Here is a 71,915-nt window from a genome sequence, read left to right as displayed (position 1 = left end):
GAAAAATTATTTGAAGAAATAATGGCTGAAACTTCCTTAGCCTAGGGGAGGAAACAGCCATCCAGACTCAGGGAGCCCAGGGAATTACACATAAGAAGAATCCAAGAGACCCTCACCAAGACACATTATAATCAAAATGTCAAAAGTGAAAGACAAAGAGAGAATCTTAAAAGCAGCAAGAGAAAAACAACTTACTAGAAAGGAACTCCCATAAGGCTATAAGCAGATTTTTCAGTGGAAACTTTGCAGGCCAGAAGGGAGTGCCATGATAGATTCCAAGTGCTGAAGGAAAGAACTTCTGACCAAGAATACTCTACTCGGCAAAATTGTCATTTCAGAATAGAAGAAGAGATGGCGAGTTTTCCAGATAAGCAAAAAGCAAAATCTAAAGGAACTCATCATAACTAAACTGGCCTTATAAGAAATGTTAAAGGGACTTCTTCAAGCTTCTTTAAGCTGAAAATAAAGAGTACTAATTAGTAACAAGAAAACATAAATTTCATTGGTAATGCTAAATATATGATAAAGGTAGCAGATTGATCACTTATAAAGCTAGTATGAAGGTAAAAAGTCAAAAGTAATAAAAATAACTATAACTAAAATAATCAATTAAAGGAGACACAAGACAAAAAGATATAAATTGAGGCATAAAATTTGAGGGGAGCGTGAAAATGTAGATGTTTAGAATATGGTCAGACTTAAGTTGTTATTAACTTAAAATATACCTTATAAATATAGGTTCTTATATGTAAATCTCATCATAATCACAAAACAAAAACCTGTGTAGATACACAAAAGATAATGAGAAAGGAATGTAGGCATATCACTAAAAGAAGTCATCAAACTACAAAGGAAGAGAGCAAGACAAGAAAGGAAGAGAGAGGAACTACAAAACAGCCAGAAAACAATTAACAAAATGGTAATAAGTACAAACCTATCAATAATTACTTCAAATGTAAATAGACTAAATTCTCCAATAAAGACATTGAGCGGCTGAATAGATAAAAAACAGAACAAAACAAGACCTAGCTATATGCTGCCTACAAGAGACTCACTTCAGGGGCCAGCCCAGTGCCGCAGTGGTTAAGTTCGCATGTTCTGCTCCAGCAGCCTGCAGTTCGCTGGTTTGGATCCTGGGTGTGGACCTATGCACTGCTTATCAATCTATGCTGTGGTAGGCGTCCCACATATAAAGTAAAGGAAGATGGGCAAGGATGTTGGCTTATGGCTAGTCTTCCTCAGCAAAAAGAGGAGCATTGGTGGTGGATGTTAGCTCAGGGTTACTCTTCCTCAAAAAAATAAAAAGACACTCACTTCAGATGTAAGGAAACACACAGACTGAAAGTAAAGTGATGGGAAAACATGACCCATCCAAATGGAAACCAAAAGAAAGCTGGGGTAGCTATACTATTATCACACAAAATAGACTTTAAAATGAAGACTGTAACAAGAGACAAAGAAGGGCATTACATACTGATAAAAGGGTCACTCCAACAAGAGGATATAACATTTGTGCAGCCAAAATAGAACCACCTAAATAAATAAAGGAAATATTGCCAGAACTAAAGGAAGAAGTAGACAGCAATACAATAATAGTAAAGGACTTTAATACTCAACTTTCATTAGTGGATAGATCATCCAGATGAAAAATCAACAAGGAAACTTCAGCCTTAAAATGACATGTTAGACCAGATGGACTTAAGAAAGAAATACAGAATATTCCATCCAAAAGCAGTAGAAAACACATTCTTCTCAAGTGCACATGAAACATCTAGGACAGATCATGTGTTAGGCTACAAAACAAATCTTAATAATTTTAAGAAGATTGAAATCATATCAAGCATCTTTTTCTACCACAATTTATGAAACTAAAAATAAATTACAAGAATAAAACTCAAAAATTTACAAATATGTGGTGATTTAAAAACATACTAATATGGGGCTGGCCCCATGGCCAAGTGGTTAAGTTCACATGCTCCGCTTCGGCGGCCCAGGGTATCCAGTTTGAATCCTGGGTGCAGACATGGCACCGCTCATCAAGCCATGCTGAGGTGGCATCCCACATGCCACAACTAGAAGGACCCACAACTAAAAATACACAACTCTGTACCGGGGGGCTTTGGGGAGAAAAAGAAAAAAATAAAATCTTAAAAAAAAAAAAACATGCTACTGAAAAACCAATAAGTCAATGAATGAATCAAAAAAGAAATAAAAAATACTTCAAGACAAGTAAAAATAGAAATACAACATACCCAAACTTATGGGATGCAACAAAAATAGTTATAAGAAGGAAGTTTATGGCAATAAATGCCTACCTCAAGAAACCAAAAAAGATCTAAAATCAACAACTTAACTGTACATCTCAAAAAACTAGAAATAGAAGGACAAAGCCCACAGTTAGTTGAAGGGAGGAATAACAAAGATCAGAGTGAAAATAAATAAAATAGAGATTTAAAAGGCAATAGAAAAGAACAATAAAACTAAAAGTTGGTTCTTTGAAAAGATAAACAAAATTGACAAACCTTTAGCTAGATTTAAGAAAAAAAGAGAGAGGGATAAAATAAAATCAGAAGTAAAAGAAGAGACATTACAGTTGATACCACAGAAATACAAAGGATCATAAGAGACTAGTATGAACAATTACACAACAACCAATTGGACAACCTAGGTGAAATGGATAAATTCCTAGAAAGATACAATCTTCCACGACTGAATTATGAATAAATAGGAAATTTGAATTGGCCATTTACTAGTAAGGAGACTGAATTAGCAACCAAAAACTTCCCAACAAACAAAAGTCCAGGACCAGATGGTTCCACTGGTGAAACCTATCAAATATCCCAAGTAGAATTAATATCAATCCTTCTCAAACTCTTCCAAAAAATAGAAAAGGAAGGAATACTTCCAAAGTTGTTGTATGAGGCCAGCATTACCCTGATACCAAAACCAGACAAGTATACCACAAGAAAAGAAAATTACAGGCCAGTATCCTTGCTGAACATAGATCCAAACATCCTCAACAAAATATTAACAAACCAAATTCAATAATACATTAAAAGGATCATATACAATGATCGAGTGGAATTTATCCCATGAATGAAAGTATGGTTCAATATCCACAAGTTAATCAATGTGATATACCATATTAACAACATGAAGGATGATCATATGGTGATCCCAATAGATACAGAAAAATCTTCTGACAAAATTCAACATCCATTTATAATAAAAACGCTCAACAAAATGGGTATGGACGGAGTGTACCCCAACATGATAAAGGCCTTAGATGACAAGCACACAGCTAACATCCCACTCAATGGTGAATAGCTGAAAGCTTTTCTGCCGTGATTGGACACAACACAAGGATACCCACTCTCACCACTTTTATTCAACATAGGTTGGAAGTCCTAGCCAGGGCAATCAGGTAAGAAAAAGAAATAAAAGTCATCATCCAAATTGGAAAGAAAGAAGTAAATCTCTCACTATTTTCAGATGACATAATATTACATATAGAAAACCTTAAAGACTCCACCAAAAATTGTTACAAGTGACAAACAAATTCATTACATTTTCAGGATATAAAATCAATATACAAAAATGTTACATTTCTATACACTAATAACAAAAGATCAGAAAGACAAATTAATAAAAATATCCCATTTACAAATGGAGCAAAAAGAATAAAATATCTTGCTGATATTTTTTTATATCAGCATTTTTTATTTTTATTGATATTTTATTATAAAATTATAAATAAATTTAACCAAGGAGGTAAAAAACCCATACACCGAAAACTGTAACACATTGATGAAAGAAACTGAAGAAGAAATAAATAAATGGAAAGATATTCTGTGCTCATGGATTGGAAGAATTAATATTGGTAAAATGTCACACTTCTTAAAGCAATCTACAGATTCAATGCATTTCCTATTAAAATTCAATGGGATTTTTCACAGAAATAGAACAATCTAAAATATGTATGGAACCATAAAAGACCCTAACAGCCAAAGTAATCTTGAGAAAGAAGAATAAAGCTGAAGGTATCATGCTTCCTGATTTCAAATTGTATTACAAAGCTATAGTAATCAAAATAGTATGATGTTGATATAAAAACAGACACATAGATAAATGGAACAGAATAAAGAGCCCAGAAATAAACCTATGCATATATGGTCAATTAATTCATAACACAGGAGCCAAAAATATACAATACGGAAACGACAGTCTCTTCAATTAATGTGTTGGGAAAACTCGACAGTCATATGCAAAAGGATGAAACTAGACTGCTATTTTACACCATGCACAAAAATTCACTCAAAATGGATTAAAGACTTGACTATAAAATCTGTAAACATAAAACTCCTAGAAGAAACAGAGATGGTCACCTCCCTGACATTGTTCTTGGAAAGACTTTTTGGATCTGACTCCAAAAGCAAAGGCAACAGAAACAAAAACAAACAAGTGTGACTATATCAAACTAAAAAGCTTCTGCATGGCGAGGAAAATCATCAACAGAATGAAAGGCAACCTACTGAATTAGAGAAAATATTTGCCTGCCATATATCTGATACGGGGTTAATATCCAAAATATATAAAGAACTCATACAACTCAATAGCAAAAAAACAAAACAAAAAAACCAAAAACCAATCTGGAAAAAAAAATGGGTAAGATCTCATCAAGATGGTGGCATAAGCAGACTTTGAACTCATCTCCTCCCATGAACACAATCAGGTTACAACAATTTTTGGAAGAATTACCCCGGATTGAACATTGAAAACAGGATAAGAAGAATCCCCACAACAAGGGACAGTCCTGATGAAGGCAGAAGAGGCAGAAATTCCTGCTGGAGAGGAAAAAAAGCCACCATTGGGAGCAGCGGAGCTTCTCAGCTGGCCAGCCAGGAGCCACCCTAAGGTACGCAGCCCTCCCTGGAGGAGTGAGTTCCAGAGTCGGGGCCCATACTGCTGTAAGCATCCTTCAGACTCAGTCCAACTGAGACAGGGGTCTTATTGTCTGGCTTTGCTGGCTATTAACTGCAACAAGGATACCCCCAGAAAAGCTATCAGCCGAAAGCCGAAAAGACCCAGGTCTTAAAGGGCCCACACACAAACTCACTCATTGCAGCAACCTAAAATCACCAGAGAGAAGGCTGACAGTCCTTTGGTGAAACGAGATTCACCTGGTGGGCTCTGGGGGCATCTTGGAGAGAGGAGGGACCTCTCTGGAGACTGAGACATTGGTGGGGAGCATCATTCTGAGCTGATCAGGCATGCTGACAGGACCCTGGGGAGTGCCATTGAGGTTCATCCCTTGGCCTCTTAGCCCAGGGGTCTGCCATGCCCACTAGAGCACAGATTTAATCCAGTTCAGCCAAGGCAGGCAACCTGCCCTAGGGACTGGCCCCACCTAACAGCAAGCCCTCAGGCTACTTTTCAGCCTGCATTGACTGGGTGCCTTGATCCTCTACAGGCAGGCAAGGGTGTCTGCCTCTGTGGGGCAGGGCCTGTGTGAGGACTAGGTGAACTGTGGGGGGCATTGGTGGGGGGTTGGGGGCCCCTGCAGTGCAGTGTTGGGGTACACTTCAGGGGGTTGAGAAGTGTGCATGGACCAGGACTGTGTTGACAGTGTATGTGGTCCCATGGCAGGTGGGGTGGGGGGTGAGGCTTATCAGCAGCAGAAGACCTGTGCTACACAAAAAGACATAAAAAGGATCAGCCCCACCTTCCAAAGCCTGAAACAATTGAGTGCCCTTGTGCCAAGGACCAGCCCCACTCAGCAGCAATCCTAAGAGAACTGACAACAGCCTTGTAGTCCTGAGGCCTATCACAACTATAAGCCCCTGAGCCTAGCAACCAGCTACACTGGGTACCAACCCAGTTAAGAGGAAAACTGCAATAGGAGTGTGCTGATAGACTTTGTAGCCAACAGTGCTAAGGCTCCTCAAACTGGATTTATAAACAGCTGGCCAGGGAAGGAAAGACCAGGCTCCCTGGGTACCGGCAGTGGGAGCAATCCTGCCACAGCAGCAGGATACAAGTCGCCCACAAAGGGGTCACTCCTGGATCTTCTGGACAGGTGACCAGAGGGAAGCACACTGCTGGGCCTCATAAGGCATCTCATACATAAGTACAAAATCAGGAGACAGAACCGACTCACCTAATACATAGAAATAAACACAGAGAAAGAGGCATAATGAGGAGACAAAGGAATACTTTCCAAGCAAGGGAACAGTACAAAACCCCAGAAAAAGGACTAAATGAAACAGAAACAAGCAACCTACTCAACAAAGAGTTCAAACAAAATATCATGAGGATGCTCACAGATATGGGGAGAAGACCAGATGAACACAGTGGGCACATCAGCAAAGAAATGGATGATATAAAAAAAACAATCAGAAATGAAGAACATAATACTGGAAATGAGAAATTCATTAGAGGGACTCAATAGCAGAGTAGAGAATGCAGAAGAACGGATCAGCAAGCTAGACGAAAGACTAGAGGAAATCACCCAAGCAGAACAGAAAAGAGAAAAAAGAATTAGACAAAATGAGAAGAGTCTAAGGGAACTCTGGGACAATATCAGGCATGCTAACATGCGGATTACAGGTGTCCCAAAAGGAGAAGAGAGAGAGACAAAGGGGGAGAAAATGTGTTTGAAGAAATAATAGATGAAAATTTTCCTAACCTGAGGAAGGAAACAGACATCCAAGTTCAGGAAGCACAGAGAGCTCCAAACAAGATAAGCCCAAAGAGGCCCCCACAAAGACATATTATAATTAAAATGTTCAAAATTAAAGACAAAGAGAGAATCTTAAAAGCAGCAAGAGAAAGGTCACAAGTGACATACAAAGGGAAGCCCATCAGGCTATCAGCGGACTTCTCAGCTGAGACCCTACAGGCAAGAAGAGAATGGCACGACGTATTTAAAGGGCTAAAAGGAAAAAACCTACAGCCAAGAATACTCTATCCATCAAGGATGTCATTCAGAATGGAAGGAGAGATAAAGAGCTTCCCAGACAAGCAAAAATTAAAGGAGTTCGTCACCATGAAACCAGTTATGCAAGAAATGCTGAAGTGACTTATGTAAGTGGGAAAGGAATGACCACAAACAGAAATTTAAAAAAATTATCAAAAAAACAAAATGACAACAACAAAAAAACAGGCAATAAAATCGCTTGTAAAGGTAAAAATAAGGTAAGGTAGCAGATCAACTACCTGTAAAGATAATACAAAGGTTAAAAGACAAATATATTAAAATCACCTATTTCAATGATAAGAGGGTAATGGATAGATACACACTAAATAAGAGACTATATATGATTTGAAAAACATAAAACATGGGAGGAGGGAAGTGAAAAAGTAGAGCTTTTAGAAAGAGGTCAAGCTAAAGAGTCTATCAACTCAATATAGACTGTTATATACACAGAATATTAAATAGGATCCTCATGGTAATTACAAATCAGAAACCTATAACAAGCAAGAAAAAAAGTAAGACAAAAGAAATCAAACATATTACTAAAGATAGCCATCAAACCACAAGGGAAGAGAGCAAGAGAAAAGGAAAACAACAGAGAAGAACTACTAAAACACCCAGAAAAAAAAGTGACAAAATGGCAATGAATACATATTTATCAATAGCTACTTTAAATATCAATGGACTAAATGCTCCAATCAAATGCCATAGGGTAGCCAATTGGATAAAATAACAAGACCCATGTATATGCTGCATACAAGAGACACACTTCAGACCTAAAGACACTCAGAAACTGAAAGTGAAAGGATGGAAAAAGATATTCCACGCAAATGGCAAAGAAGAGAAAGCGGGGGTAGCAATATTTATATCAGACAAAATAGACTTTAAAACAAAAACTATAATAAGAGACAAAGACGGGCACTATATAATGATAAAGGGAACAATCCAACAAGAAAATATAACAGTTGTAAATATCTATGCTCCCAACATAGGAGCACCTAAATATATAAAGCAATTATTAACAGACATAAAAGGAGAAATAGACAGTAACACAATAATAGTAGGGGACTTTAACACTCCACTTACACCAATGGATAGATCACCCAAACAGAAGATCAATAAGGAAACACTGGCCTTAAAGGACACATTAGACCAGATGGACTTAGTAGATATATACAGAACATTCCATCCAAAACCCACAAAATACAAATTCTTTTCAAATGCCCATGGAACATTCTCCAGGATTGATCACACATTAGGCCACAAAACAAGTCTCAATAAATTTAAGAAGATCGAAATAATACTAGGCATCTTTTCTGACCACAAAGGTATGAAACTAGAAATCAACTACAGGAAGAAAACCAGAATAGCCACAAAAATGTGGAGATTAAACTAAATGCTACTGAACAACGATTGGGTCAATGAATAAATCAAAGGAGAAATCAAAAAATTCCTGGAGACAAATGAAAATGAAAACACGACATGCCAAAATCTGTGGGATTCAGCAAAAGCGGTTCTAAGAGGGAAGTTTATAGCAATTCAGACCTATCTCAACAAAGAAGAAAAATCCCAAATAGACAATCTAAAAGCACATCTAAAGGTACTGGAAAAAAGAACAACAAACAAAGCCCGAAATCAGCAGAAGGAAGGAAATAATAAAAATCAGAGCAGAAATAAATGAAATAGAGACTAAAAAAACAATAGAAAAAATTAATGAAACCAAGAGCTGATTCTTTGAAAAGACAAACAAAATCAACAAACCCTTAGGTAGACACACCAAGAAAAAAAGAGAGAAGACTCAAATAAATAAAATCAGAAAGGAAATAGCAGAGATTACAACGGACACCTCAGAAATACAAAAGATAATAAGAGAATATTATGAAAATCTATACGCCAACAAATTGGATAATCTAGAAGAAACGGATAAATTCTTAGAAATATACAACCTTCCAAAACTGGACCCAGAAGAAGTACAGAATTTGAATAGACCAATCACCAGTACAGAAATTGAAACAGCAATCAAAAACTTCCCAAAAAATAAAAGTCCGGACCAGATGACTTCCCTGGTGAATTCTACCAAACACCAAAGAAGATTTAATACCTATTCTTCTCAAACTCTTCCAAAAAATTGAAGAGGAGAGGAGGCTCCCTAACTCATTCTGCAAAGCCAACATTATCCTGATACCAAAAGCAGACAAGGACAACACAAAAACAGAAAATTACAGGCCAATATCACTGATGAACATTGATTCAAAAATCCTCAACAAAATACTAGCAAATCAAATACATCAATGCATTAAAAAGATCATACATCATGATCAAGTGGGTTTCATTCCAGGGATGCAGGGATGATTCAACATCTGCAAATCTATCAACGTGATACACCACATTAACAAAATGAAGAATAAAAATCACATGATCATCTCAATAGACGCAGAGAAAGCATTTGACAAGATAAAGCATCCATTTATGATAAAAACTCAAAATAAAATGTGTATAGAAGGAAAATACCTCAACATAATAAAGGCCATATATGACAAACCCACAGCAAATATCATGCTCAATGGAGAAAAACTGAAAGCTATACCTCTAAGAACAGAAACCAGACAAGGATGCCCATTGTCACCACTCTTATTTAACATATTATTGGAAGTCCTAGCCAAAGCAATCAAGCAAGAAAAAGAAATAAAAAGGATACATATTGGAAAAGAAGAAGTGAAACTGTCACTCTTTGCAGATGACATGATTTTATATCTAGAAAACCCTAAAGAATCCACTAAAAAACTTTTAGAAACAATAAAGGAATATAGTCAAGTCACAGGATACAAAATCAATGTACAAAAATCGGTTGCATTTCTATGCACTAACAATGAAGTAGCAGAAAGAGAAATTAAGAATACAATCCCATTTACAACTGCAGCAAAAAGAATAAAATACCTAGGAATAAACTTAACCAAAGAGGTGAAAAATCTGTACACCAAAAACTATAAAACATTGTTGAAAGAAATCAAAGAAGACACAAAGAAATGGAAAGATATTCTGTGCTCTTGGATTGGAAGAATTAACACTGTTAAAATGTCCATACTTCCTAAAGCAATCTATAGATTCAACACAATCCCTATCGAAAAGTTCCAACAACATTTTTCACAGAAATAGAACAAAGAATCCTAAAATTTATATGGAACAACAAAAGACCCCAGATAACCAAAGGATTCCTGAGGAAAAAGAACAAAGCTGGAAGCATCACACTCCCTGACTTCAAAATATACTACGAAGTCATAGTAACCAAAACAGTATGGTACTGGCACAGAAACAGACACACGGATCAGTGGAACAGAATCAAGAGCCCAGAAGTAAACCCACACATTTATGGACAGCTAGTATTCGACAAGGGAGCCAAGAGCATACGATGGAGAAAGGAGAGTCTCGTCAATAAATGGTGTTGAGAAAACTGGACAGCCACATGCCAAAGAATGAAAGTAGACCATTACCTTACACCATGCACAAAAATCAACTCAAAATGGATTAAAGACTTGAATGTAAGACCCGAATCCATGAAACTTCTAGAAGAAAACATAGGCAGTACACTCTTTGACATCGGTCTTAGCAGCATATTTTCAAGTACCATGTCTGACGGGCTAGGGAATCAAAAGAAAAAATGAACAAATGGGACTACATCAAACTAAAAAGCTTCTGCACAGCAAAGGAAACCATCAAAAAATGAGAAGACAACCTAACAATTGGGAGAAGATATTTGCAAACCATATATCAGAAAGGGGTTAATATCCAAAATATACAAAGAACTCATACAGCTCAACAACAAAAAAACCAACAATCCAATTGAAAAATGGGCAAAGGATCTGACAGAGATTTCTCCAAAGAAGATATACGGATGGCCAACAGGCATATGAAAAGATGCTCAGCATCATTAGCTATGAGGGAATCGCAAATCAAAACTACAATGAGGTATCACCTCACTCTGGTCAGAATGGCTATAATTAACAAGACAGGAAACAAATGTTGGAGAGGATGTGGAGAGAAGAGAACACTTGTTCACTGCTGGTGGGAGTGCAAAATGGTGCAGCCACTATGGAAAGCATTATGGAGTATCCTCAGAAAATTAAGAATTGATCTACCACATGATCCAGCTATCCCACTGCTGGGTATTTATCCAGAGAACTTGAAAATGCAAATGCATAAAGATACTTGCACCCCTATGTTCATTGCAGCGTTATACACAATAGCCAAGACTTGGAAGCAACCTAGGTGCCCATCAAGGGATGAATGGATAAAGAAGATATGGTATTTATACATGATGGAATAATATTCAGCCATAAGAAATGATGAAATCCACCCATTTGTGACAACATGGATGGACCTTGAGGGTATTGTGCTGAGTGAAATAAGTCAGAGGGAGAAAATAAAATTCCATATGATCTCACTCATAAGTAGAAGACAAAAACAATGACAAACAAACACATAGCATTGGAGATTGGATTGGTGATTACCATAGGGGAAGCAGGGAGGAGGGAGGGCAAAAGAAGTGATTAAGCTCACATGTGAGGAGATGGACTATAATTAGTATTTGAGTGGTGAACATTATGTAGTCTACACAGAATTTGAAATATATTATGATGTACATCAGAAATAAATAAATAAATAAATAAAGCAAATGGTCCATTAAAAAAAAATGGGCAGAGGATCTGAATAGACGTTTTTCCTAGGAAGACATACAGTTGGCCAATAGGTACATGAAAAGATTCACAACATCATTAATCATCAGGGAAATGAAAATCAAAATCACAATGAGACATTACCTCATTGCCTATTAGAATAGCTATTATCAAAAGACAAGAAATGATAAGTGTTGGCAAGGATGTAGAGAAATGGCAAACCTTGTGTACTGTTGGTGAGAATACAAATTGGTGCAGCAACAATGGAAAACATCGAAAAATTAAAAATAGAACTATCATATGGTCCAGGAATTATACTTCTGAGTATTTATTCAAAGAAAACAAAAACACTAACTCGAAAAGATACATGCACCCCATGTTCATTGTAGCTTTATTTACAATAGCCAAGATATGAAAACAATGTAAGCACTCATTGACAGATGAATGGATAAAGAAATGTGGTGAATATACACATAATGGAATACTATTCAGCCATAAAAAATAATAAAATATTTCCATTTGCAACAACATGGATGGACACTGATGGTATTATTCTTAGTAAAGTAAGTCAGACAAAGACAAATATTGTGTGATATCACTTATGTGTGGAATATAAAACAAAACTAAACTAAATAAAAACCAACTCATAGATACAGAAAACGGAATGTTGGTTGCCAGAGGCAGGGCATGAGAAGTGGGTGAAATGGATGAAAGAGGTCAAAAGGTACACATTTCCAGTTATAAAATAAATAAGTGATGGGGACATAATGTACAGCATGGTGACTATAGTTAATAATACTGTATTGCATATTTAAAAGTTGCTAAGAGAGTACATCTTAAAAGTCCTCATCACAAGAAAAAAATATTTGTAAGTATGTATGTGATGGATGTTAATTAGACTTATTGTGTTGATCTTTTTGCAATGTATATAAATATTGAACCGTTATGTTGTACATCTAAAACTATTATAATGCTGTATGTTAATTATATCTCAATAGAAAAATAAAATAAAAAATAATTTTAAAAAAATACTAGTTTTCAAATACAAGCTTTGGTGTGGATGTGGAGAGATTAGGACCCTAATGTATTGCTGGTGGGATGGTAAAACAGTGCAGCCATTTTGGAAAACAATTTAACGTTTCTTAAATTCAAAGATATTTACCAAATGACCTAGTAATTATACTTCCAAATAGCTATCTAACAAAAATTAAGACATTTACCCATACAAAGACTTTGATTCAAATGTTCATAGCAGGATTATTCATAACAGTAAAAAATTGGACACAACCCAAATGTCCATCAATTATTGAATGGGTAACCAAAATGCGGTATATCCTTACAATGGAATACTACTTAGCGATAAAAAGGAATGAAGTGTTAATACATGGTACAGCATCGATGAATCTTGAAACCTTATGCTAAGTGAAAGAATAAAGTCAAAAAACGACAAATACTATATGATTCCACTTATAGGAAATGTCTAGAATAGGCAACTCCATAGATACAGAAAGCGGGTTAGTGTACGAGGGTGGTGGGGATGCAGAGCAACTGCTAATGTGCATGAGGTTTCTTTCTGAGGTGATGAAAATGCTTTAAAATTAGACCACGATGATGGTTGCACCATTCTGTAAATATACTACAAACCGTTGAATTATGCACTTTAACTGGATGAACTGTGTGACATATAATTTATAATTCAATAAATCTTTTAAAAATATGCTGTGTAAGTGTAGATGAAATCTTTCCTGAACGAAAATTGAGGTTCACCTACCAGGCTATCAATTCAGTCGGCAAGCTTCCCCTCTCCTTCCCCATCAGACCTGAATGCAAATGTAAACAATGAGAGACTTGTCCATATCTCCTTCACCCTAGCATTCTCTGCACCCTGAAAATTAACGAGACTGAGATATGATATGCAGTCTATAGGTTCTGATTCCACTGCTGTGACATATAGTGGATCTCAGATCAACTTACGTATTCATGTATGGGTCTATCAGTCAGAAGGCAATCCTTGATTTTACTAGAGGAGGTGGTAGCCACTTTCTGAGGACTCAGGGGTATGTAAAGTCTTCACACTCCTTCCTGTTCTCTCCCCAAATTCCTTCGTTTCTTTTGGTTAGGCATTGATTCTACTAGTTCCTGTCAAATGTGTACTAACAAAGTGTTTTGAGGATTGGATTTTGATTAACTTGGAGGGAAGATTCCGGTGGCTTGCCACAGGACCATGTTTGTTATCAACATCGCTAAAGACACAGACTCCTTATTCAATTTGTTGATTACTCAAGGATAGGAGGCACAGAAAATATATTAGATAATAGAGTTAAGTTTAAAAAGTATCTCAATAAGCTGGAACAAAGTGCTGAAACAAAAAAATAAAATTGAATAAGAGTAGATAGAAAAGTTCAATGAATCCATTTCACACGAACAGAATGAAGGAGAACTAGCATCACATTCACTAATTTAAAAGAAGCCTGTGAGTTTTACACACCAATAATTTCCATATGAATTGGATATATAGTTTATTTATAACAAGAATATTATGGTCATGGCAGCAGTAACAGAAGAACAGAAGAATTCAGATGACATTGGGAGTACTACACCCACTTCTGAATGTAATATTTTAAGGGGTGTATTATGGAGTAGTCATACAACAATCTTCAATAAATAATTGAGCTGTCATTTCAGAGAATGCTTGGTACTGGGAATACAAGAAAACAAAGTCTTTGTCCTTCTAAAGCTTAGAAGCTATCAGGGAAGGCAGGTCTGAGTCGTCACTACCAGCATGGTGAGTCTTACAGAGGGAGAGGGCAGAGCTCATGAGACCAGGTAGGGTGGACCAAGCCTAGACATCCTTTCAGAGGCAGGTAACCTGGGTGGTGAAGGGTCTGGAAACAATAAAGCATAGAGAGGTGTAGGGATGGATAATCTAGATAAGAGAGAATTGATGGGGTGTGGTTGAAATGTAGTTATGGGGATGAAGAATCAGCCTTATATTTGTTGTTCCAGAGGAAAGAATTAGGACAAATAGGGAGAAATTACAAGCAGGCAGACAATCTGTGTGAATATTTGGGAGAATATATGACAACAGAATAGGTGGCTTCATTAAGTAGGCAGCTTGCCAACACAAAAAGTATTTAATCTGATGACCTTTGTGTTGGACTAGATCAGAAGTTGGAAATCAATTTTTGTAAAGGGCTAGAGAGTAAACATTTTAGGCTTTGTGGTCCACACAGTCTCGTTGCCACTACTCAACTCTGCCATTGTATCAAGAAGAAAGCCACAGATAACAAATAAATAAATGAACAGGGATGCATTCCAATAATACTGCATTTAGGTGCCTTGAAATTTGAATTTCATATAATTTTCACAGGTCATAAAATGTAATAATATTCTTTTGATTTTTTTCCCCAACAATTCTTAGCTTACGGTTTATAAAAATATAGACAGTGGGCCAGATTTAGCCCATAGGATGTAGTTTGCCAATCTGTGGACAAGATGATGTTGGAGTTTGCTTGCAGTTCTGTGGCTTCGTGTTGGGGTAAAATCTGAGGGACATGATGTGTCCTTTTGAAATCATCACCTGTTTGCCAATAATTAAAACTATAGGTGGTGTTAATTGAGATTGAAGCATAGAGAATGTTTCACAGCAACAAGCGCTGAACTGGGATTTGAGCCCAGGCAGCCTAGCCCCAGAACCATTTTTCTGATATTGTTTTAGTTAATCCATGGAACAAACCTAGAAGGTGGGCACTCTGGTTGTGCTAGGCTGGAAGTGAGGAAACTGGTGCAGAGACGTTAAGTGATCTGCCCACACTCATGAGAGGGCAAGTGCTGGGAGCAGAGTCCAATCTGACCTGGAGGCCACACTTCACTACACCCTCTGCCTGCTGTCAAGTCAGTGTAGCAGATAGGGTGAACATTGTGCAGCACATTGACTGGCAAGTCTGGGAAATGGTTGTGGGCAGAGTATCCTGTCAAATGAAGGACCATATTAATATTCACCAGTCTCACCCAAGGGTGTTGAGCAAATTAATGCCAACAAAATGCTTGAAGTCTTCAGAGGGGAACAAAAAAGTCAAGAACAAATACAATGGGGTAGTTGATTTGTATTTATTGTTGCATTTATTAAATTGTCACTTTTCTGGTCTTTGGGAGGCTTTCCGAATAAACAACAGTTTAATAGTTCAATAGTATAATAATAGTTCAATATATAAACAATAGCTTAATAGTTAATAGTAAACAATAGTTCTCAGAACTATTCATATCATCCTGAAAAACCACGTCTAAATTCCAGGAGATGACGGTCACTGAGACTGAGAAGGTTTAGAAAGGCAAAGAATTACAACCTTTGAAATCTCTTTCCTTGCTCTATCAACTTATAATTCTGTTGTAGGAATTAGAGGACCAATTTAACCATCTCTGTTGCTTTATTTCTAAGTATTTGGAGCACAAACTCCCTGCATTTAGGAGTTCTTTTGCATTAAGGTAGGCTTCGGTCCCTTAGCAGGTACCATGTTGTAGAAAGGAGAGGACCGGACAGATGAAACAGGAGAGCTGGTTGGACTGAGGCCCCAGCCCAGAATTTAAGTAGTACACTGATTTTTGGTCCACTCTTCCAGGAGGCCTTCCCTGATTTCCAGGCTTAGTTGGATGTCTCTCCTCTGCACCTCCAAAGCACTAAACCCACCCTTATTATACTACATACGCCCTTTTGAAATTGTTGATTTTCTCATCTGGTAAACTGGACATTCCTTGAGGACAAGACTTTTTTTCACAGTCTTGTATGCCACTACTACAAAGCTGGGCAGACTGTGGGCTCCCAATAAACACTAAATAACAATAAATAATAAACTGTCCTTGGTTTGCTCATCAAGAAAACAAGAGAACAGATCAGACGTCTCTTCTGGCCTTGAGATTTGGAGAAAGATCACTCTTGTAGTTCCCAAGTAGACTCTCATACAGGTGGTTATTCTCTGGCTTGGGGGGAAAAAAGGAGAAAGTCCCAAAGGAGAAAGAAATTTACATGACTAGATCCCTCTCTTCTTATAAAATGGGCATTCTTTTCTCAACTCAACATCTAGAGGAATCCATTTTCAAACAACAAAGCTCTTATCTCATTCCTGCTCGTGACCCTCCAGTTGATTCCCCATCTTGCCCAGAGTAAAAGCCACAATATTCCTCATGACCTAGAGACACTGTACCAGCTGGCTTTTTCTCCACTCACCTCTCTGATCTCTATCTCTGGCTCATTCCAGTCCCGCCACACAAGTCCTCTTACCACTCCTCTAATTTACCATGTCACTTCCATCCTCAAGGTCTGTACTCTTGTAGTTCCCTGCTCCTGGAAATTTTCCCCTAGATATCCTGATGGATTGCTCTCTCACCTTCCTTCACATCTGCTCAAAGTCAAGTTCACAGGCAAACCTATTCTAACCACCTTATGGATAATTCACAGTCTCTCTTTCAGCATTCCCTGTCCCCTCTGCTGATTTATTTTTCTCCATAGTGCTTGCTACCTTTCATTATACCATAGAAGTACTTTTATTTTATAGGCTCTTGGAGTTGAAGCATTTGTCTGTCTTGATCACTGCTGTGCCCCAGCACCTAGCAGATTGCCAGGCATGCAGCGTGGGGCTCAATGAATGTTTGTTGGATAAATGAACACAACTAAGGCAGCACAATGAGATGGGAATGAGGCTCAGCTGCTGAGCCTCAAGCCTCGCGGCTGCTCCTGGTTGGTCTTTGGGCTGTTGCTCTCATTTCATGTTCATGGCCTCTTCCAGAGCCCACATTTGCTCTGCTCTTCCAGGGCTCTTTCCCTTTTCAACCTCTGTCAACTGGTTATTCCTTTCCATAACAGTGGGAGCTCCATCCGAAGGAAAATTAAGCAGGAAGTAAAATAAAAGAAAGGGAAAATACCTTAGTGTCCTAATAGAAGGCAAATCTATTACCAATGGGGGAGGTGTGTGGTTGACCATTGACTTTACGCCCTGATGTGAAAAAAGGAGGTGAACATCAATTTTTCAATCCCAAACTCACCAAATCTATAGGTGAGCCAATGACAGGTAGTAAAGCAACTTTACAAATAAAACTTGAATAAGAAAGTTCAGCACCATCTCTTAGGCATAACTAGTGTTCATGGAGGCTGTCCAAACCTTGAAGTCCTTATGTCCAATGATATAACTCATCATAATAAGAAGAAAGAGGCAACAGGGTGAATAAAAAGATCCAGGCTTTGAATATAGGTGCTTGTATTTCTTCAGATGATGAAACAAAATCATAATATCTACCTTATGAATTTACTTTGGAATGAAATGTAATATTGTAAGAGTAGGATATTGTATATATGATTATCCAGTCCATAATGGATGTTCTATGGATGTCAGAAATATCCCCACCAGAGTTATAATAATCATTATTGTTATTATTATTATTTGGAATAATTGATCTACCTAGGAGGCAGTAAAGACAGAAGAGTATCATCAGGCTGAGAGACATAGGGAAGGGAGTGTTCTATAGATTAAAAGATGAATGTGAGCCAAAGACCCCAGGGTTTCCCAACCTCAACACAATTGATGTTTGAGGCTGCGCAATTCTTAGCTGTGGGGGCTGTCCTGTGCACTGTAGGATGTTTAGCAGCATCTGCGGCTCTACCTGCTAGATGCCAACAGCACCACTACTTGTGATGCCCAAAGGTGTCTCCAGACATTGCCAAATGTCCCTTGGGGGGCAAAGTTGCCCAGTGGTGAGAACTGCTGATACCTGACCAGGATATATAAGAAGGAATATGGGAAAGGACAGATTTCACTTAAACTCAGCATCCATAAAGGGCAGTATATTGTTTTAGTTTAGAGCAGTGTCAGGAAACCATAGTCCTTGGGCAAAATCAGCCTATCACTTGTTCTTGTGAATAAATTTTTGTGGAAACATTAGCCATTATCATCATTTATGTATTGTCTATGGCTGTTTTCACACTACAGTGGCAGAATTGAGTAGTTTTGGCAGAGACTGTGTGGTCCGTAAAAACAAAAATAGCTATTATCTAACCATCTCAAGGAACAGTCTGCCAACTGTTGGTTTACAGCATAGAATCTGGAACCAGACTGCCTGTTTTTAAATTCTGGTTCTGCTGCTTGTCACCAACATAATTTGTGACAAGGTCTTGAAACTCCTGGTACCTCAGCTTCCTCATCTCTCAAAGGGGCTAATGACAATGGTGCCAAACTCATAGAGTCGTTGTGAGGGTTGAATGCGTAAAGACACATGATGTGCTCACAACAGCCCCTGAAATGTCGTAAGCACAATATACGTTTCTCATTAAAATATTCTTCCAGAAGAGGCAAAGAAAACATGATAATCTTATCTTTCAAGGGACTGATTTATATATCTATAAAATCTGCCCAGAAAAGAATACAATTTCTTATGTCCAATAAACTCATTAGTTTCTCTCCTTAAATCTTCTCTCATTAATATATGACGTGCTAATTTCAAAGACAGAAGCAGAGAGTAAAGAATAACATGCCTTTGAAAATATGAGTTTCAGTATCCAGTGGAAAACCCAAGAGGAAAAATAAAAACTATAGCAAAATTGACATGTGCTTTATGTATTTTTCTAGCCCTTGCAGATCAAGAAATGTTGCGTTTCCTTTTTTTTGCTGTCTCTTTCCTTGTCTTACTTTTAAACTCCTTTAAAGGAAGAACTTTAGGGTAATAACATACACTTACGTGGGCCTGGATGTGCATGTATATCCCTATCACAAATCCCGCACGCTGACTAGACTTGGAGCCTCACTGTACAGGAGCAAAGGAAGTTCTTACCTGCCCTCTAGCTGTTTCTGTTTCTCCAATTATTATCTATTCCCCAAGAATCAGCATAGGCACTGTTTATTTCCTGTGACCCTTGTTATATTCTGCAGAGTACCTCTTCAAATTCCAGTAGTGACCAGAGGACTTCACCTCTCAGCAAGGCACTTCCTCCCACGCTCACTGTAGCTGTTACTCAGCTGATGCTCACGTAGCTGCCTGGTTTCCCAACCAAATTTTAAATGACTTGTGGCAAGGACCTTAACTGATGTGTATCTCCTGTTGCACAATATTCAGTGAGAGAGTTCCTAGTAGACACAAACACACTAAGTAAAAATGATATTGGGTGACATAATGCATATATTTGATAAAGGACTCAAATCTAGCATATATTATAACCTAAACAAACCAATGAAAAAGTAATCCAATAGATAAATGGGTAAAAGATTTGAACACTGGCTCCACAAAGAGTTTACCCAAATGGCTAACAAACATACTCAGCCACATTAGTTATCAGGTAAATGCAAATTAAAACCTGATGTTGATATTATCACACACTCAGCAGAATGGTTAAAATAAAGAAAATAGCACAAGTACAGCAACTCTCACAAATGACTGATAGGACCACAACTTGTTACAGTAGGTTTGGAAAACCATTTGGCAGTTACCTACAAAAGCTCTGTATAAACACACCCTATGACTCAGCAATTCCACTTTTCTGTTTATTCTCCACAGAAATGCACACATACGTTAATTAAAAGGCAGATACTAGAATATTCATGGTAACTCCATTTAATAGCCAAAAGCTGGAAATCAAATAAATGTTAACCGACAGTAGAATGAATAAAGTCGCATCTATATTCTTCTAGTAAAATATGGCACGGCAATGACAGTGTGCAATACGTTCATCAATGTGGATAAATTTCACAGATATAATTTTGAAAATGGGTACAATGGACAGACAGAAAAGGGTGCTTAGTGTGCCTACCATTCACATGCAGTATGAGATCTTCTGAAACAAGCCTGTGCTGTCGGAAGTTAAGCAAGCAGCGATTCCTGGAGAAGGGGCTGTGAGGCGTCTTCTAGGGGAAGACTGCTGATGTTCTGTGTTTTTATCTAAGTGTTGATTCCACGGGTGTGTTGAATTTGTGAAAAATCATCCAAAAGTGCAATTACAATGTCTCATTTTCTATATGTAGACTATTCTCTAATGTAAAGTTAAAATTATTTTGATTGATTTAAATAGGAGTAAATTAGCAATATTCTTCTTTACTTCCAGGTAGTGTTTTCTGTTTTGTACATAGTATTTAGGTAACAAAATTCACCATTTCCTGGAGAGAGCAACCTATAATGTAAGTACAGTTGTTCTGTTCACACTGTCACAAAAACCCTTCCAAACTCCAGCACCAGTTCACCACCTCCGGCCTTTTGCTGAGCATACTGGAGTGTGCCATTCTTTACACAGAGTTCAGCACTTGAGAACTGGAAAGAACTTTATTTTACAGGCAATAAAACTGACTCTAAAACTGAGTCATTGGTAAGTTGCTGATCTGAGATCATGCAGTCAATTTACAGTTGAGGCAGGAATGTGGTTCCAGAACTCCTGCCTCCCAGCTGCACTCCTGCCTCCTCTCTTTGGTAGGAATTAGCAAAGCTCCCATGGGATAGGTCCACAGTTTATCCCTCCTGGGGCAGCTGATCATCCTTGGAGCACAAAAAAACATGTCATGACCTCCCTATCTTGCTCCAACTTTGAAAGAAAGATGCTCACATCACCCTCTTTCCTCAGACATCTAAACTCTCTTATTTCTCCAGAGCCTTAAAGAGAATGCTTCTTAATCTCTGATAGATTAGTTAATAAACATTAATATCCTCAATATATATTCATTCTAGAGACATAAGCATTTTAATAGAAAAATCTCAGTATTTTTCAAGATATGTTCTCTCAAGATGTGTTATTAGTTATTACAGAAAAAAAATTTCCGTAGTTGGATATATTTGGGAAATGATGAATAAAGCAACGCTAAACATGTTCCTTAATTGCAGGCCTGTTTTGTGCCAGTTTCAGCTTATCAGTGATGATGCTCTTGGCTAGGAATGCCTGAGGCACTCACCTGAGCCTGGACTAGTGGCAAGCCCCCACAGACACTTCCTTGAGAGGGGCCCGGATGGTTCTCATTAAAATTGCAGGCCACACCTCAGCAACAACATCAGGGAACTTTGATAAAACAAGGTTTATTACTCCAAGATCCTGGAGGAGACATGGAACACCAGGGGCCACACAGTGAGGCTGCAGATAGAGAGAGCTCATAGACCTGGCATTCTGCCTTCACTGTGGTCTGAGGGAGCGTGCCAAGGGTTCTGAGGGTTCACTTTTTATTGCTGGATTTAAAACACAACAGCTGGAATTAAAGTGTAGGAAAGGAAACGTAGGGTCACTCAAGCAGTCAGTTATCTAGGTAGCCCAGGACTTTCTGCAAGGGGCTCTTCATGGGTAGGGCCGGGCTCTTCATTGAGTTGTGTAGCTGGCAATACGTTTGTTTGAGATGGATGTCTTTGAAGTGGATGCTTCGGGAATCAAAAGCTTACTGTCAGGCTTTCATGTTACAATCAAAAAAGCTAGTTGTCAAGCACCTAGACTACAAGGACATTTAAATCATTTGATATGCTGAAAAAGTTTGTGCATCCTAAGAGGAAGATAAAGTTTGCTGCATCTCCATAATGTATTTAACAACAGAGTCATTTTTACCACTTCTTGTATGTCTATATGTGTACGTGAATCTCACCAAATACATCCCAAAAACATGTTATGAAATGTTCCTTTAACCCAAATAATTTTAAAAAGAGAATTTTATGTAATGGATAAATAATTGGGCATATTTTCAGGGGCAAATGTGTTTTTGAGAATTGCTTCTCAAATTATATGCAGAAGATTTCTATTCTACTTAAGATGAGTCTGCTTTAAAGAGGGTTATAAAGTTAAAAGTAAACACATTAAGAGCTCATAAACTTTACAATGTGCATATCAAGTATCCCGTAGAATACCAGCTCCTCAGCTCATCTGCTGAGCAAGCCATCCTAACATCGCCTACATGCTGAACATCCTTCTGTATCATTGACGAGCTGGAAACTTTATTTGGGATGATGCTTGCATTTTAGGACTATGGCTCACAGTTTTTAATTTCATGGATCAGTAAACATTCAAGAAAAATTAAAGCAAACAACATAGGGTTTTCAAAGTTTTTATTTAGCCAAGTAAGGATATTCCAACTATAATATCAATTATATGCTGTATCTGTCATTTTATAAAAGAAAAGACATTTTGACCACAAAAGAAGATATAGAATTGAAATACAAAAATAATAAATGTTTATTGCAACAAGTCAAATAATACAAAGAGGTATATATAGAAAAGCATTCCCTTCACCAGCCGCTCTCCGTATTTTACCAGTTAACCACCTTTGTCTATGCACCTAAGAATAGACAGACATATACACATGTATATAGGATCTGCCTATTTATTTTCCAACAAAATGGATCACGCTATTCTCATGTTTCCAACGTTTCCTCCTCCCAAGCCTCATTTAAAGTACTCTGGAGACTTTTCTACGTCCTACCAAATATTGCTGTTTTGCAATTACATTTAGACTCTGACATTTTATTTTCTAAACAATTTATACATTTTTTATACTTTTCCTCTCTTCCTGGGAAGTGTATGGGAGTGACTGTCCCCAGTGAATGTATCTAGTGTTCAATAATATTTTCTTTTTAATGCTGTCAATCTGATGGGGAAATTTAGCAATACTACTACAAATATGATATTAGGTCACTTTTATCATATAAGCTTACTTTACGCAATACACTTCTAAGCACTTTATATGTGTTCTTTGACCCAGTTCTCACAATAATTGCACAAGGTAGATATCATCATGTTCCTACATTGGAGAGAGGAAAGCCATGGGTGAAGGGACTTGCACCAGGTTGTACAGATCCTATGTGTTGGTGCATGACACAGACAATTCTTAAACATACTTGTTGCTTTCATTTGCATTTCCCTACTATTGAGACCAAATAATATTCAATGTTTCTGGTTAATATTTATGTCCTTCTGTGAATAGGCAATTTAGTTTTGTTTGTCTTCTTTACAATGTCAAATAGTAGCAGTTATTCCTATAGTAGGATTATTAAATTTTTAACACTTTTACTGCAAACATGGTGACTTGTTAAATTAATGAATTAATTATTTATTTACTTATTTATTCATTTTTAAGATTTTATTTTTCCTTTTTCTCCCCAAAGCCCCCCAGTATATAATTGTGTATTTTTAGATGTGGGTCCTTCTAGTTGTGGCATGTGGGATGCCACCTCATCATGGCTTGATGAGTGGTGCCACGTCTGTGCCCAGGATTCCAACCGGCGAAACCCTGGGCCGCCAAAGCCAGCACGGGAACTTAACCACTCAGCCATGGGGCTGGCCCCTTAAATGAATTATTTAATTGTCCTTTTTTTCTTATTTTGCTATGGATGAGTATACAATTTGTGATGGACTTCAGTGGTCCAAAAACCGAGTTTGGGAACCACAACTGTAAGTTACATGGAGGAGAGCAAAGAAGAATATGATCAAGACACTGAAAAGTTGTGATGAGCTCACTTGCCAAAAGGACTATAAATGAGGAGAAGGGCAGTGAAATATTTAGCAGAAGTGAAGAAGACAGAAGAATTTAGAAGAATGTCACTCCTTCACTTCCATTTAACCTGGAAAGAACTTGTTTTCAATGAAAATTTTACAAACATACATCAATCATAACCCAAATATATGTATATATATGCACCTTTATGTGTGCACAATAACTGGAAAATAGGTCAGTATGCTAACAGTATGGATAGTGCAAGTATGGCTGATTTTAAGTATGTTTTTTATATGTAACAGTATAAGCTAGGCTTATAATAAGGCTCAAAAGTCAGGCAGAAAAAATTACTATTAATAGAAAGAAGGAAAATAGTGAAAAACTAGTTTAAAAAAAGAAAATGTGCTTTGTAAATTGACATTTGGGAAAAAGTATAAATTAGATAGCAACAAAAGAAATATTACTTAAAATAATAAGTGGGATATGGACTTTTTGATAATACTGTCACCTCAAGTAACCCATAATCAATCTATAAATCAAAATTGGGGTGAGTTTATTATGAGCCAGCTCTGAGGACTATAGCCTGGGGGGGGGGGGGTGTTCCTTATCCAAAGAAGGAAGCACACCAAAGAAGTGGGGTCTACAGAGTGGCTATATGCTATCTTGGAACAAAGATCATACATCACATATGACAGGAATATCTCTTTTACTACTTTTATCATGAGATGCTCAGCTGGCACAGCAGGTCAGTGGTCACAAGGTGAGAAAAGCAGGTCAGTGGTCACAAGATGAACATAGCAGGTTGGTAATTAATCCTTAGTTTCTAGGAAGAGATGCTTATCCTTAAGGAAATGCTGATCTGGGTGGGAGGTACATCTCTGTCTTTAAGGGCATCATTCTTGTCTTTGGGACATGGTAAATGTTTAAAGCAGATGTACAATACATGCTCAACAAGTTAGGTACTTTTGGGAAAACAAGGTCAGGCCAAATTAGTTTTAAACCAAATGGCTTCCTCACATCTCCCAATATATCCTATTGCTTTTCATTTATTTATCAATACTTAATGCTATAAACTCTTGGAACCATAATGCCACTTCTAAAAATTTGTTCTAAGGAAATTACTCCAAAACAAAGGAAAAATACTATATGGATAAAAATACTTAAGGTAATAACATGCATAATGGCAGGAAATAAGAAACAACTCAAATATATAACAACATGTGTCCTAGATGGAATTCTGGGAAGACTACGTAGCTAATGCAAAGATGCTGTTTACGTATTGTTCTGAATGTGCTCAACACGCCGGCAACAAGAGCAAAATGTGCGTGTATGAAAATGATTGGAAGATATTTAAATATAATGATATCCATAAATGACAGTAGTTATATCAGAATAATGGGCTTTAAGATGTTTTCTCCTCTAAAATTTTGTTTGAAAATAATTTTTTAAATGTTAAAATATTAGAGAGAATAGCCATAATGTATCTATGCAACCCTAGACATTATTTTAAAAATTCATCCAGGGTGATTATTCATATATAGTCTGATCAATTAATTCTTTGCAGTATTCAAAAGATACCCAGAGAGTCTATAAAATATGAACACCTCAAACATTTAAACTATGTTGTTATTTTTAAAAATTGAAATACAGAACTTTTGTGCAATGATTATCACATGGCAGATCCACAAGAAGACTGTTTAATTGAACTCTTTGAAATTTACTGGGTAAAATTTACTACCTGGTGGTATATTTACCATTAAGGCCATTAGTAAATACCATTTTCTGAGTTAACTATTAATTGAGATTAGTATCTCATGATTTCTTTTATCCTCAGAATGGAGTTTTAAATAGAAACTATGAGCAACTTATCCTACTCAAATCCACGTGCCATTGAGTCCTCCACCCACAAGGGATCTCACACAAGTCATTGGTCTTTCTGAAGCCTCCACTTGATGTGGCTTCTCTCTTCTGGCAGTTTTCTGTGCCATAAGAATATTCTTTTGAGTATCTATTATACCATTCTGCTTTGGCCCACAGTGGAGAGGCCAGACATTTCAAAATCCATTGTTTATTTGTTTTTCTGATATGTTAAAAAATTGTACATTATTTTAGATATGGATGACCAAAATGTTTAGCTCTCTTTTGACTATAAAAATAAGACTCTTAATACTAACACCATTGATTCCTGATTGCTCTTTCAGAGCACCAAATTTATCTGAATATTTCATCTATTTACTCCTTGTGAAATAAGCCTTTTACAAGAAGGATGCCTCAGAACGCGCGCACACACACACACACACACACACACACAAGCATACATATAAAACCGCATATAAATATGATTAGGTGTCCTAAAGAAACAATAATAATAAACAAAGAATGATTCTTATATCAGTTAAACTGTCATTTAAATAATTCACTTTAATTTCAATTAAATTTAAATTTAATTTTAATTTCATTAAAATTTTAACAATTAATTGATTTTCTATAGAAAATTATTTGTCCTTGATTCCTGGAAGGAGAAGCTACAAGTATTATGAATTGGCTACATCAGGTAATTTGAAAAGTATAGCTCACCAACTGTCTGAATAATGTCACAGTGAGAGGAAAGAACATTTATGGCCATTTCTTCTTTGCATTATACTTTTCATAGGAACAGAGAAATTCATCTCCTACACAGTAGTGAATATTGATGAAATTTTCAAAGGTAGGAGCTATCACTACTTGTGATATTAGGAAATTTCAAACACAATAAAAAATGAGAAGCACACTACTAGAAGAATCCACAATTACATATTTTTCCCTCTCCATTAGAATATAAAATTATACTAGAAGAATTAAATAGAAGAAACTGATATACTAAAAGCAGAAGCCCAAGTGTTTTCAGGTGAAGGAAAGGTTTGGGGCAGCTTTGCTGGTCCTTCTCAGTCTATTACTAGATCTATGAGCTTCCCTCCTCTCTGTTAATTACCTGGAGTATATAAGATAATGGTCAAACTCATGGCTGAGAAAGAGGTTTGGGAAAAGAGAAATCACAAGTAACGATAAGTTCACCACTCATAAAACCATGACCTGAAGACTCTCTGATGAAGACTACTCTGCTTAAATTAAAATTGTAAGTAAATAGGGGCTGGACTGGTGGTGCAGTGGTTAAGTTCACAACACTCTGCATCAGCAGCCCAGGATTTGCCAGTTCAGATCCCGGGTGCAGACCTATGCACCGCTTATCAAGCCATGCTGTGGCAGGCGTCCCACATATAGAGTAGAGGAAGATGGGCATGGATGTTAGCTCAGGGCCAATCTTCCACAGCAAAAACAAACAAAAGAAAGAAAGAAAGAAAGGAAAGCAAAAAGAGGAGGACTGGTGGCAGATGTTAGGTCAGGGCTAATCTTCCTCAAAGAAAATAAATAAAAAATAAAAAAACACTGTAGGTAAATATATTTTCTATCTTCTTACAGTGTACCTTCAGGGAAAATCATAGTTGAAAAAAGAAAGATATCGTTAGCCTAGAGGGAAAGAAAACTCTGTCAGTATTAACCTCAACCCAGTTACAACACACAGGTTGTATCTACAAGCAAGATAAAACTAAGTGTAACAAGGGAAAGCTGATTCTCATTCTTTTAAAATTCTTAAGGATTTAAATGTCACTCTGCAAATACTCAGCTGTGTGACCTAGGAAAGTCACTTTGCCTCTCTGCGCCTCAGCTTCCCCATATGTAAAATGCAGATAACAATGAAACCTCAGGGAGTTTTTAGTTAGGAATGAGTTAATCTGCATAAAGCTCTAGAATAGTGTCTGGCACATAGAAAGTGCTTAATGGATGTTAACTATTTCTGAGAAACCAGACACCCAGATTTTTATGTGGAATATTTAGCTTTTAAAGCACTGGCAACAAATTAAAAAGAAAAAAATAAAAAGAAAAAACACTGTGTGGACTAAAAACCCCGAACACACAGGTAGGCTGAACTTGCCTGTGGGTGCCAGTCTGCAGCTTCTGGTCTGGATGGCACTGGGCTCCTCCTGCCCTCTCAACAAGCAGGATTCTCTGATTTTCCCTGGTTTTCTTGGGAATGAGTCAGGCTCCCCTGATTCGAGTCTGGCAAGCTGCAACACAAATCATGTTCTCTCCCTCCACACCCCCACGGGGTGGCCCATGGTGCTGGGCACGACCTTCTGAGACATCTGCCCCTTCTGGACTCTAACAGGGCAAAACCAGTGGGGCCAACTATGGGGTCGTATAAGGCTGGGTTTCCGTGCTGAGGGCTGCTGGGGACTAAAGGGGGCAGTTGTGAGAGGAAGTGTTTGCATGACACCCTCTGTGGGGGGGGCATGCAAGGGATTGACGGTGGAGAGGTGGCCTCAGGGGTCTTACTCAGGCTGCCCAGTGCAGTGAGGAGAGCTCTCAGCTGCGAGTCTCATGGCCTGGGCTCCTGTCCTGCTTCTATCTGCTCCTTCCTCTCGTGGAGCCTCAGTTTTCTCATCTATACAATGGGGCTGAGCCTCCCCCACTTCACAGGGACAAGCAGAGAAATGGCCTGACAAGGTACTGTTCAGGGGTAAGGAGCCGTGGGTTCTGTCTTTAGAGCTGAGTTTTGTGGGGGAGGGGATGGCATGCCCTGGGGGCTGTGGAACAGTAGGTGGACACTCCTGACACTGGGACGTGCCAGCAGGCCCTCTCAAGAGGCTGAGACAGTTGTGCCAGCCCAGAGGAATGGTGCAGACCTTCTTAATTTTCTTGATGTCACTGTCTTCGTCGTTGGGGGTGACAGTCTGTGTGGACTGGATGCACTCATTGTCCTTGAGCAGGGATGGGATCTGCAACAGAGACACAGGTCAGCTGCTGAGAGGGCTACCAGCTGGAAGAAGCCTCACCCTCTGGCCAGCCAACAGGCATGGCGTGGTGAGCGAGCACCCTGCCACTTCCTCCCTGAGGGCCAGTGGAAGAGCAGCTCACGTCCCGTGCTCTGTGAGGTCATTGAGCCATCCAGCTACGAGTGAGTATTGGACTGGGAACTCGTCCACCTGGGTTTTGGGCAATTGGGCTCTGACTCCAGGTGACCTTGGTCAAAGTCCTTCCACTCTGGGCTCTCTGGACAGCAGGTATCCTACCTGTAATCTGGGAGCTTTGGTTAAATCTATGATTCTCCTCCCTACTCCCCAAAGCATCAGTCCCTTTATTTCTGAATTTTTATTGTAAAATATATGTAACGTTAAATTTACCATTTTAACACGTTTTAAGTGTACACTTTAGTGGCATTGAGTACATTCACATGGTTGTGCCACCATCACCACCAACCACCATGCATCTCCAGAACTTTCTCATCTTCCCAAATGGAAACTCTGTCCCCATTAAACAATAACACCCAACTCTCTCCCTCCCCAGCCCCTGACAACCACCCTTTTCCTGTCTGTCTCTGTGAATCTGACTACTCTAGCTACCTTATCTAAGCAGAATCATACAGGATTTCTCCTTTTGTGACTGGCTTACTTCACTGGCATAATCATCCAGGCTGCAGCATGTGTCAGAATTTCCTTCCTTTTTCAGGCTGAGTTATATTCTACTGTATGTATATATCGTATTTTGCTATCTGTCCATCAATGGGCAATGGACTTGGGCAGTCCCTTTATTTTTTCAAACAAAACCATGCTGGAACTCCAGTACGTAAACTGACAAAAGCAGGTGACTGGGGCAAAGTCCAAACCTTTCAGAAAGGCTGGTCCATCCAACAGCCTGTGTCCGGGGCCTGGGGACCGAAGGAGCCACAGCTGGGTGTCATTAGGGCTTTCGCGGATACTCTGGTTCTCCTCCTGGGACGTGGCAGGGCTGTACTTCCCAGTCCCCTGAAGTCGGGCATGGTCACGTGACTTGCTTTGTCCAAAGAAATGTGAGGAGAGGTGTCACATGTCATTTGCCGAGTTCCCTCCCCTGCCATGGGACTGGCGAATTTCCTGATGGTGGGAGCCCCGTCAGCCTGTGTCCCTGACTCTGAGTGAGAACACTGTGGAGCAGAAGCCACAAGGGACGCACAGTGTGAGTGAGAAAGCAATTTTTGTTGTTTTAAGCCGCTAAGATTTGGGGGTATTTGTAACCGCAGTGTAACCTAGCTCGTCCTGACAGATACATACAGTGACCACCAGGGGGCAAAGAGCAGTAAAGACTGAGTAAAGACAGCTGCTGTGGGAAGCAAGGCAATGTCAGGAGAGCAGAATTTGGAAGCCAGATGTGGCCAGGAGAATGGAAGCCCTTGGAAATCCTCAGGAATATGTGGAATGCAGCCTGAGGCATTTTATTTGGCTATCAGAAGAAAGATGGACCACGAGAGCTTGAGGCCATCCAGGCGACACAGTGGTGCCGGAACATGCTATCAGGCCTGTCTCCTGAGCAGGGAAAGAGTAAGCTGTGGGGCAGGCACAGGCCAAGGATGTGCAGCCAGGAGATCCAAGGTTGAGCCTGGACTCCAGCAGTGGAAGTGACCTTGGAGTGACCTTGGATCAGTCCTTTCCTCTTCTATGGACCTCAGCGTCTTTAGATCCCTCCTAGCCCTGACATTCTAAGACCCTCTGTCTTTGTCAGGGAGGTCACTCATCATTTACTCGGCTCTTCAGTGCCTCCCACCTACCGGGTGGCCTACTTCCTGGGAAATGGGCTGTGTTTCACCTTCCTGGAGCCCATGCAGAGCGAACAGGTGCCCTCTGCCCTGCAGGATGTGTATGTGTGGGGGGGGAGAGAGAGAGAGAAAGAGACCACAGCCAGAAAGCTTTACCAAGCTGATCCTTCTCTCAAAGTTGTCTTTAAAAAAAATTCATTTGGTGGGGCTGGCCCGGTGGCACAGTGGTTAAGTGCGCACATTCGGCTTCTCGGGGGCCAGGGGTTCGCTGGTTAAGATCTCAGGTGTGGACGTGGCACCACGTGGCAAGCTGGGCTGTGGTAGGCATCCCACCTATAAAGCAGAGGAAGATAGGCACTGATGTTAGCTCAGGGCCAGCCTTCCTCAGCAAAAAGAGAAGGATTGGCAGCAGATGTTAGCTCAGGGCTAATCCTCCTTGGGGGGCGGGAAAAATCGTTTGGGGGGCCAGCCCAGTGACGCAGCAGTTAAGTTCGCATGTTCTGCTTTGGCACCCTGGGGTTCACAGGTTCGGATCCCGGGTGCGGACCTACACACCACTTGTCAAGCCATGCTGTGGCAGACATCCCACATATAAAGTAGAGGAAGATGGGCACAGATGTTAGCTCAGGGCCAGTCTTCCTCACCAAAAAGAGGAGGATTAGTGGCAGATGTTAGCTCAGGGCTAATCTTCCTCAAAAAAAAAAAAAATTGTTCACCCTGGAGAGTAATGCACTTATTTGGAATCACTGGGGCCTCTGCTACCACTCTGACACTGACACACACACACACACACACTTTCACTCACAAATGACCAGCTCTGTGCTCCCCAGCACCTGAGGGGGCTCTGCTCTTTGCACCCATCCCTTCTCTGGCCTACCAACCCCTGAAGCCTTTTAAGGCCACATGCAACACGAGCCCATACCCTCTTAGGCCATAAAATGACTCATTTTCGACCTGGGTTCACACTACAAGCTCCATTATAGCACCGATTGTACTCTATGACAATCAGACCCTCAAGTTTGAAACGTCCATGTCTTTACTGCCTACCACAGAGCCTGATGTCCATCCATTCATCAAGCCCTTACTGAGTACCTATTATGTGCGAGGCAGAAGGGAGAGAGTGATAAAGGACAGCCCTGCCTTCAAGAAGTTCCCAGCAGGCCGGGTTGGGAGAGACACCCAGGGAGCAGGATCTGACATGCCATGTGGAGGGAAAGCCGTGGGAGCAGGGGGCAGGGAGCACACTCTGGGATGAGAGTCCCCAGGAGGAGGCATTTGAGCTTGGTAGGATTCCACAGGCAGGGAAGTGGGAGGGTCACAGGGGCATTCCAAACAGAAGCCCCAGCATGCTCAAAGGCCAAGAGTGCACATCTCATGGCCATGGGGCTCTGGCTGGAGCTCCTAGTGGGAGGCGAACAGGAGCCTGGGTAAGAGGATGAGGTAGTGGTCAACTGATCTTAGGCAGTTAGTGAATGGGTGAGTCAATGAATGAATGACACCCGGACACCCTTGATCAGGAAGCCACTAACCTGGAACTGGGGCCAGGCCTCTTCCCTGGTCCCTAACAGGGGCTCAGCTTGGTTTCAGGGATGTGTACAGGGCTAGGATAGATCCCAGAATGAACCAGATGGTTTAGACACAGGACAAACCCCCATCCCGGGAGCCACGTGGGAAGACACTACAAGTAGAGTGGGAAGACTGGCAAGCAGACACACAGACCTGGGTTCCAGTCCTGGCTCTGCCACCTCCCAGCTGTGTGAGCTTGGGCAGGTGACTTGAGCAATCTGAACCTGCTTCCATGAGGATGGTTATGTGGACTAACTAAGGAAGTTTATCTGAAGGTACCTGGTGTGGGGCCAGAGGACGTGTGTGGAATCTGAAATTTTTGTTGAACCTCAAGTTCCAAGTTGACATGACCATTAGTTCAGAGCTTGGCAACGGCACCACAAGGTGGAACTGGCAACTTCACATCTTTGAACACTCCAGGCACAGCTGGCATCCAGGGTGTGTGATGGGCCTTATGCTCAGAAGGCCTCATGCTCAGGGCTTCGTTCTGCAGTTCCATCTTGAAGTTCTCAATCATTTCTTGCTGAATCTCTGTTTCCTAAGTGATATCTGATGGAACAATGGAGCACACCCCAGGGGCTTGGACCCCCAGCTCACACACGTTCCTCCCTCCTGCTGCCTCCCCTGGATGGGTTCTCAGCTGCTCACTCCCCACACACTGGCACCCCACGACCCATGATCTCCTCTACCCTCTGTCTGGGTGCAAATGGATGAGTCAGCCAGGAAGATTCACATCCCACTCTAAGTCACCCTCCACCCTCTGCAGGGGCCTGGGTGTGGGTGCAGAGAAGGTGGGTCCAGTGCACACCCCGTGGTGTCTCAGAGCAGGTGACGAGACAGTGCCAGAGCACTAGGTGGGTGACTCGGCAGGGGACTCGTGCCCACCCCTCATCTAAGTACTGAGTGTATCATGGCACGGAGGTTAGAGGAGGCTGGAGGTTGAAGATGGGGGTCACCTGTCTGCCATGGGTGGGTGGTGGGCTGTGGTAAGGGGAGATCGACTTCCCCGATTGCCCCCAGGCCTTGCATTTTCTCCTTGCTTCAGGCCCTACAAATTATGTAGCCAACCCTGGTACTAAGAATCTATGTTTCCATTTTCCTCTTCTCAGCCCAGACTGCCTGGTCCTTGTGTGATGTGGCCAGATGGTTCTGAGCACTGTGGAGAGGTAAGGGGGTGAGGGGCACTCCGATCATTCCGTGGTCAGGTGGACAGCTGCTGAGGGGCGTCTAAGGGACTGAGAGCCAGCGCCTCCCAAGTTTTAACGTAAATGGAATCACCTGGGAAGTTGGGAAAGTGCAGATTCTCATTTCAGAGGTCTAGGTGGGGCCTGAGATTCTGCTTTTCTAACATGCTTTTGCTTCATGGACCACACTTTGAGTAGTGAAGTTCTAGAAGGCTTAACCTAGCAACAGCATGGCCTCCTGACCGATGCCCAGTGAGCCCCTGTAGGAGCTCTCATGACAGGCAGAGGGAGGGGATGCTGGGAGCTGAGCCAGAAGCCCACACTCTAATGACCTACCAGGGATCCTGTGGCGCTGGAGTGTTAGCTGATAATGTGGGAACAGTCAATGTGGTCATGAGTATAACTAAAACCTTGCCCATAAATATTCTCACTGAATCCTCAAAACCTTGTCAGACAAGTATAAAGGGCCTGTTTTATAGATGAAGGAACGGAGGCACAGAGATTGGGGGACGTACTCCAGGTTGTAACTGTTAAGCAGCAGAGGTAGGATTTGAACTCAGATCTGACTACAGGAACTTCCCACTCTGCCGGCATCACTAAATTTAAGTTTGGAGGCTGGCATAGCTGTGGCTGGAAGCTGGTCCCCCCCTGCCCGTCAGGTGACCCCCTGATCCTGCAGGAGCCTGAGGTGTGAGGTCCGGCCCTGGGTCCCGGGTACCCAGCCAGCCTCCTCTGCACCCCTGGCCGGTAGTCACTCTGCCTTCAGCCGCTCAATATCAATCTCCCCATCCTTGATCTGCTGCTACAGCTGCTTGGCCACTGTCTTCTCCAGCTCCACAATCTGCAGCAGGTGCAGGTACTTCTGCATCAGTGCTTTGTGCTCCCTGGCAAGGGTCTGGTAGCTGTGGACAGACATGGGGGGTAAGACACTGCCTCCTTGTCCCCCAGAGATCCAACCAGAAGTGGGGCTCCCCCACTGACTGCACTTAGAACGTCCTGCCTCCCAGACATAGTGCACGCATGGGGCCTTGACCTGGCTGCTCTGGCCCCCGGAACCAACTCCTGTCTCACACTCTGACCTCTAGTTCCTCTAACTGGTCCTGTTCTCTCCCCGCCCCACCCTCATCCCCCCCCCCCACCCCCGCCCCAGGCCTTTGCACAGGTTGACTCACTTGTTAGGGGCTAATGCAGCTGGTGACTTTAAGTTGAAGCCAGTGCTCATTTACCATTCTGAAAATCCTAGAGCCCTTAAGAATTAGAATTAAATTTACTCTGCCTGTGCTCTATAAATGCAACAAAGCCTAAATGACAGCACATCTGTTTACAACATGGTTTACTGAATATTTTAAGCCCACTGTTGAGACCTACTGCTCAGAAAAAAAGATTCCTTTCAAAATATTACTGCTCACTGGCAAGTGCTGTGGTTCCCATGTTGAGAATGAGGATAGTGTGCATCACCTCCCCCCATACCCGCCCCCACCAGACACAGAGGGTAGGGAAAGTCTTATGACTCACATAATAGAGGACTCCGGGGAGGGCAGGGCCAGCATCTCAAGCAGCTCTGAAATGACTTGGGAGAGCAAGGAAAGGATTCTGGCTTGGGGTTTTATTGTGGTTGGGGGTTTTAAAGAAAAAATATTCAAGGACACTTGGCAAAGATGTAAGGCATATTTTATTCAAGACCATTGCAATAGGTAGAGACCACTTGATGGGATTTACAGTGGAGGAGAAATGAGATTGGACTCAACTCTGAATGCAGCATGGGCAAGTGAGAATTCACAGCCAGACAGCATGGTGGCGGTCAGGGGACGGAAAATTACTAAGAGAAATATCAAGTGTTTGGGGGGTTCTGGCTAATCTGACCTAACAGGATTCTTCCTAAAGACAGATCTGAGTGATCAGACATCACTTGAGGGATGGTGGAGGAGGAGGAGCCCGAGCAGATCTCCAGGGGCATCAGAATGGGGATGGCAAGTTCCGGATAAACTAGTTAGCAAGGTTCTTGCTAAAACCGGAGTTTACAAGAAAGTACACAGACAGGCCTAGCAGAGGGTTCAGGACCCTGACTAAAGTTTGGTCAAAGCAAAAAATCTTTGCCAGGGGTGGGGCCAGGGCAAGAGTTCTGCACACAGACAGGGGCTTGTGTGGTTGGATGCGAAGCCAATGCCAGAGCAGGGAGCCTCTGGACTTCCTCCTCAGCAGGTCCGGGCATGGACACGAGGGACAAGGGGGAGGGAGGCGTAAGCTGTCAACACACACCAAAAAGCAAGGGGTCTGACTGCTCCTTACAAGGACAAATGTGGGTAAGAAAAATATGCATTTGCAATGGATGTCTTTATATAAAGAAACACCAACAGGAAGCTCAAGAATGATCAAAACTGTGTATTGAGGGTGGCTACAGTAACCGTGCTGGAGGGGACCCGGAAATGTTGGCAGTGAGTCTTCTGAAGTTAGGCTTTTCTATCTCACAGACTTATTTAAAATAAACAGAAAATTTTATATACATCATGTGTATATATAAACTATTTAATAGTTTTTCTTTAATTTTAACTTTTGTACATAGGAAACCATTCTAACATGTAATTCCTTTACCACACTAACAGTTACAAAAGAGTAAATCATACAAAAGGAAAATTTCAAATCTCTTGCTAACTAAAAGGACAAGTTGCATCCTAGTTTGTCCTTCCACTATATCTCACACAGCGGGTATTTTCAGGAATGAGTAACATATTATAATCCAATAGGGGTTTGGGGTTAGCTTCTTAAATGTAGTAGGATTTTCAAGACTTAGATAAACTTGGATTAGTTTTCTCCACATCAATTAAAATAAAAATTCCATTGTTCTTTTAAATTTTAATTTTCTCTAGGGACATGCACAAACACTGACGTAAAAATGAAAAATGTACCTGAAAACTTAAACACATTCATCTCACATCTTGAGATTCTGTTGCCTCAAAGGAACAAAAATTCTATTTAGTTCCACAGTTTTCTTGCCTAACTGACATTATATCTCTCCATCAATTTACAATTTTAAGCCCAAGAAACTCAAAATGCTATTTCTCACACAGGGAATAAAATGACAAAGTGCTAAGGGAAACTGGAGCCACAGGGCTGCACTGTCCAGTCGATACACGAATCCAAAGGAAAGAAACACAAACACTGGAGTCAGCACAGATACGCAGCCTGCTTCCCACAGGACCGCAGGAAGAGCTCATTCAGAGAGTCAGACACATCCTGGACTCTCCTGGTGCAGAAAGAAGACCCGGAGTGGGTCAGTCAGTCCCTGGTGCAGGAGGCCTGGGGGACAGCTGAGCAGCCACAGGAAAGAACTCTGGGAGCTCACACGCGGTCCTCTGCCAGAGGAGTAAGAGAAGGGCTCCCCCCTCACCAGTGAGGAAGCTCTCAGCAGGATTCAGGTGAAGGCTGTAACCCAAATGAACCCCAAATGCATAAACCCTAACCCAGACACAGAACTGGCCTTCGCCGACTTTCTCAATGTGCACAAATTACACTCTGAGGGCACCTACACTGAGATGCAAAACCGCAACCAATGTCTACACACAGGCCCAGGGGAAGCACAGGGACCACCTCAGAGAGGGCAGCAGCCCGCCCCTGTGCCTGTGCCTCCCCGCTTCCCAGGGCTCTGCAGCTTCTCTCAGCGTAAAGGCTCCTTCTATGCTGGTGTGAGCACGGAGGACACCGACAGGCGGAGGCTCCCCAGGAAGCATGAGTGGGCCTTGAAGCCCTTCCCTGTGCAGGCTCCAGGGCGCATTACCTTAGAGACCCCGACCCCAGGCCTCTGCTCCCAATCACACGGCTTTGGACCACAGTGATCTTGTAAGTGACACAACCCAGCGTTTGAACAATCCAGCAAATTCACACAAACCACGGTTTACGTGGAAAGGAGGGAAGAAAATTGTAAAGCATTTTTCCAGTTCAATAAGAAAATCCACATATATTTATTACTTTCAGAATATAATGATATTAGTTAATTATGATTTCCATGGCAAGAAATTGTTTTACAATTAATCGTACTTAACACTTCTGTTAGAGTCTAAGCCCTGGAATTCCATTTGCAAATACCCATCCCAGAGAAAAGCACAGACCTCAGAATATCATTACACATGCGCGGGGGAGAGCAGGAAAACAAGGATTTTTAACACATTCAATGTAATACTAGAATATTCTCTTTTTCACCTATTTCCTACCTCTTTGGAAATATTTTATACTGTCTTTCAAGCTCTATTGATTGCGTAAATTTTTATTTTTTAAAAAGCTGAGGTTCAACTAAGTGAGTAAATCTTTTCAAGGTGACAAAGCCAGGGAGGGGCGGTGCCAACAGGGTGGAACATTCAAGAAGGTTTGCAGAGAGGAACCTCCACCCAGAGGACTTCCCGTGGGATGTCTGCGCCCAGGAAGAGCCCGGGAGGGGGGCACAGGGATTTCATACAACGTATTGCAGGTGCTCATTGTCTGCTCTCCTTAGACAAAAAGTAAATCTCACAGCCAACTTAGAGAAACCAAACTCCCAACAGCTCCCCACCAAGCAGGACCTCCGCAAGTCTTCCCCAGCTGAGTTTCTGAGCTCAGGCCAGAGACTCAGCACTGTCTCCCACCCCTCCCTCCCAACCCCACCCCTCACCACCTCCAATTCGTACCCAGTCCTCCTGTCTCGACCTTCAAACACACCCAGAATTCAACCTCCTCTCCGCACCCTGACCTAAGCTTCCGAGGCCTCTGGCCCGGCATATTACAGCAGCCTCCTAACTGGGCTCCTGGCCTCTGCCCTGGCTCCTCTGCAGTATATTCTCAACAGAGCAGCCAGAGCGAGTCTGCTAAACATATGTCTGGTCACGTTACTCCTCCTCTCAAAACCTTCCAAAGGGTCACCGTCTCATTCAGAACACATAAATGCCCAAGTCCTCACTATGACCAACAAGGCCCCACGATTGGGCCTAAGTCACCACTCTGCCTTCAGCTCCTGCTGCCCTCACCCCAACCCACTGTACCCTGGCCACATTGCACTTCTTGCCGCTCCCAAAGCAGGCTGCTTGCCTTCCTCCTGCACTGCTTTTGGGCCTTGTTCAAAACTTACCTCTGCGGTGAGGCTTTTCCTGGCCACAATTCCAGCCCCCTCAGCTGGGCCCACATCACTCTCCACAGGAGCCACACAACTGGTGTCACATCTAGAAGGTCAGCCAGGGCAGACCTTCTTTGTCTGTTTTGTTCACTTCTCTAGCCCTGGCGTCTAGAACAACGTCTCTTTATCTCCTCCTTTTTGTCTGTTTTGTTCACTTCTCTAGCTGTAGCGTCTAGAACAACGCCCGACAAAACCTTGCGCTCAATAAGAAATGTACTTTAATGAATGGATGACTATAAAAACAACCAGTAACTGCCCAACACTCCGGCAACGAAGGCCAAATCTATAAGAACTCCAGGGATCAGGGGAGGCTGGTCCATTAGTCATCCCTAAAAGGACGTACAGCATCACGTCAGAAAGAAAACTCCCCACCACGTCCTCCAAATACCATAGATATTTTTATCAGCATCGACAGAGGCCTTCAAATACAAACACTTTTTCTACTTTAAAGCAGCCTTCAGCATCCCATTACAGATCATCACGTGGCTACATCTAACTTTAACATGATGACTTTCACATCTAAGGTAATACGAGCGACATTAAACCGTGTCTTCTACCTTGATCAAGTCTCTTCTATGAATAGTCGTAGGCATGAGAGCAGGAATAACTTAAAAAGAAATGGATAATAATTTTATTCCTTCCCCCACCCAGTGTACCCAGCAAACAGTACAACACTGACTGATACTTTTCCTGTTTTCCTTCGCAAAAAATACATCTGCTTAAAATGGGAGTCAGGGCTACTGTTTCCTCCAGCCATGTAACACATTTAAGTGACGAGACGCCACAAATCATTGAAATATTGGCCATACATGTCTACCTTACAGTTCCCAAAGTGAGACTCCAGTGAACTTATGTTACAGCTGCCCCGAAAAGAAAAAGGAAGCAAAAACAAGGTCATCCAGGATGACAGGCGGAATTAAAGCAGATGAAAGCCTTGCGTTACAGACGCGGGGATAGTGAAAGGCAAGTCACTCCTTACCAGAATGAAAGAACTAAAATTGCTCTGGAAGAAAGAGCCCGGGTACAAAGGCTTTCAGGGCTACTTGCACAGATCCAAAACATCTTGCCAGAAAAATATCAAGGAACTGTCCCCTTTGGAGCAGAAGCAAGACAGGACTGGCCAAGGCACCAACACCTGCCCCCCTCCCCCCCACACACTTTGTATTAGGACCCCAAGAAATTAAGACACGACGAGATGGATTCAGTTTCCATTTTCAGTCACAGAAAAAGGAGCTGGAACGATCTACTGGTCCCTGAAATAATAACAATAAAAACACGCGTGCACTGTGAGGGTTGGAGTACGCTTCTCCTCTCCACCCAGAATGTAACTTCCTAAGAGAGGGAGCGCTTCCACCCAGCGGGGCAGGAAACAGCGGTTTCCGGGCCCGCCGCCCCCGGCGCCCCTCGCCCGTCGCAGCGGCCTCGGGCGTGTCGGGCCGGCCGCCGAGCGCCGCGCGCGGACTGGAAGAGCGCCAGGCGCGCAGACGCGGGACCGACACAAGCACGCTGGCCTCCCCACGGACGCCGCCCGCTGCCCTGCTGGAGACTCCGCTCCGCCCCGCGCCCACGCCACGGCAGGCGACGCGCGGGGACCCAGGGCCCAGGCGAGCGCACGCTCCGGGACGACCCCAAGCCCCTGCCAGCCGTCACCCGCGTCCACGTTCCCGCTCCGCCCGCGACTGAGCGCAGCGTCGCGCGGAAGGTTCATCCTACCGAGCAAACGCGGGCGGGGCCGGAAGTGCGAGCAGAAGTGCGTCGGCCGCCCTCTTGGCGCACGGTGGGGCCCAGCGCGGAGGGCCGGGACTGGTGTCGGCTACCCGTCCTGCGTCGTTCCCTCCGAGGACGGCGGCAGCGACCTGTCTGGGCAGCGGAAGCAGACGCGGTTGGGCGCCCGGACTCGGGACAGGGCGCGTCAGCCCGCCTTGTGCCCGGCCCGCGGGCGCGGCCATCTTGCCGTGCGGCCGGGCTCGGCGCTCCTTGCTGCGCGACGCCGGGCGCGCTGAGGACAGAGGGATCGGCTCCCGCGTCCTGTAGCCGTGTCGCCGCGAGCCCTACTCTAGGGCGGCCGCGAACCGCTCCCAACGGCCGGGCCGCGCGGAGGAGCCGCCGTGTTCTGCCACGGGTAACCGCCGCCCGGTCAGCCCCCGCTTGGGGCCTCGCGGCCGCTCCAGCGGCACAGCCGGCGCCCGGCGGGAGGGGCAGGGTCCGCGCCGCCGGCTCTGGGGCGGGCGCCTCGGGCCACCGCGGCAACGCCCGGCCGCCGGCCCCGGCTTACGACCCGCCCCGCCTTCTCACCCCCGACCCGCGGCCCCAGCTCTGCGTTGGGTCGGGTTGGGGCCGACGACGTCCAGGAACAGGTCATTCTGGGGACGCTCTTCCCTGCCTCAGTTGGCCTCTTGCGTTTCACTTGCTGTGACGTTTTGGTTCTTTTGATGGCGGGGAGCCTGCCTCGAGCTCTGGCATCAGCGGTGAGGCTGAGCGAATGCAGCTTCTTCCTCCTGGATGGCCTCGCCCCACAGGCGCTCTTTGTAGAGGGGTCCCGGCAGTCCGGGAAAAGGCGGCTCTGCGCCCGCAGGTGAGTCCCGGTGCCGCGTGTGAGAGGTCCCGGGGGGAGCGGGCGCCCTCCTCCCGGGGCCGCCCCCGCGGGCTGCGGGACGGGGCTCCCTGGCCGCTTCTTCGGGGGGCTCCCGCCCCGCATGAGGGCTGTGTCTTCCCCGCGGCCTGGCTCCCTTCGTGAGGGCTCCTGGAATTGAGCTGTTTGAGCGAGTCCTTCTCGGCGGCCTTGCCCGCCTCCTGGACGCCCCAGAACGGTGAACGGAAGAGACTGCTGGCAGGTCCTTCTCCTTCGTGCTGCAGGCTGTGATCGCAGTGAAAGTCCTGAATGGCGCTTGTTACCCGTACTCTTATGGGAAGTTTACAGGGATTTGTTCTAAGTCTTAAGTTGCTTAAGCTCTCGAGGAGCTAGTAATATGAGCTTATTCCAGGCGTCAGCCACCGAGCTTTCTTGACAGTTCCCTTCAGAGCCTGTGTCCCCAAAGTTTTGTTACTGCTTTTGAGAATGAGGTACAGCGCTGCCAAGAAAGCTGCTCTTGGTATGCATCATGGCCAACGCGCTGTGTGTGTTAGTGGGCTTGGCTCTTTGGGTAACGTGTTCACAGCATTTTGAGTTTGGAAATCACATTGCTTAGAACTTCCTGAAGAGGTAGGATCCACCCTGGGCCTGGTCCACAGCAGCCTCAAGGTGCTAGGTGCCCTCCGGTGGAGCAGAAAGCCCTCGGGGAGTCCGCCGCACCCTCCCCGCGAGCACAGTTGGGTGTATGTAGAGATTTTACCTTAATGAGAAGAAGGGATCATTAAGTATCTTGGTCAGTATCTTCTCCGGGCCAGTTGCTTTTTTTAAAGCGAGCAGCTTTCCTCCTGGTAGTGCAGAAACACAGAACAGCTTCTGAGTCTCACTTCGTCTTGGAGGTGGTCTTGCATCCTCAGCTGTGTGAGCCACAGCTGGGGCCAGCACCCTGCTGACTGTCTGGGATGCTCTGCTGGCTGACATCTGGCCTGGCTTCGCAGTAGGGGCCCAACCCTCCCCATTTTAGCACCCAAAGTCCTGCCCTGCATCCCAGGCACAGCAGGAGGATTGGTCAGCCGTGAGCTTCTAGGAACTATTCCTGCGGCTTCCTGGAACCTTTCCTGTTGTCTTGATGCCATCCTGTGCTATGTGCCTGAGCATCTGTACCCCTCAGGGCGTTTACCACAGCCTGGGAGGAGTTCCCCACCTTCCTTCCTTCCTCTGCGCTACAGACTGTAAGCTCCTTGAGGTAGACAGGGGGTCTTTCATCTTTCTGTTCCAGTAATAACTTGCAAGTTAAGGTGTTCCTTAAATCTGTACTAAATATTTAAATGGAGAAAGTTGCTACAGGTGTAGGTGTTCGCAAAAACACTTGTTTTGCTTTTATAGTTGATCCTTTAATTCTTTTGTTCTAACTACTTTGTCATTTATCCTGCAGGCTCCCCGTAAAGGACTGAAAACACCTGATCCGGTGGTTAAAAGCTGTTCACAGGGATAACTGGACCCCCACTAAGTATTCTTTCCTCTGTAGTGAACATTTCCCCATGGGGGCCCTGAGAGACCATGGGAGTGAAGCAGACGGGAAAGTCGCTGCCAGTTCATTGCCGTCCTTGAGTGAAAACCTGAGGGCCAAGCCAGAGTCCCGCAGGTTGAAGGGAGCCGCTCTGCAGGGTGAGACTGCACCCAGGGCCTCCCAGGAAGCCGCCGGTCAGGAGTGGGTGCAGCAATGTCTGGAAGGAACTCTAGGAGACAGTGTGGCCGCCACAATGTCAGGTAGCCAGGCAGAAATAAACACGTCTGCTGTAGATGCTGGTGGTGAGACTTCACTTCCCCCACCGGGGGCTTGCTAGGTAAGAGTGGCATTTCTGTGGGGGACTTTAGCCCCCAGGATTGGGGCGTGCAGATTTATCGGCTCACTTCTTTCTTACAGGTTCTTCTCCAAGCACACTCGAGAGAGGCCATCTGTCCCCACAGCGCTTGTCGAGCGAAGGAGGCTGTAGAGAGACATGGAGCCCACCCGTCTGGGGCCTGACAAGGGCTTGGCCCAGAGCCCGCAAGTTCTCATTCACAGCAGTGCCTCAGAAGCCCTCCCAGAGCTTCTCTGCCCCTCCAACAGTTGTCACCCCAAAGCCAGCTGTGGAAGCTGTGCAGAGTGAGCACAGTGACACCAGCCCCATGTCCCTCAACGGGGTCATCCTGTCAGCGTCGGGGGCCTGAGGTCTCCTCGACCTGCTGCTTCTCCTGGCAGAACAAAAGCGGGGGTGCTGCCTGCGGGAGCAGGTGGAGAAGAAGAACGGCGAGCTGTTCTACCATGTGGCAGAGGGGCGGTGCCCTGACAGCCAAGTGCACATGCTGCAGAAGCTGGACGAGCTGAGGAGAGTGGGCTTCCCCTTCTTGAGCAGGCTGCTGTCCCCCAGCTGAGGTCAGTACTGGGCCCTCAGGCTCCCCCACTGCCTGCTCATCATCCGGGGGCGAGGGGTGTCCTGCTCCACAGCGGATGGCCCCTGAGCACTTGTGTGTGCAGCATGCCCCCTGCCACATCAGGAGAAGGCTCTGCCAGTAGCTGTCCCTTGTGGACAGGGAGCCCAGGTTGGAAAGCTTACTCTGCTCGCTCCAGGGTGCTCGAGAGGTATCTGTGGCTGTAGGTTTTCAGCCGGTGGGAAAGGAGCCAGTTCGGCAGCTGGGAAAGCCGGAACTGCTCAGTGGTCGGTGCCTGGATGGTTGGTTTTCCACCTGCACGGGGGAAGTCAGCTTTTAATGCATCCCTCACACAAACGTAAATCCCAAGTCAAAATCTAAATGTAAAATAAAATCAACATTGTAAACTATTAGAAAAGTTATAGGAGACCCTTATTAAAGTCATGGGGAGGTTCTTTCCATTCATGCTTTAATGCATGTCCTTGAACTGAAGTCATTTTGAACATTTTAATAATTTCTTTAAAATTTTAAACATCTGTTTGAGTAGAATACATTCTCTTTTGTAAAACTAAAACATTATTATAGGAACATATAAGCCAAGAAGTGGTGAAAATTTCCATTTCTCACCTGCCTCGCAACTTTCATTCCTTGTTGTTAGTAAAATTTGGTATGTAATCTCCTAGACTGTTTTTGTGCTTTACATAAGTATTTCTCTCCCCATATGAGTAAGTTGAATATATTTTTTCTGTGTTTGTTGGCTAGGTTTTTGCTTTTCCCTTTCTTTTACGGTTTAGTACTTGTAAACACTGGTTTCTTGATGTTTTTTCCATACTGAAGATAGTATCTTTTACTATACAGGGAAAACATTTTCCTACTACATTGATCATTTAGTCTGCATCAATGTGTGTCCTCCGGGATGTAAGTAACACTTCAGGTGGGAAACGGCTCTTGTGTGAAAGACGGTTTGGGACCTCCTTGACCCCCACGGCAACAACCATTAGTGCAACCCAAAACAAGAAACAAAACCCATGCTGCGTGTTTCCAAATGCATCCTAGTCCTGGTCAGGGTTATCTACTCTGTTCTCCTGTCACGTCAAAGCTATTTCTATAGTTTCTCATTCCTGATGGTACTGTTTGGTGCCATTGTCTTAATCAGACTGCCCAAGGTTTGTCACTGTCACAGGTCTTTCCAAACAACCAGCCCATGGCTCCATTGATCAGGTCAACACCATTGTTTCTGCCTCATGAATCTTCTTTCCACTGTCTTTGGTTTTATTGTGTCGTTGTTCTGGCTACTGGAGGGAAGTGCTCAGCTTCTTCGTGTACAGTTGATATTTCCTAGTACCTGTGGTGGAGGCTGTGTCCCTTCCTCTGTCCCTTTGTCCTCACACATAGATTTGCCTCATGTTGCTCTCGTTGCTGTTCATTTCTAAAGAGTGTGTCCTTTCAGTCTGGATTCTCTCTTTAACGCAAGGTATTTAGAAGGTTGTGGACAGTTTTTCAAGTGGATAGACTGGGGGAGGGGAGCCAGTTTGTTTGTAATTCTTGTTTAATTTTATTTCCTTAAGGTCCAGTAATATGGTCACTTGTAGACATCTGCATTTTGGGTTCTTTAGAGGTTTCATCGTGGCTTAGCACACAGTCCATTGTGGTGGTTTGAGAAGAGTGCGTCCTCTCCACTAGTTGCTTACATTGTTCTCCCTCAGCTGCGGCTGGATCTAGCTTTTTGTGTTCATCAGCAGATCTCTTTCCTAACTTGCTGTATCACCTGACTGGATTTCTAGAAGAGGGAAGGTCAGTCTCCCTGTGATTCTGGAGCTGCCTGTGCCTTCTTGTCTGTCCAGTTTTGCTTTATGTTTCAAGACCATGTTGTTAGGTGCATAAGTGTTCCTGACTGTTATCAACACAGAAAACCCCTTTTTGTCCCTTTAGAAGTCATCTTTATGTCCTTATTTTCAATCTTTTCGTATCCCTTTATTTAATAGGTATATTTTAACTCAGTCTGAGAGCCTTCATCTTTTAATAGAGTGATTTAACCCATTTACGATTGTGATTATTGATAAGTTGAAATTTGGGCCTGCCATTTTATTTAATTTTTAATTTTATAGGCTTTCGCATTGTTTCTGTTTCTATTCTTCTTGTGAATATCTTTCAGCTTTTAAGAACAACCGTTTCCGCCTTTCTTTCTGTAAATGCTTAGAGTTAATCAGTTCCTGTTTCCTACACTCCCAGCTCCTCACCTTCCACTCCCCAGCTCAAGACTGTTCTTAGTTCTATAATGTTATTTTCCCCATCAAGCAACTGTGATTGGATATAAGTATACAGTTTATGGGTTCCTTTATTCACTGCTATTTATTGTATCCAGATTTCTCCTCCTTTTTGGAAATACGTAATACTTTCTTTGGAACTCATACAACTGTAAAATTTTGAGAGGAATCGAGTTTGAGATACTCCTTAGATGCTGATGCTGGGGAGCTGGTACCTGCCTCTTAAAGCTGCATCTGTGTGTTTGCAGTGTCCGAGTGAGATCAGAGGTGTTTAAAACCGTGGAATTGAGTGAGGTTTCCTGGAGAAACTGTGTAGCTGTAGAAGAGCCCAGGCCCAGCCTAGGAGCAGGCAGTGTTTGTAGAGGTGCAGCTGAAGACGGTCCAGGAAAGGAGACTGAAATGATAGAGCGTGGAGTCCTGGGAGCCAGGAGGGGAAAGGGGTATGGCAGAAAGAAGGGGTTCTCAGCTGGGTCAGGTAACAGCTCTGGGCAGAATGGAGAAGAGATGGCTGGACTCGGCCACATGAGATCACTGGTGACTGCAGTCTTCTTGGAGTGGTGAGAATGGAGCTGGGTCTGGAGTGGGTGAAGGAGGGCAGTGGAGGGCAATAGGGGCAAGGCACTTTGCTTAAGAGGTTTGGCCATGAAGGGGAGTCAGGAAAGTGGACAGTAGCCAAAAGGGAGCCTGGGTCCGAGGGAGAGTTTTGTTTGTAAGGTGGAGAAGAGCTGTCAGGTGTCTGTGCTCCAGTTGGGACTGGATGGAGAGGAGGAGCTTTGAGGGCCAGGGAGGAGCAAGCTGGGCCCTGAGGAGATGCAGGCCTGGGCTCTGCCGCCCAGGATGGGGCAGAGAGCAAGGGGACAGATGCTTCGCTGGTGGAAATGGCGCCTCTGCTCCTTGTTCCTGGAGTGTGAGGGGCTGGGAGTGGAGGAGGGATGCAGGAGGCATTAGGTGAGCGGCAGGGGGAGGGTGGGAGGAAGAGAGGGCACCCTGGCTTGGTCTCCAATGCCCACGCAGAGCCCTCCAGGGATCCCAGGTCACCAGCTGCTGTCTCTCTTTGATGTCTTCCTCAAAATGTCTGCTCTCTTGGTGATTCCCAGGGCTGTTATGAATTTGTTCATCAAAGAAGGAATCTTTGGGTCATTTTTTAGGGATTTTCATGTCAAAGGGGACATAAAACGTATATTATTCAGTCCATCATCTTTTGTTTTTGGATGGATTCCCTGTAACAGAGCAGCTGGACCAGGGGCCTGATGGTTCTAGGATTCAGGAGGTTTGCTCTGCGGAAAGCTGGAGCTCAGTGGCATTCTCACAGGACACGGTGCTCCGTTTCTGAGCCCACTCTAACTGTAGGTGTCTCGACATTGTAAAACCTGGGACAATTCTCTCAGGGCCTATTGTTGGCATTTCTGTGACCAGTGAGGGCCAGCATTTTTCCAGGTTCACTATCTGTCACTTGCCTACTGTGCCGTTGCCCACCTTGCTCCCTGAGCTCTGAACCTTCCCAAGGAGATGAGGACATTCACGCTCTATCTGGTGTGATTGCACCTTCCCTCAGTGTGCCCCTTGAGTACTTGCTGCAAAAATATCTGTTTTCTTCACATTCCTTGATTCCTTGTACGTATAATCAAGATTTAATCTGGAATTTTAAAAGCGTTTTATTGTGGACAACTTTGAACATACATAAATTAAACAGAAAAATGTAATAGACCCTCTGGTCCCTATCCCATCGCTTCAACATTTATCAGTATTCTGATACTCTTGTTTCATCCATATTTCTATCCACTGCCTACCTTCCATTGATTATTTTTTAATTAACAGATTTTTTTTTAGGAAAGTTCTAGATAGAGAAATTCAAATAGTGCAGAGCATTTCTCCCTCCTCCCCCACATTTTCCCCTGTTGTTAATATCTTGCATGACCACTGGTTAGTGTGGTTCATTCCTTACAAGTGATGAACTGACATTGACACAGTGTTAGTAACTAAGTCCATAGATTACGTTAAGGTTCACTGTCTTGTACTTGGATTTTGACAAATGCATGATCTCCTGTATCCACCCTGACATTACCCTACAGAGGAGTTGGATTACCTTAAAAAGCCCTGTGCTCTGCTTCTTCATCCCTTGCCTCCCAACCCCTGGCAACCACTGATCTTTATACTGTTTCTATGGTTTTGCCTTTTCTAGAGTGTCATATAATTGGAATATGTGAAATCTATGGAATAGAGTATGTAGCTTTTTCCAGTTGTCTTCTTAGCAATATGTATTTAAGGGTCTTCTATGTCTTTTTGTGGCTTGATAGCTCATTTCTTTTTTTTTTTTATATTGAATTAAAATCAATATAACAAAAAATATAAATGTACCATCTTAACCATTTTTAAGTGAACACTTCAGTGACATTAAATACATTCATGTTGTTGGGCTCCATCACCACCATTCAGCCCTATAACTGTTGTAAATCTGAAACTCTATGCCTATTAACCACAACTCTCCCTTCTCCCCTCTGCCCTTGGCAGCCACCATTCCACTTTCCATCTCTATGATTTTGATTCCTCTAAGTTGCTCATGTAAGTGGAATCACACAGTGTTTATCTTTTTGTGACTGGCTTATTTCACTTAGCATAATGTCCTCATGGTTCATCCATGTTGTAGCATATTGCAGAATTGGCTTCCTTTTCAGGGCTGAATAATATTCCATTGTATGTATATGCTACATTTTGTGTATCCATTCATGTGTCAGTGGACACTTGGATTGTTCCCACCTTTTAGCTATTGGGAACGATGCTGCTATGAACATGGGTGTACAAATATCTCTTTGAGATCCTGCTTTCAGTTCTTTTGGGTATATACCCAGAAGTGGAATTGCTGAGTCATATGGTAGTTCTGTGTTCAATTTTTTTGGGAACTTTCATACAGTTTTCCATAGCAGCTGTACCATTTTACATTCTTATCAACAGTGTACAAGGATTTCAATTTCTCAACATCCTTGCCAACATTCATGTTCTCTTTTTCTGATATGAGCCGTCTTTAATGGGTGTGAGGTGGTATCTCATTGTAATTTTGATTTGCCTTTCCCCAGTGATTAGTGGTGTTGAGCATCTTTTCATGTGATTATAGGCCATTTCTAAGTCTTTGGAGAAATGTCTCTTCAAGTCCTTTGCCTGTTTTTGAATTGGCTTCTTTCCTTGTTTACTTTTAGGAGTTCTCTGTGTATTCTGGATATCAGTCTCTTGTCAGAAATATGATTTGCAAATATTTTCTTTTCTTTGACTCTGTGGGTTGCCTTTTTACTTTATGGATAGTGCCTTTTAGTGTACCAATTTTTTAAATATTCGTTAAGTCTAATTTGTCTATTTGTTTTTCTTTTGTTACCTGTGCCTTTGGTGTCATATCCAAGAAATCATTGCCAAGTCCTCTGTTGGGAAGATTTTGTCCTATGTTTTCTTCTAAGAGTTTTATTGTTTTAGGTCTTAGATGTAGGTCCTTGATCCATTTTGAGCTAGTTTTTGTGTATGGTGTTACATGAGGGTCCAATTTGATTCTTTTGCGTGTTGATATCCAGTTTTCCCAGCACTATTTGGTGAAAAGACTGTCCTTTGTTCCTTGAATGGTCTTGACGCCTTTGTCAAAAATCATTTGACCATGTATGTGAGGGTTTATTTCTGGGCTTTCTCTTCTATCTCTGCCATTGGTCTCTATGTCTGTCCTTATGTCAATACCACACTGTGTTGATTACTGTAGGTTTGTAGTAAGTTATGAAATCAGGAAGTGTGAGTCCTTCAGTTTTGTTGTTCTTTTTCAGAATTGTTTTGGCTGTTTTGAGTCTTTTGAGATTCCATATGAATTTTAGGATGGGTTTTTCCTATTTCTACAAAAGCATCGTTAGAACTTTGATAGGGATTCCGTTGAATCTGTAGATTGCTTAAGGAAGAATGGACATTTTAATTATGTTAATTCTTGCAGTCCATGAGCACAGAATATCTTTCCATTTCTTTGTGTCTTCTTCAAAGTTGTCTTAATTGTTTTAAGTCTTGTTTTGTGACCTAACATATGATCTATTCTGGAAAATATTCTCTGTGCCCTTGAGAAGAATGTGGATTCTGCTGCTGTTCACTGAAAGGTTCTGTATATGTCTGATAGATCCATTTAGTATTTAATGTTGTTCATGTCCGCTGTTTCCTATTTTTCTGTCTGGATATTCTATCGATTGTTGAAAGTGGCTTATGGAAGTTTCCTGCTATTTTTAACTTACATAATTGATAAGGATCTAATATTGAGAATATATAAAGATCTCTTAGAACTCAATAATACAAAACAAAGAAGTCAATGAAAATGGGCAAACAGTTGGAATAGACATTTCTCCAGGAGATACATAGATGGCCAATAAGCACAAGATAGATGCTCAGTGTCATTAATTATTAGGGAAATGCAAATTCAAACTACAATGTGATACTATTTCACACTCGACATGAAGGCCATATTCAACATAATGGAAAAATCCCAAGTGTTGGTAAAGATGTGGAACAAGGGAAACCGTTATCAGTTACTAGTGGGAATGTAAAATGATGCAGCCACTGCAGAAAATAGCTTGGCATTTCTTAAAATCTTAAACCTAGAATTACCTTTGACCTGGGTAGTCCATGTTAGGTATGTGCAAAAGAGCATTGGAAACATATGTTCAAAGAAAAACTCACTCACGGACATTCAAAGCAACATTATTCACCATGGTCCAAAAGTGGAACAGAACCAAATTTCTATAAAATTATGACTGCATAAACCAAATGTGGCATATTCATAGTATAGGATATTATACAGCCATAAAAAGGAATAAAGTACTACTACATACTAGGCCACGGATGAACCTTAAAAAATGTCTGCTAATTGAAGCCATCCATGAAGGCCACAGATGGTATGATGCCATTTGAATGAAATGTCCAGAATAGGCGAATCCATAGAGAGAGAAAACAGGTGAGTTGTTTCCATTGGCTTCGGTTAGGAGAAAATAGAGTGTGACTGAGTGTAGATTTCTTTTGGAGATGTTGAAAATGTTCTGGAATTATATAGTAGTGATAGCCACATAACATTATCATTGTACCAAAAGCCACTGAATTGTATACATTAAAATACTTAAAACAATGTATTTTATGTTAAGCAGGTTTTCTTCCATAAAAATTTTGAAAATTTTAAATCTATTAGGTTATTAGTTAACCTTATTTAATTAACTTTAAATTAATAGAGTGATTAATGGAGTTATTAGGGATAGGGCACCTTGTAGCCAAGAGAGCAAACATCTGATTAGGGATATAGTAACAAATCCTGTAATTATACCAGCAGCAGTCTAAAATCCAATTGGTAGCCATTGTCCCTGACTTGGAGAGACCAGCCATGAAAATAGTTTCAGTGATCCTGGGGGCCTTGTGCATCTGTTCAAAGATTTGGGTAATATTATGCAATATTTTAAGCTCTTGTGCTATCTGGTGGCAGCAGGTTTGAACTTTTGATTGTTGATGTACGTGCACCCAGTGGTCCTTGGGAGGGCACAACACCCTCCTTCCTTGGCCAGTATAGATAGTCCAGGGCCAGGCCGTTTCCTAAAACCATTTAGGCACGAGACTCATGAGATTTGCACAAGGGCTAGGATAGGGTCTTACGCAGTTGTTGTCCACATTGGGTTAAGGTTGTCGATACTTCTTGGTTGGCCTCATTTACCTGATTTTGTGTGGGTAGGGCCACTGTACCTGTGCCCAGTCCAGTCAATCCCAGTAGAACTGAAACACCCAATACTAAAGGACTGGCAGTATCTCTGGGTGGGTGATAACCAGTCAGGGCAGGAAACTCAGGGCACCTGCAACCTGAGGGCTATACCTCTAGAAGTAGGCCAAGAGAGACAATGATGCATTGCAGAATATAGCCTGGGGAAAGCTAGTAAGAGGGCTTGGGAAGAGAGGACCGCTCTGGGTGAGAGCCTTGTGATATCAGCCCACAGTAAAAGCCAAAAGTAGATGTTCTTAGTGTAAAATATTCGTTAGAGCTCTTGGAGGTAAAACCAGTAATTTGTGCCCATTCACTGGCTACCTGTGCCAGATGATTCCAGGTGGTACAATTAAAGATAGGTGGGCCAGGAGCTTTTGTGCATGGGCACAAAATCACCAGGGTGGCTCAAAGCCTACCCCAAAATGACCCCTCAAAAGACAGTTGGGAGAGAAATGAGTGGAGAGTTTGAAGGAAGCTTGGGGCAAAGATGTAATGTTTGATGGAGTTGGCTATAGTTGAGTCTATCAGCAGGGTAAGCACTTAAGCTGGGGGCAGGTGATTGGGGGGCAAGGGACAGGCCCTGCAACTTCTGAGTCTCACTGCATGGGCAGCCCCCTCAGCCCATTGGACGTAAATGGTGGTGGTGGTGGTGAAGCAGCTTGCTGTCACTGTGGAAAGTAGAGGGGAGGTGTGGTCGAAGAAGTCATGGTAGTGTCGGGAGTAGTTGTGTTGTGGGATTACGGTGTTGAAGGGGAAGAACTGGAGGCAGGTACAGTGGATATGCGAACTGGGGAAAGCAGGGGACCAGCAGAAGTCTCGTGTGTTAAGACAGCAGGCCCAAATGGAGCCACTTAGGCTAAGCTCAACATCAACAAACCGAGACTTAATTAAACTTTTGGCCCTCCCAGGAATGGAATCTTAACACCAGTCCATCGGGAATCGCCTGATGAGCACTGGGTAGTCATCTGCCTGAGAGACGCCTGCCATCCCCTAAAGGAAGGTAACCAACCTTGCAGTAACCAGCCTGCTTTCTTGTCTAGTGTAACTTCCTTGTTCCTGCTCCCTTCTGCCTATAAAGGTCTTAGATTTTACAGCCCCTCAGAGCTCCTTTCTCCCTGCTAGATTGGATTGGATTGGATTGTTGAATAAAGCCAATAACATGTTTAAAATTGACTCAGTTGAATTTTGTTTTGTAACAGTTTGGTGGCAGCAGTGGGGTCCAAAGGAGGCATCTGATGGTTTCAGGGATGAGAAACAAGGCATTGGTACCCACAAAACCTTTGAGTCCTCCATCTTGTTCGCTGTTTCCGAGGACCATGGGTAAGTTCCTCTTGGATCTGAGAGGCGCTGTTTTTGTGTTGAGCTCCCGATCTAACTGGCTTCCCAGTCCAGGGTTAATGGGTCGGTCTAGACTGACAGGATGCTGTAACAAGAGCATGAGTCTTAACCCTCGTTAGTCTGCAGTGCCAGATAAAGGCTTAGTGGCTCAGCTTGAGCCGGCAGATGGTTCTACCAGGAGCCTGAGTCTCTGGCCCTTGGTTAGTCTACAGTCCCCATGTGTTAGGATCTGCTGGTTCAGTCTGTAGTTCTTGGCAGTGGAGAGGAGTGGGAGAAATGTGTGCTCCCTCCACACCCAGTCCTTGAAAACTTCCCACGTGCATTTTACATGTGTTCCCCTCTGTTGACTATCGATGAGTTCTAAGGAAATGGTGAAGGCACCACGTGGAGGAATTGTGGGTTTCTGCATGACTGCATGTAAGATTGCTGCCCCCTCAACCTGAACACCCAGCCAGCACTACTAGAAATGAAAGATGTCCCATCACCATGGATTGGAAGACTCCTTATTGTGAAGGTGTCAACTTTATCCAAAGAGATCAACAAATGCAGTGCAGTCCTTATGAAAATCCCAAGGACAGTTTGCGCTGAAATAAAAAAAAACATCTTAAAATTCTTATGGAGTCTCAAGTAAGCCAGGTACCCAAAACAGTCTTGAAAGGAGGTACTAAGTTGGAGGACTCATTCTTCCTGATTTAAAACGTACTACAAATCTACAGTATTAAAACAGCATTATAATAACATAAAGACAGACATATGGACCAATGAAACAGAATTGAGAGCCCAGAAATAAACCCTCAGGTGATGTTTGACAAGGGTGCCAAGATTATTCAGTGGGGAAAAGACAGTCTTTTCAACAAGTTGTGCTGGAAAAGTAAATATCTACATACAAAGAATCAGCTTGGGCCTTTACCTAACACCATATACAAAACTTAATTCCCAGTGGATCAAAGACTTAAATGTAAGGGCTAAAATATAATACTCTTAGAAGAAAACATAAGACAAAACTTTGCAAAGTAGGGTTTGGCAGTGATTTCACGGATATGAAACCCAAGGAGCAGGTAATAAATTAAGAAAATACACTGGACTTTATGTACAATAAAAACTTTTGTGTCTCTAAAGGTATTACCAGTAGAGTAAAACACAGTCTACAGAGTGGGAGACCGTATTTGCAAACCATGTATCTGACAAGGCCTTAATATTAAGAATAGACAGAGAACTCCTAAACTCAACAACAGAAAACAAACAGCCCAAGTCAAAAATGAACAAAATACCTGAATAGACATTTCCTCAAAGAAGATATGCAGATGACCAGTAAGCATATGAAAATATGCTCAACATCACTAATCGTTAGGGAAATGCAAGTCAAACACAGTGAGATACCACCTCACATTCATTAGGATGGCATCTATCAAAAAAAAGGAGAAAAGAAAACACGTTGGCAAAGATGTGGAGAAATTGGAATCCTTGTGCACTGTGGTGGGAATGTAAAATGGTTTAGTTGCTATGGAAATCAGTATGTCAGTTCCTCAAAAAAATTAAAAATAGAATTACCATAGGACCCAGCAATTCTGCTTCTGGGTATATACCCCCCAAAGAATGGAAAGCATGTTCTCAAAGACATATCTACATACCCATGTTCATGGCATCCTTATTCATAACAGGTAAAACATGGAAGCAACCCAAGTGTCTGTCCAGGGATGAGTAGATAAGCCAAATGTGGTATATATGTACAATGGTATATTATTCATCCTTAAAAAGGAACGACATTCTGAGACATGGTACACCATGGATGAACCTTCAGAATATTATGCTAACTAAAATAAGCCACAAAAATACAACCTTGTGTGATTGCACTTAAATGAGGTACCTGAAATAGCCAGATTCAGAGAGACAGAAAGTAGAATGGTGTTTGCCAGGGGTTGGGAGGTGGTGGGAATGGGAGGTTACTGATGAATGGGTATAGAGTTTCAGTTTTGCAAGATGAAAAGTGTTTTGAAGGTGGATTGTGGTGATGGTTGCACAGCCATATTGTGTTTAATACCCTTAAAATGCACTTAATGAACTTAATGTTCTTAATGACACATAAACGCAAAAATGGTAAAGATGGTAAATTTTATGTTATGTGTATTTTACCTCAATAAAGATATATTTTACTCAGAAAGGCCAAATGGAAAGAAATGAGCAGGGGACACTTTAGTCTTGCAATGTGTACTCTTTTTGACCCTGATATTTTGTCCCAGCCGTTTTACCTGAGACAACTTTGATCAGGCCAAATGTTTTAATTCTGTGCCTAATAAAACCTTGAAATCAGAATTATACAAAACATGTAAAAGTTTGTGTTGAAATGTTTTTTGTTTTTTTTGCTGAGGAAGATTGGCCCTGAGTTAACATCTGTTGTCAGTCTTCCTCTTTTTCTGCTTGGGGAAGATTAGCCCTGAGCTAACATCTGTGTAAATCTCCCTCTATATTTTTGTATGTGGATCGCCACCACAACATGACTGACGAGTGGTGTGGGTCTGTGCCCAGGGTCCAAACACACACGCAAACCCAGGCTGCCAAAGCAGAGCACACCAAACTTAACCACTCTACCACAGGGCCAGTCCTGAAATGTATTTTTCAGAGCAAACTTAATAGGACTTTTAAAAATTATTTTAATCTTATTTTTTGTGTTAGTTTCAGGTGTACAACGTAATGATTTGATATTTTTATATATTGTAAAATGATCACCACAAAAATCCCAGTTCACAGCTATCTTCATACGTAGTTACAAATGTTTTTTCTTGCGATGAGAACTTTTAAGATTGATTCTCTTATCAACTTTGCAGTATGCAATACAGTATGAATTCCTTGATCGATTTCTTTAAAATATAGCCCTGTAAAGCAATTCTAATATATGCACTTTTATTTTTAATTCACTGAAATTATTTTTTATCAGGATCAATTATTTTTTTTTTACATTTTTTTTTTAAAGATTTTATTTTTTTCCTTTTTCTCCCCAAAGCCCCCCAGTACATAGTTTTATATTCTTCGTTGTGGGTCCTTCTAGTTGTGGCATGTGGGATGCTGCCTCAGCATGGCTTGATGAGCAGTGCCATGTCCACGCCCAGGATTCGAACCAACGAAACACTGGGCCTCCTGCAGCGGAGTGCGCGAACTTAACCACTCGGCCACGGGGCCAGCCCCAGGATCAATTATTTTTCATGCAAGTGGCTGGATTTTTTTGTCCACATCACAATGTACTGACTACAAATTCTACTATTTTAAATTTTGTTGTAGGTGTCGTTATTTCTATCAAGTCAGCTTTCCCAACTCAATATACATATCAAAATGCTTTCAGATGTATTTCTTGTTCCATTGATATTTAGGCAATGATAAATTTCACCATGTGCCATTTTGGCCATTATCACTTTCATGTGGATTAACTTAGCTGGTGATATTCACCTTGTAGCTTCTAAGTCTTTGGGGAGTATAATGGGGGGGAGGTTAGAGCATTGCACTTATTTCATTTGCGGAGATTCCATTTTGACTCAGCTCTTAAGGAACATGCTGTTTCCTAAAAGGTCCTACAACCTCAGACCCAGACAACTCCATTTATGAAATAGAAAGGATTTGCTCAGATCTGCTTCCAAGGCACAGGCAGCTGGCGCCTGCACAGTGCTTCTGATCACCCTGCTGGGAACAGAAGTCAGGGACCCCATTCATATTTACTAGTTGGGAAGCAAGCCTTTCTGTTCTGTGTGTGAGTGAATGAACTACCTGAAGAGAGGGCCTGTGGTAGATGAACAGATGCCATTTGTGTGACAGTGACCTCATCTCCTCTTCAGCTAGAAGGGTAGTGTAGGAGGGAGCACTGGTCGTTTCTACTGTTTCCCTCTCCCTTCCCCTTTAGAACAGAGAACCGGCTTTCCTTCAGACAGCTGTTGAACAAACCACAAGATAAAGTTCCTCACACACATGAGCTGTCCTCGGGCCAGCACTTGGCCCCTTTTGTTTGCAAGAATTGGACCTGAGGCCTAGTGGACTGGCAGGTTGTCCCCCAGTGTTTCTGTGGTAGGGAGCATTATGTCTCTGCTCACCAGAGCAGCAGCCTACACTGACACCTCATCCAATGTGGATGTGGCCTAACAACCTGCCCTGGCTGAGCACAAGCTTGGGCTGTTGCACATCTTACTCCTCACTGTACAGTTGGGAAACTGGTCTGGGCCCACAGGAGGTGGTCAGAGTCCAGAAGTTGAGAGAGAGCTCCAGCTTTCTTGACTGAGGCTCTGCCCCTTCCCTACAGGTTCCCTTTGGAATGGGAAGCCTTCAGATCCTAGAGGATTCCTGCCCGCTCTTCTCCATGTGGGGCCATTTTCCTTTCCACATTTTCACATGTGCACAGGCACACCCACTCACTGACTTCTCATGGGGATCGTGGAGGGGCAGTCAAGAAAGCAGGCACCAGAGAAGTGACAAGAGGCAGGAGAGAGGGAGGTTGGAGGCAGCTCTCCCATGGGGTAGTAGCATCCGTTCTAGCTACATACCCGGGGAAGAGGGATCCCTAACATTCCTAGATCTCTATGGGTTCCAGAGCCATCCCAGGCCTGGCCTGGTGAGGATAGGACTGGAGTCCTGCAGCCCACCTCTGTGGGCACCAGGAAGTGTGATGAGGCCGCCCTCCCCTTGTGTAGACCTTGGGTACAGGAGAGAAGCCCTCAGTGAGTGTCCTCCTATATAAAGTGGAGTACACCCAGCAGGTGACTCCGAGGGTTCCATGCCTCACAGCATGTGTGTTGGTCTGGGTTCTCCATCGATGACCCACTGTGCTCTGAGAGCCTGAGAATATGCTTTCCACCCCCTAGAGATCCTTTAGAACCGAAGAGGCTTGGGGGCTTGAGTGGATGAGTACTTGGGATAAGGCAGAAGATGCCAGAGCACTGGACACCAAGTCCAGAGTCCAGGGAGGAGACTAGTCCTTGTTGGACCCTCGGGGTCCTCATTAGGAGGTAGGGAGTCATCATTGTCCTGGCTGAGGTTAGGATTCTTCAAGAGTGAAGAGGGTGCCCTGGTGGGGGACAGAAGGAAGGGGGAAAAGGTAGGCTCCCGAGATTCCTCCTGCTCCCTGGAAGCCTACAGGTCCTGCTCCTTTACCCCTGGGACACTGGAGAGCCTCTGCCTTGAGGACACCCAAAGAAAGGTTCCTTTCTGCTTGGCAGAGTTCCTGCCTGGGCTGCAGTGCTAGTGGTGGCCACCAGGGGGCAGGCAGCCTCTTGCGTCACTGTCGGCCAGTGAGTTCTTGCTTACATCTTTTTTCAGTTGTCCAAGAAAAAAATTTTATTTGGTGATGGATGTTCACTAAACTTACTGTGGTAATCATTATATAGTATATGTATATCAAGTCATTATGCCATACACCTGAAATTTCCACGGTGCTCTCTGAGCTTTGCTTGTGCTCCTAGAGCAGCGAAGAGTCATGTTGCGGTCTTTCTGGCTGCTCCCCTGCCTCAGAAACAACTTGCACTTCTGATTACTAGTGTTCATCTCCACGATCAAAGTGGGTCAGAAGCAGGAGGAGGGGTGCAAGATCTCCCTATTGCTTCAGCCTCTGTGTGCCAAGCACATCACCTGTGCCAGGCGCCCGGGTGGCCTCAGTGTGGGCTGAAAGTGACCAAGTGGTCCCTGCCTGCCAGGAGCTTACAGTCTGGAACAGAGATGGGCAACAGCCAAGACATGAGAAAGAAAAGGACAGATGCTGTAGTAAACACAGCAGGGGCCTTGCAGGAGGGCTGGGGGTCAACTGGGCAGAATGGTCTGAAAGGCCTCACTGGGGTGATATTTGCTGGGACAGGAATGAAAAGAGGGAGCCAGCCCCACACCAATCTGGAGCATTGTGTCAGGGAGAAGGCGCCACTGGTGCAGAGACTCACTGGCAAAAGTGAGTTTGGCCAGAGGAGGTTAGACAGGTGATGATGTGGCTGGAGGGAACCTGGGAGGAGAGAACAGGAGATGAGGTGAAAGGTAGGGCCAGGGCCTGGGGCCTGGTAGACTGTGTTAGTTATCTTTTCCCCCTCTGACTTCATTGCCCCTAAACTTTGTGTTTTAACACTATAAATGTTTACTATCTCACAATTTTTGTGGACCAGCAATTAGGCATGGTTTATCTGGGTGCTTCTACCTCAGTGAGTTTCCCAGGCCTCAGCGGAGGCTGGACTCAGGGAGGGTTTGCTCCAAGTTCACTCTCAGCTTTCTGGATTCAGTTTGGACTGAGAACCTAAGTTCCTTTCTGTCTGTTGGCCTGGGCTCTCCCGTTTCTCCTCTACGGGCCTCCACACTGGGTAGCCCCAAACACTGGTGCTTGATTCCCAGTTCCTGGGATATGACACAGAGAGAGATGGAACATGAGAGAGGGAGTAAGAGGGAAGTGACAGACCTTTTGTAATTAAAATTTGAATGAGACATCCCATCACTCTGGCTGTGTTCTGTTCAGAAGCTAGTTGGTTTCTAACCTAGTGGTTACACAGAGATGTGTATACAATGGGTGGGGGTTACTGGATGCCATCGTCAAGGCTTTCCACCCGGTAGGCCAAGATGAGGCTCTTGGGTCTCATTCTAAATATACAGGAAACAATTGAACGGTTTTATGCCACAGGATGACAATATCTGTATTTCCATTCATTTCAACCCCCTCATGACACTGACCTGAAAATGAGGCCAAGTTGGACGTGACTGTTCCAATATCACGTTTCTGGAACCCAGGCCTGCTTTGAGTGGTGTTCTGTGCTATATCATATCCTTTCTTGTAATTCTTACATCTCTAAGTTTGTGACTTAACACTCGTGGCACCAGGCCACAGGGGTTATAGAAGATATTATCTTATGTATATCGATGATATCCCTAGGAAGGAGATTCCAACCTGATCCCCATTGTGGAGGTTTGGAGACTGGGGAAGACCTGAGGCCCAATGACTTTCCCAGGACACAGAACTGGTAAGGAAAAGGAGGTCTGCATTTATGTGTCTCCTCAAAGCTAGGACCCTGGTTAGATTTCTAGGGCTGTGCTGGCTCATTGGGTACCATTCAGGAGATGACCTGGGGGAGGAGGGTGAGCAACCCCAGGGGCCAGGACAGCTCTAGGCAAGTCCGATTGAAGGAAGGGGCCCAGGTAATGGAATCTTGAAAAATGACCTCACTTCCTTGGTCATAGACCTCAGCAGATGTTAGAGCTCTGGTATCCAGGCACCCACAGCCCCCTATCCAGCTCACTTGACCAGAGGCAGTCAACGGACAAAGGTGTTTTGTTCTTGTATCCTGACTTTCAGAGGATCTGGGTTCAGAAAAGCCCACAAAGGGAGGCTTTTGCATTGTAGACATGGCTCACTTATCCCCAACGCCTCTGGCCCTTTGGCAGGAGGCACCCAAAGGTAAGGTGGAGCAGCCCAGGAAAGGCTAGTGCAGGCAGGACACAACTATGATCCCACCTGATCAGCTCCACATCCCTTGCCCCTCATTGTGTGTGTGTGTCTGTGTGAGTGTGAAGGAAGAAGGCAGGGGATAGAGGCAGGTCATTCCTGGGCAGGAGCTTGTTGTTAGGGTTGGAAGTCGGGTGGGTCTGTCATTCTCTTACCCCAGGTCATGAATGGCAGCATGAGAACGTGAGCTCCTCCACTCCTGGTTACGGAGCCCTCGAGGTTTCATCTCCTTCCCTCCCTGACTAGAGTTCTTTGCAGATGCCTCTCTGTGCCTGAACTGAGGAACAGAATTTCTCTTTGGAGTTGGCCCCAGTGACAATGTGCAGGCAGCCCCTAATTCCTCCTGGCCTAGCTCCTGGGCACTGTCTTTGCAGAACTCCACTCAGGAGAGTGTCAAGAAGCCAGCGGTGGGTTCAATTCCTCCAACTCGCTAGACAAGGGGCAGGTGCACCAGGCCACCAACACCCTCCACTGCTGGTCTGAGGTGAGAGCAGAAGCAGAGGATCTCCACAGTGAGGACCTCAAAATGTCTAGGGCAGGACCAGTACACAGACTCAAATGTGGGGACTCCCCTGGGCCATGTAGGGCTTTCCCACATGAGCGTCCCACAGGCCCGATCCCAAAGAAATCTAGACCCCCACACATGAGTCACCCGCCATGTGGTAGAGTAGAAATACACTCTTTGCATATTTGTTGGAATGGTGGGGAAGGAATTTTATGTTGTCTTTGCATTTTGCTAATCTTGATTATTTTAACATCCCTGCCCTGGGAATTCCGTGGAGCAGTCAGCTCCACTGTCCTTACAGACCTTCTCAGAGCCTTATAAATCATCACACCTGATAGGGTGGTTTGTACCAAAAATGGGAGTGGGAGTAAGGTATTGTGTACATTTCTCTGCAACTTGTCATCTCACAGAACCCATCAAATCACTGTAGGACCACCAGGTCAGGAACTGTGGCCTTACTCATCTTCAAAATATCCCATTAAAGAGGTCATTTGCCACAGCCATTCAGCCTTTTGATGCTGTTGGACCTTGACAGGATTCAATTCTGTTGTCATTTCAGCAGTGCTGCAGGGAATATGTTGAGTGTGTCCTCACAAACTGTTAGTTGGCTGGGTCTGCCATAACGTAGGACCACAGACTGGGTGGAAGGCCCTTGATACCTGCTGGCCTGGTACCAAGCTCTGTCTTTGTAGAGCTCCACCCAGGACATCCTCCAGGAGCTGGTGAAGGGGTTCAAATACTCTTATCTCCCTGGACAAGGAGCAGGTGCATCAGGCCCCCAACAACAGCCAGCACTGGTCTGGGGTAAGTATGGGCACGGGGGGGTCTCCACACTCAGGACCCCAAGATGACTGGGGTAGACCCAGAACCCAGACTGGATCTGGCGACGCCCCTAGGGCCTTCCCGGGAATGTGGTTTCCCCAGAGCCTTCCCTTCCACGTCAGGAGCAGACTAAGCCTCAGGTGGTTGAGAGGGAATGTATTGCAGCCCATGCTGTGTTCAGTTCTCGGTTCTGACCTGCGTGATCTTGAGTAGCCACTCAAATTAGTAACCGTTTGTTTACCAGCGTCTACAGTGGGCAAGTTTGTTGATGACTCACTGGGATAATGCTCTTAACACAGGCCATTAACACAGGGAGGAGACATTGTTTCTCAGCTGACAGAATGCCTTGAAGGTGCCAGTTGTTTATTGTTCCTCCCCAGTTCAAATTACACTTTTAAAGCCTAGAATGTTTTCCTGCATGGGCACTTATGTTCCTCATCTTCCATCAGTTCCTGAGGCGATAGGACTTTCTGGTCTGAGCTCCAGGCCCTGATCCTCCTGGTGGCTCACGGCGATGCTGCCAACTATATGTCCCTCTTTGTCCAGTCAGTGTGAAAAGGATTCAACCCTGTCCCCTGATCAGGCCCACGTGATGCTGACCCCAAGGCAGGCACAATGGAGAACATGGCAGAGTCCCTGGACCAGCCTCCCCAGGGAGAAGCATCTGCACTGCTACCTTCCTGTGCACCCACCAGGCCTTCGGCACTGCCCAGCAGGTTTTAGACCAGCTGTCCCACAGGTGAGAGCTGCCCCCTCCACAGTGCACTGCTGAGTCTCCCACCTGTTGGCTGTGTGTCTGGAGAATGTCAGCATACCTCTCTGAGCTTCACTTTACTCTTCTGAAAGTGGGGTGGTCAGAAGATGAACCTCACAAGGTTGTTGTAGGAAATCGTGGGATCAGCCACAGCAGATGCTTCCCTGGTGCCTGGCTCTGCAGAAGGGCTGCGGGGTGTCCTGGACATTCTCATGTTTATCAATTCTCTGTCCCCCATGTCATAGGGTTATTCTAGGAAGTCGTGGGATAAGCCATGGCAGGTGCTTCCCTGGTTCCTAGCTCTGCAGAAAGGGCTGTGGGTTGTCTGGACATTCTCATGTTTGTCAGTTCTCTCTCCCCCTTGGAGAAGCTCTCTGCCTCACTCCAAACTGTGCTTTGGCTTTCCTGAGTTTGGAAAAGCACATGGAAAGCAACCAGTTTCCCCGTTTGTAAAGGAGTTTTGAAATTCCATTCAACTGGTCTTGGGCCTTGTCCTTAGGGTAGCCAAATTAAGGATCTCTGGGCCAGCAGAGAAGCCGCAGGCCTGCTCAGATATCTGAGAAGGTTCTGGTTGAGTTCATCTTTTCAACAATCTCTATTAAACACCTACTCCATGCAGACACTTTCCTAGACACTAAGGTTATTCAGTGAATGGAGCAGACTCAATCCTTGGGCCTCAATTCCAGTCTGAGGGTGGGGCAGTCACACTAAACATAAGCAGTCATGTCCACAGTACATTAGATGTGACGCCTCCATGGCTTCTTCTAGATATGGTTGCATCTTGCCATATTCCGTCCAGGGTGACCAACCACAGGACCATCTAAGAATGTGAGTGGTCTTTTGGTGCAGAAAGAGGACCTCTTGTCTCCACAGAAGAGCCTGGGAGACTCTGTGGGCTGTGGCTGGGGAGGGACTGACCGGCAGAACCCTGGATCTCACACAGGTTTTGATTCCCATGGGAGGGATGAGGTCTGGGGGCTTGCCCTCCATGAGGACATGAGTCAAAGAGAGTTTTGGGTGGGGTCCCAGTCTCCCTGGAAGCAGAGAGGAGGTGGACTGAGTGGGCCTTGAGAGACCCATCCCTTCCATAGTCCCATGTCACTCTGTGCCCTCTCCACATCCACCTCTCCTACCCACCACCACCGGGGCTCTGGATAGTAGATGTGGTGAGCCGCCTGCTCACAGATCTGCCTCCAACCTCAGTTCTGATGCTCATGTGCATGGGTGATGGGGTAGGCTCTGGCCAGGCCCTCAGGAGAAGAGTGTTGGGCAGCAAATGAGATGCACACAGGCTCTGTTAGACCTGGTCGATGACCAGGCCTTCCACTGCAAGGACAGCCACAGGGTGGTTGGGTGTGGGCTGGGCCATCCTCAGGGTCCTCCACCCAGAGAAGGATGCTGTGGGAGCACAGTGTGGAAGGAAAGGCCAGGCCTCTGACTTTGCTCCACACAACTCTCCCCAGTGCCCTCTCTTTCATCCTGGGTACCTAGCTAGAACAGTACCTGCAGAATTCCTGGCGGCCCCTGCACTGTCCCTTCTTCAAGCTAAAGGGGCTGTACGTGCAGGTCACCTTTACTGACTCAGACGTGGATTGCCATCACCCTCTTCTGGTGGTCCACTTGGAGCTTCCAGAGGCCACTGAGGCAGAGCCGCAGGGTAAGGGGGACTGCAAACTGTGGGTGGGGTTCACAGGCAGTGGGATCTTTCCTGTTTGGGGAAAGACGTGTAAAGTCAGTTATGTGAGTGAACCCTTCTCTTTGTCCTGCTCCAGTGCCAGCTCCAGGTCTCCAGGCAACTGCAGAACCAGAACAGTGGCCAGTTATGGAGGTAGAGCCAGCTCCAGCTCCATTGATTTGACCGCTTCTGGCACTGGAGCCAGCATCCCCTCCATCAGCAGTGTTGGGGCTGGAGCAGGGACCAGCATCACCTCGAGCAGGGGTGTCAGCTCCTGAGCTGGAGTCACCTAGACCACCAGTTCTACTGGGAATTCCATCTCCACCTCCAAAAATAGAGACAGAGCCAGCTCCAGCCCCAGAGCCTTCCTGCCCCAGGCCTGTGGCCAGTAAGAACCTGCCAAGTGAGGAGAAGCCTAACCTCACAGCCTTCCCTCTCACGCTGGTGGCAGAGCAGTAGATCGTGATGGATGCTGTGAGCATCAGAGCTCTCAGGGCAGGGTGGGGCAGGCCTTCCCTCTGCCATCATGGCCCCAGATCTGGTCCAGACTCCTATGATCTGGGCCCAAATCCCAGCTCTACCCGTGACCAACTGTATGATGTGGGCAACTTTTAACCCTCAAGCCTTTGCTGTCCATCTGCAGACTGTAGAGGTGGACACTAACAGGACCTGCTGCACAGAGTGGCGTGCTGTCAATGAGGTAGAAGAGGTGGAAAGCTGGGTGGGTCCTGGCCCATTCTGTGGGGGAGGGGAACTCAATGTGTGCATCCAGGTCCCTGGGTGGCCCAACCATCTGCTCAAGAGGCTCAGCACTTATTAGACACCTGATGTGTACGTAACTACAAAGGAGACATACAAAGCCCCTGGCTGTAGCTGCCATGGGGGAATGTGCATCAGAATGGGGAGAGGGACCAGCGGGCAGTCAGGATGGTGGAAGATGCCCCCTTGAGATGAGCTGGGTTGAGCCACCGTCTGGAGCTTGGAGTTAGCCAGGATGGGCTGGGTGCAAATGCCCTCTGCCTTCCCTGCCAGTGTTGGGTCCTGGGTCATCCTGTGCTGGGTGCCCTCAGTGGACAGAGAATACCGTCCAGGGACTCCCACAGGGCTCAGGCCACATCTTCAGCTTCCTAGCTCCAGCTCTGAACATCCTGCCTGGGACTTTGGGGGCTGTAGACACAGAGCTGGGGTGTGGCAGGGCTAGGTGACACTCCCCCTGTTCCCCAGGAGCTCTTCAGGAAGGTGGTGCCCTCTCAGTGCCTGGGCTCCTCCTGGTGCAAGAGGATCAAGCTCAGGAATGAGCACCTGGCACCCGCCATCCAGGCCACTGTTGACCATTTCCAGAGGGTGGTCAACTTCATCACAACCACCTGCCTCAGGGACCCGAGCAGAACAGCCCGGGACAGGGCCAGGTTGGTGGAGCACTGGATCCAGGTGGCACAGGTATGCACAGGCCCAGTGCAGTCCCTCTCTGGGGCCTTGAGAACTGCCTCTTCTTTATCAGTTCTCAGGATTGAAGTGTGTGGTCCAAGCCCTTGCACAGTCCCCAGGCCTTTCCTGCCAGGGGCACCCTGACCTGGACTCCAGGTCCCAGCCTTAGGATGCTCTCTTCCTGCCTGGCTCCTTCCCTGCGTTGAGCTAAAGTCCTCCTCCCTGTGAGTGTTCCTCCTTGGGTCCTAAATGTGCCCTTCTGGGCCTCCCTGAGCACGTGTCTCATCCAGGAGGGGAGATTTAAATTGAAGGAGACTGAAGCCAGAGCAAGACGGTCCCCAGAGCCCCACTGACAGCTCATTCTCCTCCCTTTCCCAGGAGTGCAACATCCTAATGAACTTCTCACTACACACTGTCATCTCTGCTCTGCAGAAAACCTCCATAAGTCGCCTGGAGAACACATGGGACGAAGTTTCCCGGTGGGTAGGCCTCTCTCCCTAGGGGGATCAGGGTGGGTGAGGGACCTCCCATATGTCTGCCATTGCCCCCTAAGTCACCTGGGAACTCCCAGGAGGCAACAGACCCTGGGGACAGGGCCGGGCCTCGGGGGTGGGGGACCCTGTCTCTAAGCCTCCTGGGCTCCTTAGTGCACCAGCTCTGCTTCAGGAATCGGTTTCCTTAAATGACAGGTACTGGGTTGAGCTAAATTGGAGGTTTTCAAGTGATTACAGCAACAGAACTCTACACCCAGCTGAAACTCAAACTGGTCAAAACACAGCTGCTCAATAGAAATGGAACGGAGGCCCCAGGTGGCCCAGAGGAGAGCCCCTCCCCCGTCCCACGGAGACCGAGTGCTCACAGGAGCCCACTGAGAACACTCATCCAGGCTGTTTGAATCTCTCTGGTTTTCAGAGAAAAGGGGTTTGAACTCAGACCCCGCCCCCTGCACATTATTCCTAAATTTATCCTTCCTTCTTTCCCTCCCCTCAGGGAGAGCTCCGAAAACTTCAAGGAACTGTATAGAAAAGACAAGTCCTTGAGCAGAGAACTGATGACCAAGGTAGAGTGGAGGCTGGAGTCTGGAAAAAGAGGAGGGTGAGGTGGGAAGGGGGACTGGGCAGGGTGTCGTTTTGATAGCTTCTCACTTAAACTTTCTCTGAAAATTCCAGTCTGTCTTGTCCAGATTAACAAGGGGAGGGATCCTTTTGGTCCACGGGCAGGTGAGCTGAAGTTTGTGGGAAGGAGGCCCTGGTCTTGGGACATTGTGGTGCTGGCTGGGCTGGCACAATCAGCAGGTCTCCGGCTTCCATGCAGGTCCATCCTGTTAGATATAGCTTCTTCCTGAGTGGTTGGCGTGGGTTTAGCCCTCAGCCTAAACCTGTCCTCAGGAAGCCAGGCCCTTGTTGCTCCCTCTGTCTTCACCTCATCTCCAAGGGGAGGACACCCTGCCTGCCCCAGGGATGGGCGTGGCAGGGGATTCCCACGGCCCAGGTGGACAAACAGGCTTCTCAGCCTTGGGTCCAAATGGCTGGACCAGAGACAGATCCGTGTGTATTCTGGGACTCCCCACTGGGTCCCTCAAGCAGTCACGGCCAGTCCATCATAGGAGTCCCACCTGAGTGCCTAGTTGGCAATGACATATGTCCCAAGTGGCTTAGGAGAAGTGTCTGGGGACATGATGGATTCTCAGTGGATCCTTCCTGATCGGATGTCAGAGGCTTCATGTAAACGAGGGAGCAAAGCATCTTGTCACCCCCTTGCCTGTTGATCAGAGGTGGTACCTTGGGGTCCACATCCTGAGTGGACGAAGAGAGTTCTGTTCAGGGGAATGTCCTTTAGGGAAGCGAAGGCTTTGACATGGCCTCGGTTCCAGCCTGGGGGCCAGACATTCCAGGGGCCTTGGCTAGGTAGGAGCCACTCAACCAGGTTCCCAGGACACCCTATCCCTCTCCATCCATGCCTTGACTGAGGATGCACCTCGACAGCTCAGGGCACAGGGCTCTGGTCAGTGGTGGGGCTGGGGGTTAGGTGAGGACATTGGAAGAGGGCCTCTGGCTGGGAGGGGCAAGCGGCCTCTCCTCTGTGGCCCCTGAGCAGCTTGCTACCCCTGTTGGGCCTCTGTCTCCTCATTGGGGAGATGCAGGGATGATGGTCTTGTGGTGCAGGCCTCACAGGAGGGCGATGGGATAAAAGAGAGGAAAGGAGCATGCGGAGCTTTCTGCCCCGCTCCCCCTGGAGGGGTGAGGGGAGGGCAGTGATGACAGTCATGGCAGGAGTCCTCAGGAGACCCTGTGAGGGAGGGGGAGGATCACCCTTTCCAGATGAGGAAACAGGCTCAGGGAGACCAGCCCACAGGCCCAAGCTCACACTCCAAGTGAGAGTTGGAGCTGGGCCTGTTCTAGAATCAGAACACCCTGGAGGATGGACTAGCCTTGGTGCCAGTTGACTTGGGTCAGATGTCCAAGATAGGAGGCCGGTGGAGCTGGGGAGAAGTGGGATGTAGCCTCACTGACCCTGTCCTCGACCCTGGCAGGAGGGGCCCTCCACATTTGCCATGCCAGAGATACACCCCCAGAGAGTCCAGGAGCAGCAGCAACAGTGGGTGAGGGTGCCTGGGGGGAGGAGCTCCAGGGTCAGAGGAGAGGGGCTCTGCCCTCCCAGCTGGAGGCCTCAGACCCAGAGAGCAGGGCCCTGGCTCCTGCAGCCCTGCCTCCTGATGCCACAGTGCCTGAGTCCCAGTAGAAGGGACCAGAAGGAGGGCCTGGAAGAGCTGGTGCAGGATGGATTTGTGGTGGGGAGGGACAGGGACCACATTCCCTGTCACTTGCTGGAATCCAGCCCTGGGATCTAATGAGGAGGAGTGCGGTGTTCTTGGGATGTGAAGGGAGGGGAGTTGAGGGGAGGCTGCTAAGTGTCCTTGGCAGCTCAACGTGGGAGCTCTGGGGTGGGCCAGGAGGCTGAGGGGAGGACTTTTCAGGGGAGGGTCTGTGGGAGACTTGAGAGCAAGGGCTCATTCCCACCCCGACGTCACAGGGTGTCATCCCCTGTCTTGGCACTTTTCTCCATGACCTGGTAATGCTGCATCTGGCAATGGGTGCTTATCTTGAGGTGGGTGAGCCTGGGGACCAGGCAAGGGGACCAGGATCCTGAGGCTTGGGGCCCAGGAGCCCCAGAACTGAGCCCTGAGCTCCCAGCACCAGGCACATCTCCTCTCAGGAGAGCCTCCAGCCACTCCGGGAGCCAGGGCGTCAGGCCCATCTCAGGGATGGGTGAACAGAGGCTCCGTGTGAGACCCCATTCCATCCCCAAGGCTGATGAGGCAGCAGAGTCGCCTGAGCGCACAGCTGCGAGAGGTATGTGAGCTGGACTCAGCCTCTCCCTCCCACGGTGCCCATGCAGGAACAGAGAAGTCGGGCCCCTCCAGTTGAGCAGCACATGAGTGGCTGAGCTGTCCCTTTTGCCTGAGGCCGCAGCCTCCAAGTCTGTCATCTGAGAGAGTTGGGCTACGAGGTCCCTCAGCCGCATGTCGTCCTCCTCCTCTGGAGCCCAGAGCCCAGCCCAGGTCCAAGTCCTGCTTTCTCTGCATGCCCAGCCCCTCTGGGGACCGGGCGGTAGTGCAACGTGAGAAGGGGTGGGCATAGGGGCTGGTCATGCAGGGCCTCTCTCTGATGGACTTGGCTGTCTGCCTTCCAGGGGAAGGAGATCAACCTTGAGAAAAGGACTGAGGTGAGCAGCTGGGGCACTTCCTGCAGGGGAGAGGAGGGAAATGGCAATCAGAGACCCTCAGGGCAGAACACTCCCTGGCCCCACCGCCTGCATCTTAGCCTGCATCTTACTTCGTGGAGAGAGTTTGATAACAGAGAAGTGGGAGATACATCCAATTGGCGGGTGGGTTGAGGGCGGATGGCATCCAGGAATACTTCCTGGAGGCAGGGCTGATTATCCCATTCTGAGAACAGGTGGAGCCTGGATGGAACTGGAGGGAAGGAGGGTTCCCAGGCCTGGTCCCCTGCCCCACTCCTCAGCCCCCGCAAGGCCGCTGCAGCATCCCGCCTTAGACCCCGTCTGCATCCTCTCCTTCCATCTCGTCCCAGGACTGCAGAGCCATGAGGGAGACCCTGCTGTTCCGGGTGGCTGCAAACAATTACAGGCTAGAGCCCGAGGAAACATTTGGGGCCTAGTTCCGGGACAGGGAGCTGCTCAGTGATAATGAGAGCTGAGGCCAGCTGGAGTCAGGGAAGGACTCTCCCTGGTGGCCAGTCCAGAGAGCCTGTGCCCATGGCCCCGGTCAGCCCCAAGCCTTGTTGCGTGGTGAACTCTGGGACACCCAGACTCGAGCTGCTGGCAGGCAGTGGGGGTACACCTGAAGTGTGGCTCCTGGCTGGCTCACAGTCCCTCTCTGTCCTGTTGCTGCAGCCAGTCTTGCCGGCTGGAGCCCCCATCATGGTTGGCCAGCAGAATACTCAAGGCCGAGAAGAAAGAGTTATCATCAAGTTCAGGCGTAAGTGTCTGGGCTGATGGTGACTGAATCCTAGGGGTTTAGTAAAGCTTCAGGCTAAGCGTGGTCTTGGGGAGTCAGACAGCTGGCGCTGGGATCCCAGCCCCACCACTGACCAGTCCTGTGACTGGGGAGATTCCCTTCAGCTTCCTGAGACTCAGTTTACTCCTCTGTGAAATAGGTGGTGGCAGATGAATGTGGCAGGGACGAATAGGATACTATTGGCTGACTGAACACAGGGCCTGGAGCACAGAGTGTGGTAGGGGTGGGGAGGGGGGCCATGATTCTGGGGGAGGCACCTCAAGATAACCTGACTCTTCTGTTCAGCCGCCAGGCCCCAACAGTGAGCCCTGTACCATTGGCAGATCACAGCCCCATCCTCAGCAGTGGGGACTCGGCTCGGGTGCTTGGCATGCACTGGGCCAGCTCCTCCTACCTGATGGGAAGGGGAGCATTGTAAGCTGATTCCTAGGGTCCCCTGAGGCCCAAGTGAGAGAGGACAACCCTGCCCCATCTGCCTGACATCTCTACCCCAGCACCTATTTACCTATTGAGAAGGGACAAGATTCATGTTTGTAAATAGTAAGTGTTACATATGAACATTATAATAAAATCCTGTCTCTTTCACAGCCTGGGAGTGGTGGTGTGGTTCTTTCACTTTCTGTGCTCATGTAAATCAGATACAGAATCTCACATTCCACCTTGAATTCAGAAACCTTGCAGAGTCATCAGCTTATTGTATGTGGGAGAAGGGAGAAGGGCCAGCCCGTCCCTGGCTAGTGAGGACACTCCCAAATCCCCCTCACTCAGAGGACAAGTTCATCTGAGTATCATTCACCTGCTCCAGGAGCAGAGACAGCCCCCCAGATCTCCCGGACTTTAGAAGCAGAGCAACAGCCACTGAAATTGGGGTGTCTTTAAAAATAGCCTGAGCCAGGACCAGCTTGTGCCCCAGAACACTGGCTGCCTTTCTGCCCTCTGGAGGAAGAGGAAGCATTTTTTACTTGACCTGTTGAGTTTTCTTTTTACCAAATATTAGGAAATGGTAGTTTTCCAGTTCAATCTCTGAAATTGCATCAGCTCTAAGTGGGGAAGATACTGTAAAAAGCTCAAAATGTGCACATGGAGAGGATGAGGCTAGAGGAAGGTCCTGTGCAGATGGACTAAGGGCAGGCAGGACTCTCCCTCCTCAGGCCCCTCTAGAGGCTCCCTGTTCACCCTTGACCTAGACTTGATCCTCCTGAGATTCTGGTCTGTGACTCTGAATTCCTTTTCCTGCTTGTTTTCTATCCAAGGGGAAACATTTGTGATGCAGCTTTTAGGGCCATAGCCAGGTCTCCCTCCATAAACCTGGTGCTTCCTGTGAACTAGGATTTTCAGCATCCCTGCACTTCTCATACAGTTCTTAGGGCAGAAATTCACTAGATGCCCCCAGCCTTTCTGTCATGTATGTCACGGCTACTCCTCCCAGGCTGGGCCTGATTGATCCCAGGTGAGCTCTGGTTTGCCAGGATAACAGACTATCATCCTGACCGGGAATGACCCCACAGTCTCCCTTGCTGCCCAAGGTGACTTCTGGGCCCATGTTGTAGTGAGGTCCATGGTCTCAGATAATCACCAGTTTAAACACACTAGTGTGTTTTTACTGACTTTTCCTAAAGTGGCACCTGGGCCTGAGCCCATAAAGCATGTAGCCCCTGGAGTGGCCGTGTTTTTTTACACAGACTTGTGCTATGGTTCTGTCGTGGGGATGTGAGCCTTTCCTGTTGGGAGCTTTGAAAGATGAGACATAAGAAGGGTATGAGTTGGGGGTCTTGCAGGAGATGCCACCAATCTGGTGATCCATGGATGTGCGTGGATGCAGCCTTACC

General features: G+C 45.0%; 1 protein-coding gene across 35 annotated transcripts; it reads left to right on the top strand.

Annotated features, from left to right (window-relative positions):
* Positions 1–41,012: 41,012 nt before the first annotated feature.
* On the top strand, positions 41,013–70,673 carry LOC106825152 (ral guanine nucleotide dissociation stimulator-like). 35 transcript variants are annotated; one of them, XR_006515373.2, is made up of 18 exons: positions 41,013–41,152; positions 42,582–42,993; positions 43,074–43,565; positions 52,486–52,577; positions 52,777–52,897; positions 59,793–59,880; positions 61,560–61,671; positions 62,236–62,428; positions 63,935–64,100; positions 64,216–64,271; positions 65,343–65,558; positions 65,925–66,025; positions 66,537–66,606; positions 66,716–66,766; positions 68,946–69,108; positions 69,240–69,272; positions 69,641–70,047; positions 70,372–70,673. XR_006515373.2 is itself a non-coding variant. In XM_070488668.1 (18 exons), the coding sequence occupies exons 9-18, from the start codon at positions 62,282–62,284 to the stop codon at positions 70,389–70,391; spliced, it is 870 nt and encodes a 289-aa protein (XP_070344769.1). In that variant the 5' UTR covers positions 41,013–41,152; positions 42,582–42,993; positions 43,074–43,565; positions 52,486–52,577; positions 52,777–52,897; positions 59,793–59,880; positions 60,737–60,846; positions 61,560–61,671; positions 62,273–62,281; the 3' UTR covers positions 70,392–70,673. The 35 variants fall into 35 exon arrangements, 6 of the variants coding, with proteins under 6 accessions (XP_070344769.1, XP_044606408.1, XP_044606409.1 ...); XR_011495304.1 differs by having other exon boundaries at positions 68,080–69,108; positions 69,963–70,047; positions 70,372–70,388; XM_070488668.1 differs by lacking the exon at positions 68,946–69,108 and adding an exon at positions 60,737–60,846 and having other exon boundaries at positions 62,273–62,428; positions 64,010–64,100; positions 69,963–70,047.
* Positions 70,674–71,915: the final 1,242 nt, after the last annotated feature.

Source organism: Equus asinus, chromosome 18 (assembly GCF_041296235.1).
Source record: "Equus asinus isolate D_3611 breed Donkey chromosome 18, EquAss-T2T_v2, whole genome shotgun sequence".
NCBI lineage: Eukaryota > Metazoa > Chordata > Mammalia > Perissodactyla > Equidae > Equus > Equus asinus.
This window is presented reverse-complemented; position numbering and strand designations above follow the sequence as displayed.

Bases quoted from the DNA above. Each gene is read 5' to 3' on its own strand.
- LOC106825152 (XM_070488666.1), top strand. From the start codon at position 59,856: ATGACTTTCCCAGGACACAGAACTG. The intron at 59,881-61,559 runs GTAAGGAAAAGG...CTGTCTTTGTAG, and splicing joins TTTCCCAGGACACAGAACTG to AGCTCCACCCAGGACATCCT. The intron at 66,767-69,239 runs GTGAGCTGAAGT...TCTGCCTTCCAG, and splicing joins TCCTTTTGGTCCACGGGCAG to GGGAAGGAGATCAACCTTGA.